This window comes from Phyllostomus discolor, chromosome 8 (genome assembly GCF_004126475.2).
Source record: "Phyllostomus discolor isolate MPI-MPIP mPhyDis1 chromosome 8, mPhyDis1.pri.v3, whole genome shotgun sequence".
Lineage (NCBI taxonomy): Eukaryota > Metazoa > Chordata > Mammalia > Chiroptera > Phyllostomidae > Phyllostomus > Phyllostomus discolor.
In genome coordinates this window covers 33,505,133-33,576,392 of record NC_040910.2, presented here as the reverse complement: position 1 = coordinate 33,576,392, position 71,260 = coordinate 33,505,133, and the positions used below count along the sequence as shown (strand labels likewise).

At 47.4% G+C, this 71,260-nt stretch overlaps 1 protein-coding gene across 2 annotated transcripts; it reads left to right on the top strand.

The window, feature by feature from the left end:
* The first annotated feature begins 23,425 nt into the window (after positions 1-23,425).
* Positions 23,426-70,947, top strand: GATA4 (GATA binding protein 4). Of its 2 annotated transcripts, none has more exons than XM_028520978.2 (6): positions 23,426-24,451; positions 60,469-60,635; positions 62,141-62,266; positions 66,376-66,463; positions 67,911-68,059; positions 69,101-70,947. In XM_028520978.2, the coding sequence occupies exons 1-6, from the start codon at positions 23,845-23,847 to the stop codon at positions 69,281-69,283; spliced, it is 1,320 nt and encodes a 439-aa protein (XP_028376779.1). In that variant the 5' UTR covers positions 23,426-23,844; the 3' UTR covers positions 69,284-70,947. The 2 variants fall into 2 exon arrangements, with proteins under 2 accessions (XP_028376779.1, XP_028376778.1); XM_028520977.2 differs by having other exon boundaries at positions 60,466-60,635.
* Positions 70,948-71,260: the final 313 nt, after the last annotated feature.

Genomic DNA, 71,260 nt, shown 5'->3' with positions numbered 1-71,260 from the left:
GGACAGCCTTAGAAAGCTCTCAGCGTGGTGGCCGTTCGGGTTTGCTCCAGCCGCGATAACGGAGGGGCTCGCTATCTAATCTGGACAGCAGCATGAACAATCCATTAGACCTCGGTATTTGCCCGGGGAGAGGGAGGAGGGAGGGACGGGGGCTGGCGCGCCCCACCCGGCCCTGGGTGGTGTAGATCTGCCCCTTTGCGGGACGGCGAGTACTGAAACAGTTTCATGGACTCAAAACTCACTACCAGGTAGAATGCTTACCGATGCTGGTAAATTATAATTCTACCCATTGTCAGTGTAAGGGTGAATTAGAATCTCTTTGGGTTTGGGGGACATCACATTCTCTTTTACATTCAGTATACTTTATATCGTCCCATTCAAACTCCACAACTAACCAAAAGGCTCTGTTAGATCCCAATTTTGGCCAGTATTCCTGGGGACAAGGCAGCCTTGAATCCACCCACCCATTCATTCATTCATTCAGCAAACATTTACCAAGCTTTACTCTGCGCCAGGCATTGTGCCTTGTACTGACAGGTTAAATTATTTGCCCAAGATGAGAACTAGGCTGGCGACTGGGGTGGGACCCTAAATCAACTACTCTGGTCCCATGACTGCACACGTCTTTCTCGAAAGACATACAAATCAGAGCCGTTGAGAGTTGGAAGGGCCGCAGAGGTTATCTGGTCCAGCCTTCCATTCTTTGCAGGAATCCCCTCCCAGCAGGCCAGCAATGAGAGGCCCAAGCTTCTACCCTCTCTATTCGCCCATGGGCTTCCCAATTGAAACCGGCTGGCTAAATGGAAGGGCTTTCATTCCCCCTGCCCATGCCTAAACTTAGGAGACTACCTTCCCATGTTTGCAATCACCCCCAGGTGCTGCACTAACCTGTCCCTGGCACCACTCATTCAGATCTCCATCCCCAGGTGCCGGACACTAACCCCCATGAAATGTTAAGGTGCTACAGGCCTTAATCAGGCTAACCTTTTCCCCCTGCCCATAGGGGATATTCGCTGCCAGGTAGAGACAACACGATAGGCAGTGGCCAGAATCCAAAACGGCCTGAGCCTGGAATCTGGTCCCACCTATAAGTTGGGTGACCTCCAGCGGTTATTTTACTTCTACTTCTGGCATGTTCTACATATAAGATGTATGAATGTGCTTCTCAGTGGCTGAGGATGCCACTTTTTCAAAGATAAAATTTCCCCTCCAAAGTAATCTGAGATTATTCTCATTTGCTAGTTTAAAAAAAAAAAAAAGCCAACTTCTGGACAATAAACTCATCACAAAGAACACTCTGGAAACTTCAGAATTGATGAGATACTTAGTGCACATTGTCCCTGGGTCAGTGCAAAACTTTAGATTCTAATGTTCCAATGACCCCTATGACCCTGGCAAATTATTTAACGTTTCCATGCTTCAGTTTCGCATATCTTGGAATTCTCACAAACCTAGAGGACAGAGTCTTCTGAAACAATCTCCACCATGTAATTCCTTCAGCTCGGCATTAATGTGCTTCTTTTTATCTGGCTTTGTTTGTTTTGTTTCTTAACATGTGGCTTCAAAATGACTTAGAAATTAGATTTGTCTAATAAGAGATGGAAATCTACCCGACAAATTTATAAATATATTTTTTAATTGCCTTACCCAAAATTGAGTGTTGGTGGTAGTGGAAAATTTGGATGCAACCTTTCTGGACAGTGGTTTGGCAGTATGTACCCCAAACCCCCCACAAGTTTTCATAGTTTTTGACCCACTTTTTCCTGTAATAGACACTCACCTCAAGGAAACAATCAGAGGTTTACACGATGCTATACTAGCCAAAATTGATGTGAATTTGTCCATATCACACATTAAAGGACACATCAAACATTTATTTATTGTAGTGAGAAAGGAAAATAACATATGCTGAACAATAAGAGCTTACATAAACCAGGCAAAATCCATAATGTAGCCATTGAACTGTTTCCTTAAAATATTTAATAAGCTAGAAATGTCTGATACTTTTTAAAATTAAAAGTAGATTGCAAAAACACTCTATATATGACATGAGACTTGTGAGAGGGAGAGAGAGCTGGGGGACATTAGTGTTTTCCATGTTTAAGGATAGATTTTTTTTTTAATATACTGTCCCGTGTTTTCCAAATGAACTACAATGAGTTCTTGTTCATTTAGAAATTGAAAAAAAATACTTTGTAGGGGTGAAGGGGAATGATTAGATTCAAGACATGTCTAGTTTCCTAAGATTTCATGGCTGTTGTGCTTGACAAACACATCCATTTTAGAGGATGCAGCTTCAGAATTCCCAAAACTCAATGGACTCAAATCCAAGAATAGTTCTGGACTGTTGATTCTCAGCTAGAGACACGGGTAAGTGGTGGGAGTGATTTTTCTACCGAGGTTCTCCCTCCCCCTGTAGAAAATGTTTTCACAACCATCCAGATTGTCTCAGAATTTCACTCGCAACCTTGAGTGTTTCTGAAATTGAAAACAATGGTCTAAGTTGTTGTAACTTTTTCCTCTTCTCAAAACTCCCTTTTCTGGCAGAAGGATGTGGTGGAATGTAAGTCCAGGTGCTGGTCCAGCTGCAACTCAAAGCTGATTATTGAGACCCAGAAGAGGAGTGAACTTGGGCAGGGGAGGGAAGACGGACCTTTAGGGGTGGCCAGAATGCTGGAGAGGGTGTTCAGAAGGGAAGACCTTGGTGAAAGCAGGAAAGTTAACTACTAAAAACTCAACTGAAGACCAGATGAATTACAAATATTAATAAATGTCAGGTGCCATTTTTGAAACGGAAGTAGTTTTAATTTATTGAGAAATAAGTAGCAGTTATAAAGATGAAGAAAGCCTTCCTCCCACTTTATAAGCAGAGTGTGTGATGAGGTTGGGGAGAATGGTAACAAAAAGAAATGGAAATAAAACCCCACCATAAATGTAGGGCAACTTCAAAAGATCTTGCACTGAGGGTTATTTTTTTTTTTTAAGATTTTATTTATTTAGTTTCAGAGTGAGGGTGGGGGAGAGAAATATCCATGAGAGAGAAACATCAAAGAAACATCAATCGATTGCCTTTCCTGTGAGCCCCGACCAGGGACCAAACCCACAACCCAGGCATGTGCCCTGACCAGGAATCCAACCTGCGACCTTTTGCTTTTCTGGATAACACCCAATCAACTGAGCCATGCTGGTCAGGGCAAGATTTTTAATTTAACGTCAGCTATTAAAATGGCCAAAAGAAGATAAAAGTAACATCGAGGTCAGTTCATTGTTGTTAATGAACAAATAAATATTTAGCAAATAAAAACGTATAGTCTGAGTACAGCAAGAGATATGGACTTAAAATACGATTCTTATCTTCTTCCTCTAAGCTCTATACTTTAAGGCCAAGGTCAACCTTTGTTTGGTTGGTTGGTTGCTTGGTTGGTCAGTTGGTGGTAAAGGAATATGAATAGAATTTAGGTAGACCTGAAAATTTTTAGTTTTCTGTAGAAGTCAGTCAGTTCATCTCTGCAAACGGGGCTCTGTCAGGCATCATATTGGGCTTCAAGCCACAGCTGCCAGCCCCTGCACTGTGAGGCACGGGGTGAGTGCTGTCCTGAAGAATGCTTCTCAGAGGAGCACATTCCAGGCACTTTTGCTGGCTGGATTCTCTACAACGAAAATCCTCAGCTACAACTGTTTACCGTTTATTATAAACCGTGCAGACCATAAGTACCCTTGACATGGCCAAGAGGCATCCCAACACAAGGACTATGAGAAGTGAGGAGAATTGGAACTGGGAACGGTGCATATTTACAAAGTCTTTGAAAGTGCTTTGTTTTCTATCAGCTAGAAGTTCCTAAGTGTATGGGCCAGTAAGATATTGACTAATTTTCTCTTTTTTAATTTTGATTGTATGTTTTCCATTATCATTTAGTCCCCTTATACCCCCTCACCTGCAACCACCACTCTGTTGTCCACATCCACGAGTCCTTTCTCAAATAATTTTCTTATCACTGTTCTGGCAGACATGCCAGAAATGTCTCACCAGGCATAGCTTTTTCTTGAACACCCGTAGACCTGAAAGAATCTTAAGTGCTTGATCTTTCCATAGTTTTCAAATAATTTCCAATGTAATCAAGATAGAATGAGAGAAGTCGAACAAGTTTAGCCTTGGCCCTGCTGCAGGGTGGTTAACCAAAGACTGCCTCCATCAGTGTCCTCACCTATAAACTGGGGACAATGAAGAGCATTTCTCAAAGTGTTTTTCCATATATGTCAGTATTGATCTTCACATCTGATTGCTCTCTAGGGTAATCAGTGTGAGTATTATTAGAGTATTGTGTCCGTTTTACAGATGATGAAACAGAGACTCAGAGATGTATTGCCAAAAATTCACTCCACTAGTAACAGAAGAAAATTCAGAGCTCTGTTCTGACTGCCATGTGTCACCTCCCCCAGGGACACTTGAGCTCATCCACACCAACTGACTTGTCATTGCTGTATTAGGTATTGTCAGGAACCTGATTTAATTAAGGGATCGCAGAGCTGCAACCTCTTAAAGCTGATCTAGCCCCTCCCCCTTTATTTTGCAGGCAAGACTCCGGGAGGTTAAGTGATTTGCCAAAGGTCACACCATGAGTTAGTGAAAATGACCAGTGTCATTTTTAAAAATTAGTTAAAACAACTGCCTACCAAGCCCATTTTTATGGCTTATTTTAAGCAGGTTAATAAGTATACCAGACACAGCTTTAACCCCAACTGAGTAAATGCTGACACTAGTTTATAGATTCAGCAGATAAGTAGCAATAAGGAATTATTCATCTCTCATTTATCATCCAGCCTCTCCAAGGTGCAAGTTATAAAGTGAAGCAAATAGCAGTTTAAGAGCCCCACACATGTGAGATCAAAACAGTGAAAATAAAGTGGTTTACAAAGTTATATGTTCAGAATGTGGCTGTGTCTAAGATGTGAAAATTTAAAAAAAAGGAAAGAAACTCAGGACAACTATTTGCATTTCACAAACAGGCACATTTCTTATACAGAATTCCATATGTGGCCTCTGGATTTAATCATTAATTCATTCTTTTGAGTATGTATTGAGCACCTACTGTGTACAAGGTACTGGGGGGAATATGGAGAATTATTAAATACCATTCTAGCTATTAAGAAATTTTTAAGCTTAACGAAGTGCTGGAACCGGCAGAATCAGCGGGGTAAAGGGGAGGCGCGCTTGGGAGGAGGGGGAGGGGAGGCTGCTGACGCCGCGGTAGCCACAACAAGGAGCACACTGAGGAGGTGGCCTCGCCACAGCCTTGTCTCCAACAGCATTTCTTTATCATGAGAATGGGGCTGGGAAACGTCACAGGCAAGGGGAGAAAACTAGACCGTGAATTGATGGCCCCAATTAAGAACTGAATCCAAAAATCTTGTTCCCTCCATTAGACGTTAAACACAAACGGGAGGGGAGATGGAACGGGGACTGTTAGGGTGCCAGTAGCGGTTATAATATTTGCACATGTGCCAAAAATCAATAAAATTAATAGATGATTTGCTTGTCTGGGAGGTGAGCTCTAATGAATTCTTATGTGCTATTCAGAAAAGATGGTTTATTTTATTATCATTATTATTATTATTTTTTTAATCAATCCCAGTTTGCCAAAGGTGAACCTGAGGCCCAAAGTTCAATGTCAATAACAGAACAGTAACAAATCCATAAATGACTTCGCTCTCGGCTGCCGGGACAGAAAAAGTTCCTCCTGCAGCCCCACATTCATAAAAATGAAGCAATTTCCAGTGAAAAGACAACTTGAAAGACATTTACTCAAAACCCTTTAGTTTGTAGATGAGGAAACCAAGGCTCAGAGAGTGCAAGTGGCAACAAATGAATGTTTAATTTATGTGAAACTATGGCTGAAGGTGTGTACTAATAATCGCACAGGACACAGGACAGCAGGCACAGAGTGAGACATAGGGTCACCCTATGAAACAATGAGTCAGAACGAGGACCAAGTTCAGAACCCTGCCCATTATGCACCCCCCCACACACACACTTTGCTGCTGTAACTTCTTTATTTTGAAGGCTGAAATATTTGTGAGTCCACAGAATAGTTGGAAGGAAGATAGTCTAGAAATGTAGTATCTACTGAGTACCCCTTTTGGATGGTCTAAGAGGAGCATGGAATGACTGTAGTTTTGAATGTCTGTGACTCTTTGAAACCCCTTTACTGCATCCTCATGCCTCCACCCACTCCCACTCCAGGCCCAACCAGGGTCATTCCCACCTTCCTACCCTGCCCAGTGTCGGGGAGGCGGGGGCAACAGTCACCAGGTTCCCAGACTACCCCAGACCTCAGTGCTGCCTTATCACTAATCCTCTGCCCCTGGAGATTGCATCAGGGTGAGGGAAGCTTGGCCTTGGGATGCAGATTTATAGACAGGAGATATCAGCTTCTACAGCAGCATGTTGACGCAGAAAAGCAGGGTACAGCCAGGGTCCCAGGGCACCTACTCCTAGCCCTGCTGTTAAACAGCTGTGTGACTCTGGATAAGTCTGTAGCCTTTTCTGGGTCATCATCTATTAAATGAGTGGATGGAACTAGGCTCCCTGAAGTCCCTTGCAACTGCAGGGCTCCACACCAGCATCCGTGTCAGAGAGAGGTTGTCCTGTGTTTGCTAACAGGGCCGGAGGTGCCTGGGGTCATAGTCACCCCACCAGAAAGGGCACACAGGCTAAGGCGCTGGTGAGGCAACACGTGGCGTCTTCCCCACGTGAGCTCCTGTTTGCACACAGCGCAGTTCCACGTGTTCCAGCCACGTCCCTGATACCACATCCCAGTCATAAGGGACAGACTTACACCCTGTAAGGGCAAGTTAGGAACTCCAATTTTCTGAATTCAACAAACTTTTAAAAACATCTATTACATGTTAGAAAATATGGAAAATACAAAAATATCAAACATAGGATTTGTTCCCTTAAGAGGATTGAAATTTGGGGGAGAGGGGTATGTAGACAGGCAGACATGTAGATAACACACAGAAATACAACATGTTAAAGGCTGTGGAACCACAGTAGTGAAAGAGATTGATCCTGGGAATGGAAGTTTCAAAAATAAAAATAATTTTTTTAAAAAGGAAGATATGTAAAAAGAAAGTCCTTGTTTTCCCCCTGTATAATCCTCACAACGCCCACGCCTTGCTCATAGTGGCAGCATTTGGGTTCTGGAATCAAACTATCTGTAAATCTTGGCTCCGCCACCTATTAAGCTGGGCAAGTTACTTAATAGCTTTGTGCCTCAGTTTCTTCATCTGTAAAATGGAGGAACATAGAATAATTGTGTAGATAAATGAGAGAATCCATCCATGCAACACAGGTCTCAACATTCATGGCAAATCATAAGTGCCCAGGGTTAGCTGTTAATAATAAACGTTTGCCTAGGAAATGGGTTGACATTTTTATCTGCAGCTCAAGCTTTCACCAGACACATTTAGGCGGGTCTTAGCGTTTTGGGTCCCTCATTGAGTCTCTGGCTGGGCTCACATTGAGGCCTGGCACTCCTTAGCTTCCACGGTGTGGGACCAGGAACGAGCTCCTTGGTGTAGAACCGTCTGACTTTTGGTTATATCCATGTGGGGAGCTTTAAAGTCACAAAATGTTGATGTAGGGAGGGGTCCAGTCTCTTTACCTTACAGACAGGAACTAAAGCTTAAGGAGTTATGGGATTTGTCTGTGTCCGCAGTGGCAGCATTAGAATCCAGCCTCCTAAGCTTCCACCAGCGTCACCTGTTGCCTAGACCGTGGCTCTCCCGTGCAGTGAGTGTCTCAGACCCGCCAACCTGGGATCCCTCCCTTCGCCCTCTCCGCTGTGCCCCAGAGAAAGGACGGCCTGTATTTCCGTTCCTGGGTCATAGCTAACGGAGAATTAGGGCCCTCTGCCTGTCAGGAATAGCCCTCGACTCAAAGTGTGGAGGGGGAGGGCACAAAACTTGAGCCCCTTAAAAGAGTGAACTAAGTTGTCACCGTGCTGACTTGCACCTAAATTCTCCTGAGCCGAGAGCGCTCTGCGGGTACTAGGGTCCCGGTGGCGGCGTCGGCGTCACTAACAGAGAAGACGGCCATGGGGGATTTCACTAGGAAGGCCGAAGGGCCAAAGCCACCCGCCCTCGTTCCGTCCAGGCGCTGAGATCCCAGCGGCGGCCTTCCTCCTCCTCCTCCTCCTCCTCCTCCTCCTAAAGGGCGCCGGGCGCACGCACCAGGCGAGAGCAAGATGGGGGAAGGCGGGCCTGGAGCAGGCGGCGGACGGGTTGAGAGTGAACCACGCGGGCTCTCTCTTTTCCAGCCGAGCGAGCGTCTCCGCTCCTCGAGGAGAATACCTGCTCAATTATAAAACTAGATGCGCGCGGAACGACGAGGGGGTGCCACCCGGAGCCTTGCCGCCGCCACGAGTGGGCAGATTTACTCAGCCCCCTGGCTCCTCGGCCGCCATACGCGAACGCCGAGGAACCCCAGCCCGGCCTTCGCGGCGTCCCGTTTCCTCCGCCCCGGAGAGCGGGAGGGACTCCGGTGCCACAAACGTCCCGCGTCCGGACTGTGCTGCCTCTGCTGGCCCAGGGGCCGCGAGGTCCCGCCTCAAGGGCGCGGCCGTCCTCGCCCGGGGGGGCGCCCGCTCGGCCCCGGGCCGCCGGGTAAGAGAGGCGGGGACCCGGCAGGGAAGGCGCCGGCGCCGCGAGGAGGCTGCGGCCGCGGCCCCGGCCCGGGCGGGGGTGGGGGCTGGGCCGCGGGAGAGCGGGCGGGGGCGGGGGGGAAGCGAGGCGGCCGCGGGAGGAAGCGGGGCCCGCGCGCGGGCGCCAGGCCCCCGACGCGCTTCCGCGCCCCCGCGGCGGAGCCCGGCCGGGGCGCGCACGGGGGAGGCGGGGGCGGCGGGCCGGCCGGGGGCTGACCCCGAGCGCCGCCGAGTCTGCGCCCGCCGGCCTCCCCGCGCTCGCCTTCTGCCGCCTCGGGTTAGGCGGCGGCCGTCAGCGCGCACCTCATCAATAAGGCCTGACAGGCTGCCGGCTCCGCGGCCATTCATCACACCCGCGGGCGCGGGCGGCGGCGCTGGGCACGGCGCGGGGGGCGGGCGCGCGGGGAGACGCCCGAGTACACCGGGGAGCCGGGCCGACCCTAGGAGAGCCCGAGGCAGACCCGTGTGGCTCGGAAGCCGCGTTTTTCCATCAATCGACAAATATTGGACTTTATTCCACCTCTAAACCCTGGTCTTTTAAGGACGTGTTCATTTGTAAGGGAGCTTAGAACTGATCTAGCACCTCCCGAATGTTTCGCAGACGAGGAGACCGAGGGACGGAGTGGGAGGCTGGGCATGCCTGAGTTCACACCGCCAGGAAGGTGGTGGTGGAAACGAGCCCGCCTCGGACTCCCAGCCCCCGCGCGCCCGGGCCGGGCCCCGTGCAGGCCACACTGGCGTTCTGCGGGACCTATGCCTGATATGCACGTTTGGCATCAAATGTGTGAAATGGGCCAAGCCTTGCACGTTGCAGGTTCCAGGTGTGTCCGTCAGTGCACGAACTGTGCAGGGTCCGTACAGTTCCTGGCCCAAGTCTGGGCACCGCGTGTGTGCACGGGGACTGGGGTCCGAAAAAACAATGGTAAATGGGGCAAAAGTGAGTGGGGGGTTGGACACTTACATATAAAAATAATACGGTTCCTGGGATTCTTTTACTTACCCTTCCCACCTACCGCTTTCCCCCAAGGAGTTAACATGGTTTCTCTTCCTGCACTGAGTCTGCTCCAGCATTTTCTCCTGGTGCTTGTTTTCAGGACTCTTCCTCACTGGTCTGAACAGTTTAATGGTATTAACCTGTGTCCATCCTTATATCTCCGGAGTTTTCATGGTGCCTAGCACGTAGCAGGCATTCAGTAAATGTTTGCTGTATGAATTGCAACCCTTGTAAGGGAATTCAAATAATTCAGATTCAGAGGACACTGAGGCTGAAGAACTCTCAGATCAGAGTATCCGATTTCATTTCATGCTAGGGAGACCGGCGCACAGCGCCGCCTTTGATTTACTCAAAGCCACCCAGGGGGTGAGGTCAGCTCTATAGTGGCCCCCAGGATTCTCCACCCACCCACCCCCGCACAGCGTTTCTGGGCCACCACTTTCTCCCTGCTGTGGATTCCTGCATCTTTTTCACTTCTTTCCTCCCCTTCCCACCTTTTGGTTCTTCCACTGCTTAATTAGCAAGCTCTCTCCAACGATGAGAGTAATAGGGAAACTGACAAAATCAAACTGTTTGCTGTGTTTCTCACAGGAAACCCCATATTTTGTGGGATTTTGTCCCTTTTTGTTGCTGATGATGGTGGTGTTTTATTAGTGTTCATATTGTTGGGTTTTTAATTCAAGATGAGGTGAAGCCAGTGACTGATGGGTTTCTATTAAGATTTATTTTTCCTCTATTACCACAAAGGTTTGACTGGAGTTAGAAACAATGATATTATCAACAACTCTGGGAAGGAGTAGAAAAGATCACACACACGTGCACACACACATACGTGTGCACTCACCATTTTTATTGGGCAGAAAAGGAAGGCAGCAAAGCCATCCTGTGATGCAAATAGTCAGTGGCTTTTGGTTCCAAGTGATGTCTACTGGACTATGGCCTCTGTAGAAGCAGGTACAAAGTATGGTGGCTTATCTGGCACAGGGCACACTTTATTCCGTTCACCATGTGCCTATGTGGTCGCCATGTGTGCATCACAATCTGCCGCTGGGTGTGATGAAAAGAATCAGAGTTAAAACAACTTCTGCAAAAGTTGAGAGGATTTAGTAAGATCGTGTACAGGAGAGGCCATATTTCACCAAATGCTCTTCTGTTAGTCCATTCGGAAACACAGCCTACTCTCAGGAGCAAACTCATTCTTTCAAGGTCAGCCCTTGGCTTACTCTTGCCTCATGGGACCAGCTGGCGAAAACCCAGCCTTCCCCGACTGACTGGGTCCTGGCCAGCCAGGTCTCCTGCCGTCCATTCTCCTGTAACAGGGTGCTTGGGGAGTGGCAGTGTAGTTTAAAGTAATTTAGCAACCCTGAGATTCTGCTGCCTGGCTCCACGGCTCTCAGGAGGAGAGAACGGAAAAATCCTCCCCTGAATGTCACCCTTCCTGTAGCCCACTGTGAAATATGAAGGCCCATGTGTCAAATGTGTGTGAATAGCCACTGGAGCTGTGCCCAGGGTAGTCTGCTGTGGCCATGCCTGCAGACCACGCAGAAGACCAGCCTTGGAAACTGGATCCTTTAAAAAGTGATGCAGGGGTTTCTTTTGTATATAAATCATTTTTCTGAAGTGTTTTAGGTGGGAGTCCAACATGTACCAGGGATGTGGAGTCTCCCTAAAGACGGGATGGTCGGGTGTGTGTTCACGTGTAGAGAGAGAGAAGGGGGGCCGGAGACTCTTATCTTTCCCTAGCCATACTCTTTCCCCCTGCTTTTTAACAAGTCTGATTTATTGAGGTGAAATTTACATATAGTAACCTCATCCTTTTTAGTGAATAGTTCTGTGAGGTTTTTTTGACAAACACACAAATGGTGTAATCACTATCACAATCAAGATATAGAAGAGTTGCAACACTTTACAAAATTTCCTGCCCCTCTTTCGCAGTCGCCTCTTCCCCAACCCCTTGCACCAGCGACCTCCGATCTGCTTTCTGTCCCTACCTGAGAATGTCATGTACACAAGTTCATTTAGAACTGGAGTCTGTCCTCTTTCGCACAGTCCTGGCGCATTTGACATTCATTCATGTTGTTGAATTTATGTGTAGTTCTTTCTGTTTTGTTCCTGAGTCATGTTTTGCTGTATGGATGTGCCTCGTTTGTTTTTCCATTCCCCAGTCGAGGATCACTGGTGTGGTTCACAGTGTGGGGCCGTTATGAGTAAAACTGAAGGGTTCGAAAGCACCAGCAATCCTCCTTTATAGATTAAAGCACAACTTGCATTTAGCTTTTCCCCTCCGGAGGCTAAGCGTAAATAAATCTGCTAAGCAGCTATGTTCGTAGAGTTTGGGGTGAGATGTCACAGTCATCGACAAAAATGGTATGTGGAGAAGAGAGAGTGTATTTAGAAAGGAGGGTAGAGAGGGAACGAGAATGAGAATTCAGGGCTTTTGAAGTGGAGTGGACAACTTTCTCACCCAGTGACCGAAAAAGTGATCACTCTTCACTGATAAGGGTTTGTCTTATACGCTCTGCTCTGAGCTCTCCGCCTCATCCCCAGCCCACCCTCGAACCCAGCGTGGGCTACTGGGACTGGGCATCTCCAGAGACTTCATGGGGAGGGGAGATTCTTCCTCTGTGATGAGGTGGTGTGAGTTGGGGGTGGAAGGACAGGATAGGGTTAGCAGTCTAGACTCCTCAGGTTAGCTCTGCACCTCCATAAGTGAAAGCCTGCCGGCTCCCCTTTATCTAGGTGCTACTTATTCCATCTCGTTCAGACCCTTTGCTTCTTGGTCATTCGCCCTGTGGTTCCTTGCGCTTCATCAGTTTGCTGTTCTTTAGCACCTCGGCTGAGGAGGGGCTGCGGAAGAAAGCAAACTTTAAAGGTAGTGCATCCTTGTATCTCAACCAAACACATACAGTGCATGTGGAGAAAAGTTGAAGAACCAAAAATAAATGTATCGCCAGGCATCTTCCAGTCTTTTTATTCACTCAGGTCTGAATACAGTACATACCCATTTGACAGAAATAGGTAGGTCTAGTTATCTGAAGCTCCGTGTCTCCCTTCTCTTCTGCTGTTGCAAGAAACCAATTATTTCCAAACAATTAATAAATATCTTCAAGGACCCACGGGTGTTAGGGGAAAAGCAACCCACTCTCTAGGGCACCTGGGCAACAGTGCTGCAACTGTGGGGTGGTGGCGTGGGAGGCACGTTACTGTCCATTGCAGGGAAGCCCAGGCCTGGCTGGAGTGGGCACTCACCAGCGGACCACAATGCCTCCAGCCTCCGGCCTCCTGCTCCTCCCTCGCACCTCTAACCCTGCCTTTCCGCGGTCCCCCAGAGACGCTGTTTTCGCACTTGGGCTTCGAGCTTCCTTGACACTTTCCTGTCTCTCTCAGCCGCGCCAAGCCTCGGCGCCTGCCTGGGCGTCTTCTCTAGCTCCGGGTCACCTCGGCTCCGTGGCCAAGGGAAGGGTGCCGGGACGGCGGGGAGCTGGCGGCTTGTGCGGAAATGGCGTTGGGAACACCACGTCTCTGGTGGCCCCCAAAGTCCCCCAGATGCACGTTGGGTCTAGCGTTTAGTCTGGCGACTGGCAGCGCTCCAGCCGCGTGTCTCCATCGCCGTCGCTGCCCTCCCGGAAGCTGGGTGGTGCGGGGAGGGAGCCCTCAACTCCGGAATGACCTCGTCCTTGTCTGGTGCCCTCTATTCCAATCTGGCCCTGGTCGTTTACTTCCCATTTCTCTTGCTTTCTCCTCTCTCTAAGGGTCCAGGTTCTCTGTTTCTGTCTCCAGGTCTCTTGAATCCTATTTCGCCTTCTTTCTCTGGGTCTGAGATCCCTGTCTCTATCCCTCTCCACTCTCTGCCTGTCCATTCCTGATCTGCCCCACCCCATAACACTCCACCATGTAACACTATACATGTGACTTATTTATTGTTCATCTTCCTCTTACAGAACATAAGCTCCCCTGGGAAGACTTTTTCCTCTATTTTCCTCCATGTCGAATCCCAGGGCCTTGAAAGTTTCTGACACAGAGCAGGTGTTCAATAAATACAGAATGATTGACGAACCAGTGAGTCCCGTCCCTCTCCGGCTTCCCCAGGCCCATCTCACTCTCCGTTGTTCCCAAGTCTTTCCTCTGCCTCCTCTCTGCCTGTCTTCCCCTGTCCCCACGTTTCTCTCCTTTCTGTTCTGTCTCTCTCCATTGGCATCGTTCGCCCTGGTGTGTCCTAGGAGACCGTGCACCTGGCAACATTCCTTGATCTTTGAGGGGGAGCTCCGCAGCCTCCGTGGAGTGCCCAACCAGGCTCACTAGCTGAGCATGACTTCCAAAATTCTGCACACTGGGAAATCCCTTCTTGCCAACCCCAAAGCCCAGGGCTCTGGGGCTCCCTTAGGGGCAGCTCAAATCTAGGCAGGAGGTTTGAAGGCTGACCAGGTGACCAAGCCGAGTGATAAATGATCCCTAGAGACCCAGATGAGGACACTTTCTCCATGTCAAGCCTGGACCTCAGTGTCCTACTTTGAGAAGTGGTGGCCACTCTGGGAACCTACTGTATGCCAGGGAATACATTTCCTTCTGAGGGGAGCAGTCCATTCTCCAACTTCCACCAACCCTGAGAGATGCTATTAGAAATACCTTTTGTAGTTTTAATCACTCTGCCTGCATTCCTTGAGCATCTACTATGTGCCAACCATAGCCTCTGACATCATAAAACTTACCTTCTGGGATGTGTAAGGGAAGAGAGCGTGTATGACCAAGCACAGGTAAACATGTATAACCAACTAGGAACATAAGGCCTATGAATAAAGCAAATTAATATTTTATACATTCCAAGAACATTTGTCAGTCTTATTTCTCTGGAATTGGCACCTTTAGCACTGCAACTTTAAACATCCTTACAGGGGAGGAAGGAAGGAGGACCCACAAGTGAAATAATTGGGGCCCATGTCACCAAGAGAAATCCCAGAGAGGCAGCTTCAGTCCCCAAAGTGTAGGTTCCCCATGGCCAGCGATCGGCCAGTGGGTGCTGGAAGCTCCCGCTTGCTGCAGTTCGTTCCAGGACCTTGGATGAGGAGGGGGAGAGGGAGCCAGGCTGGGAGGAGTTAGAGAGTCCTGCTGCGGGACTCAAGAAGCTCTTAACTCACTCACCCGCCGGCCACAGAGTCCCCACACACGCTCGGATGCCAGACTCAGTCTCAGTTCTGGCGCCAGAACCTGAGGAGTGCACCCCTTCCATTCAAAAGCCTCTGTCATCCTTCCCGAACATAATGAAAATGTGGAGACTCCTTTTCCATTTTCTTTCCCTTCCTACAAGCCCACAGATTATGAGAAATGAACTGTTTTATTTTAAGTCGATTTTAATGTTTAAATGTCAGATGTACTCAGTAAAGAAAATTTAGAAATATTTGAAGGACAAAATGAATGTTAAAAAGTGTTTTATTATAGAAACTTGATATTTAGTAAAATGGGAAAAAGAAGACTCAGGAACCTAGGTCTGAGACCTGTTGTGAAGCACACCAGCATTGCCACCTGGGACAAATGTCTTAACCTTTCTGGGTCTCTGAGTTGCCATTTGTATGAGGTCACACCTCCACTCCCTTCCTCTAGTGTAGGGATGTTGTTTCCGCAAGAAAACAGAATCTGAGACTGTTCTGTAGTCTAAAATGACTATGAAGTATGAGAAGTTGTGCCAAAAACTCTAGTCCTCAGGGTCGGGAGCACCCGGAAGCGTTTGCGGAGGTCTGTGAGAGCATGGCTTCACTTTGTAACACCAATTTGTGTTTTTAAAAGCAAAACAAATAAAAGTGTTGCTGCCTTCGCTCTTTGAGACTGCAGGCAGAGGGCTCACGGTAGCTTCCAGGGATGCAGAGCTCAGCTCCAGGTGTGAAGAATGAGAGTCTCTCTGTCCCTCCTGCCCCCACAGAGAATTCTGGTTGAGCAAGGCTTGCAGCTCAAGGAGGGAAAGGTCTATAGTAACCTTGCAGCTTAATTCACTCTCCATTTATCCACCCGCTCCGCACTTTGGCTCTTGGTGCTCCGCCTGCGCCTGCGAGGAATCGAGCAGAGGGCAGGGCAGGCCAGCGAGTGAGCACCAAGGGTCGCAGAGGGAGGAAGACTCCAGCCTGTGGCTCCCGGCCAAGGCGCGGGCATTGCAAGTCAGTGGGGACCGGGTCAGGAGCCCACATACGTTCAGTGCGGGTCACTTTGCGTGTCTGTCCTTGAGTCCAAGCTCACAAGTCTGCAGAGACGCATCTATGTCTCCAAAGAAATTCATTACACGGGACGGGGGTTGGGGGGCGGTGACTTCCGTAGTCCCCCCTGTGGCGCTCTCAGGAGGCTCACTGTTGCCAATTGTAAGACTTTTGGGGCCCCGTGTTTTTAAGGTTTCATTGGTTGTTGGGTAAAGCAGGAGCTGAGACTGGTTTTCGCAGGGTGCCCAATGACCTCACCAGCCGGAACTGAGATCGTGGTACCCCACATGGCACTTAAAGAAGCAGCTGGGGTCTGCCCAGGAAATCCAGGGAACACAGCGTGGGAGATCCTCTCTGGTGTCACTGTAAGTTCCGTCGTCCACTGTTTATTACCACCCCCCCACACACCCCAGGCAACTAGAGTTCAGATTCCTCTGTTCGTCTCATCCAGCCCACAACTGCGCCTCTGTTGGGCTATGACCTACTCCAGCCCCAGGAGCTTTAATGGAGTAAGGAAATGCAACTTTTCTTGTGTCCTGGAGAGAATGCTTTTAAGCATACCATACATGTAAGGGATTCTTATTTGTTAAAATCTCACAACTTGACTGTTCGCTAGACCCAGGCCCTTAGTGAAAAGAGATCGAAGACTTGCACAGTATTCACATTTCCCGGTGGAATATGGAAAAGAAAAGTAGAAAGCAAACGTGAGTGGGGTTGGGCCACATCCCAGACCAGAAGCCTAAGAACATCTCCTTAAAAATAGCCTCTTAAGATTTTGAAACTTAGAGCACCCCTCCCCCTCCAACCGCCTCCTGAACAGGGAGAAGCCTGGGAACCTGCCGATAAACCTCCTCCAGGCCGACGGGCCAGGGAGGCCTTGAAATGCTCCCCGCTCCTGGCAACCCTCTCGGGGAGGCTGCTCCCGCCTCCCCAAGGGAGGGAGGAGGCCAAGGAAGAAAAGAGGGAGGGAGTGAGGGAAAACGAAACACCCCAAAAGAGCAGGCTGCACGCCAAACACCCTCTTGAATGTCCTTGAGCTAAGCCCTTTGGGGAGAAAATCGGGGTGGTGGAAACAGAGAAAAAATCTACAGGAAACAGACACACATTTCTCTGTCCCAGGGCGCTTCCTAGAACCAACGAATCTTTTCATGCTCCCAGACTTCAGCCCACGAGGAGAGAGCCAGCGGGAGGTGTGGGTAAGGCTCTGTCAAGGGCCTGGCCGGGAGCAGGACTGCAGGGGTGGGGGGCCTGTGAATCAGGGCTTCCTCAGGAGCAACAGTTTAGAAAAAGCGGGCTCCTTCATCAGGGGTCTCATAACTAGGCCACACATAGAAGGGCCTGGTATTGTCCCATCACTGTGAAGAGGAGACTGAAATTCCGAGAGGCTGAGGGGTGGGAGAAGAGCCGCGGGAGGCTCGCCGCAGGTCGTCCAACTGACGCGAATCTCAGCACCCGGGCTCTTGCGCCTTGGTCCACCCGCATTCCTAGAAATAGATCCCGTGGGAGCGGCCTTTGTCCTGGGCTTGGGTGAGGAAGCTCAGAGGGCTGTTCCGCCAGATGCCCAGCCCGAAGCACCTGGCTTATTGTTTAAAAGAAAAAAAACTCACTGCCTTTTCCCTAGTGTCAGCCCCTTTCGCCCTCTTGAGGGTCGTGCGCAGGAGGCAGCTCCGAGACCTTGAGCATCACTGGAGCCACAAATCCCCACGGAGAAGTGAGTGAAGCCGGGGCAGCTACCCGCCTGTCCAAGCCCAGATTTTCAACGCTCCAGAAAGTCCTCATAGGCCCCAAATGCAGGCCTTTGGCTTCAAGGGGCTCTCGCTCACCCAACGGGGATGAGGGACCTTTTCAAACAACGCAGGGGGTGCGTACCCTTCTAGAAGGCCCGCTGCGTCTGAAAGGGCGCAGGTTGAAGTGTCCTCCAGAAACCGCCTTTCCTCAGGTCCGGCCTCAGGGATCCCCAGGATCTCCACTCTCTTGAGTCCTCGGGCCTGGGATCTGCAGTGCCAAATTTCGCAGGGGCGCTGGCAAGGAGTTGGGGGAGCTGGAAAAGGGAAACTCAGCTTCCGGGGCGCGATGGTGCCCAGACTGACAGTTGCCTGAGGTGCGTCTGCGCGAAGACCTTCCGCAGCTCTGTCTGGAGCCCCAGTTTTCTCTCCTGCTCTGGGGCGCCTCAGGACCTCCGCAGCTTTTAGCTCAGGGAAGAGAAATCCCTGCGCAGCCGCGCTCAGTCCTTCCTCTGGGATTTTCCTAAGAATCCCCACGAGTTGGCTACAATGCCTTTGGGGGTTTCCTTTCAATCAGGCCTAGCGTCCTACCTTCGTCCTCTGCGCCCCGCCCCGGTTACCCTCACACAGGCCAAGATTCCACGACCGATCACCAACTGCGGAATTCGTGTCACTGCTACCTTTCCTTCGGAGACACACAGGTTTCACGCAGGGTGGTATCCCGGCCCCCCTTCCAGATCCCTCTAATCTGGTATGAGAAAACTGTGATAGAGAGAAGAGCGCGGCTTTGTGTGTGTGTGTCGGGGGAGGTTAACAGAAAGCGTGAGAGCCACCGGCCGGCTGTTATCTGGGGCTGAAGGCTGCGGTAATCGATGGGTTATTTTTACGCAGTAATAGGGCCCTGTGATTGCTCTATTAACCTTTAGACCTGTCTGAGGGACTCTCCGGCTCACAGCCCCGCCGCGCTGGGGCCCTTAGGCACTGACGCCGACTCCAAACCCTCGCCCTCCACCTTCCCTGCCCCCGCTAGAGGGAGGAGGCTGAGGCTGCAGGCGGAGAAGTTCCGCTGGATTGCGGAGCTCCCCAAGGCCCCGCCTAGTCACTGGGATTAGTGCCGCTGCCCGCAGGCTACACTGAAAACAGAAAGATCTGAAAGGAGAGGCCGCCTGGGTAGGAAGCGTCGCCAGGCGGGGGTGCACATTTTGCATAAATATATAAAATTGAGGGCGGGAGCCAGCGCTGAAAACCTGGGAAACGTCTGGGAAAGCGAAAAGAGGGCTTACGTCTCCGAGCTCTGATTTGAGGGGCCAGTCCCAGGTTTACTGTTTCTTACACATAACTAGGAGTCCCCAGCCAGGAGGATCTCCACTACCCACTATCCTCCTGGAGATCTTTGGCAGACCAGGCACTCCTGTGTGACCCAGTCCCCTACATCCGATCTGGGGTCACCTTCCCCTCTATCAGTCCCACCCCTTGCCCACTGTTTTCAGGGCCACAGAAGGCTCAAGACAGCTAAGAAGCGGGAGAAGGGGTAAGGCTGGGAGGTGGCTGGAGAGAGGGCTCATTAATAAAACTGACCCTGGGCAAAACTGCAAACCAGATCAACCTCCGCAGGGCAGTGAGTGAAGCCCCGCAACCTGGAGGCAGCACTTTGGCGTTTTCCTAGGAGATCTCTGCGCCTGGACTTTGCCTACTAGGGGAGTTTTTTTTTTAACAGCTCGGCAGCGGGACGCCCAGCGGATTTGCAGCAGCCTGGCCGCACCCCCGCCCCCCGCTTTTACACGTGACTTCGATAGGCCAGTCAGCGGCTAGAGGGAGCGTTGGGGCGAGAGGACCCGGGAGGCGAGCTCGGGGACTTGGAGGCGGCTGCGGGAGGCTCTGCCGCTGCTGAAACTCCTGGGCCCAGGAGATCGCACGCCGGCCCTCCTGGGAGGTCCAGACTCCGCAGGTACAGCTTTTTTTCTTCCCTATCCTTGCCCTTTCCCATCAACCGCTGCACTCCCAGCTTCTCCGCGCTGGTTTGCCTGGGAATGGAGAGGTAACTAATAGGTGAAAGGAGACATTGGTCACTCCTCTTTTCCCACACTAGCCGAAGCCTGCCCTGCCTCTGGCTTAGCAGCTTCTTTAAAACACAGTAAGATTTGGGGGGCGGGGTGGGGAGTGGAGAGGAAGCAGACAAGGATCTTCGAAGTTCCTTTTGGATTCTTTTGGTGCGAACTTGAACTTTTAAAATCACGCCCCGTGTGCAGATTCTCCAGCCCTTGTTTGCGCCTCGCAGGCCAGTGCCTAGGTAATGATGGCCAGGCGAAATCACCCTGACCAATTCATCCGGGACAGGCCACTGGCAGCTCGAACACAGAGGGGCAAAGACGGAGGAGTGTCGCCCATCGGCGACTCCGGGAACGCTGAGTGGCTGTGGGAGACAGAGGCCCCGGGGAGGCGCTCTGAAGTCGAACACAGCTGCAGAGCGCCCGGCCTCCTCGCCTTTCTGACGGGGGTGCCGCGAACTAAACGCCCCCCACGGAGCAACCCTACCCACGCACAGCGCTTCTGGGTGACACTAGTTGAGGGCCGGAACCGGGCGGAAAACAGCGACCTCCCTCTGCTGGCCACGGTCTGCTGCCCGGACCCCACGATATGTCGTTGGCTTTGGGTCACCCAGGGGAGAGGAGGATGCCCGAGGCATGAACTGCCACCACCCTGATGGAATGAGGGGACTTTCGTTTGGGCGAAGAGGGTGGGGAGGGACCCTAGGCCTGGGGGGAATCGGGGCGGCAGGCCAGCAGCGCTGGGAAGGTTGGGGAAGCGCATCACGGAAGTCTTTCCTGTGTTCCTCAGTAGAGGAACGGACAGCCGGGAGCAGGTTTCAGGCTGTTAAACACAGAATGGTTTCAATGTGGGTGGCGGAGTAATGGTCCCCACACTTCTGAGCGCGCTGACGTGTGACAGGGTTCTGCGCAGCAGGCCCGAGCGAAGGCGCGACCGGAGCCGAAAGAGCAGGAGTGACCTGTAAATGGACGCGAACCCTTTGGCGTCCTGGGTTCTCCAGCTCTCAGAAGTAGACCGGAGAAAGGCTGTGGGCTAAATCACGGAGATAGAAAGCATTTCGCGTCTGGCCTGTGAATTTGGGGTGAACTGGGATGAGTGATCAGGAGTAAAGGGAAAACTGGGGCGGAGGCCTGGGCCCCCATGGCGAGGCCAGACTCTGCCACTCTCAGGGGCTCGCTGCGTTCCCTCTCCCAGCGCCTGGCCCGGGCTCAATTACAAGAACAAGCGAGAGTTGTTTTAAGAAAATAGTTAATTTCTGGTTTTGTTTTTTTCCCCCAGAAAGCTATTGAAGGGTATTTTCTCCACCTCCTGTTGTCTGGTAATCCAACTCTGAGATAATGTACCAGTCTTCAAAAAGGCAGAGAATGTCAAATGTTAGATTTATGGCATTTTTAGCGCTTACATTTTAAAGCTTGTAAGTTAGTATTTGTATGCATATTGGAAGTTGGATTACAAAATTATAAATCTTCCTTTTCTGAAGTTATGTGAGGAAAAACTCACATTATGTTTTAGAACTGCACAAGTTGAGTATTAGAGAAAATATAATTAAATAGGTCAAGTACTTGATTTTAAAATTAAATAGTGAATATTTCACTAAGGTGAACCTATGTATTTACTTACTGAAACCCAGAAATTCCTATAAGGTATTAGTATTTTGCCTTCATTTTCAAAGGAGGAAAGTTGATGATCCCTGGTCAAAGTTTTTGTATCCACCCTCTAACCAAACTTGTTACTGAAAGTAAATTTCCCCCAAATCAATAATTTATTGTATAGTTTAGAAAGCAAACAATTAACATTTAGGAGTCAGAATGTGACTATAAAACATAGTGCTATTTCAATATTATTATTATTTTAGCAATGTTGCAAAAACGGTTAAAAGTATTTAAAAGATTCTATTTCCAGAATTGTTTTACAATAACAAAGATTACCATTTATTATAGTACATATTACAGATGAGGCACTTTCTTACGGTACATTAGAAATCTGTAAATACTAGCCAACAATTATGTAGAACTCCCTTCTGCCTGTTATAGCAGTTTTACATAAACTTTGTTATAAGTGGCTTTACATATATTGATTATATGTAAATTCTTAATTATATATAATTAAGAATTATAATTCTTACCATGACTCCGTGAGATAGATACCTTGTTTTTTAAAAGATTTTATTTATTTAATTTTAGAGAGGGGAAGGGAGGGAGAAAAGGGAGAAAAACATCAATGTGTGGTTGCCTCTCATGTGACCCCCACTGAGGACCTGGCCCACAACCCAGGCATGTGCCCTGACTGGGAATCAAACTGGCAACACTTTGGTTTGCAGCCTGTGCTCAATCTGATGAGCTGTGCCAGCCAGGGCAGATCTTTACCATTTACAAAAATCTTCAATATTTGCATGTTTGCAAATGAAGCAATGGAGACACACAGAGGTTAAGCAACATGTTTAGTCATTCATTCAGTAAATGGCAGAACCTGGATTTAACTGATAGTTCAGCTGACATCTTTGTAAGTCTGCTATTGCAATGAAAGAGAAACCACTGTTAGAAGTAGCTGCCTCTTCTTGAGGAGAAAAGTGGGAGTGTAGTGGACAGCCTCAACCCCCTCAGGCCCTATGGATTCCATTCCTCCACCCCCTTTAATTGTACTTTGATCTTCCACAAGTTTCAAAACTTTCCAATGCTTCAGTTCCCTCTTTTGTAAAATGAGGAGACACTTTCACTTAGTGGAGCTGTGGAGAGAAGGGCCTAGAACAGAGCAGGTGCTCCAAAATATAGAGGGCTTATTTTGTCAGAAAAGAAGTGGCTGGTAAACACAAAACACAGCATATGAAAATATAATAAAATCCTACAGACTGTTCTTTGCTGGTCTCATTGGTTTGATTCCAGGCCTGGGTGGACCAATGGGTCTATGTGAAACCCCCACTCAATGAATTGGAATGGTCCTGGGAGTAGTTCTGAAAAGTGCCCTTGTACTTTCCTCTCACCTTCCTGGTCTTAACAACCACTCTCTAAAATCTCTAAAAATAACTACTTGCAAGAAACACGTATCTTGTCTGATCTGATATAGTGTCAAATTTGATTTGCCTGACTTGATTTGATATAACACTTGGTGTAGTGTGTGGATAAGGGATTTCACAATCCTTTTCACTGAGATAGAGCAGACCTTCTAGTTTATGTTTATAGAATTTTAGATTCTACCTCTAGTTTAAAAAGAAAGGACTGCAAACAAAAATTTATTAGGTTGCCAGTTTTTATAAAGTTTGTCATTGTTTTCCACGGGCAGTGTAAAGTTCTTTCATGGCCAGGTGCACTTAGGAATGAGTAGGGGACAGAGAAGGTAAGTGAGATTTCTTGGGTCCCGGGTACTCCACGGGAACCCAAACTCTTGGACGTATAAAATACTGGCACAATAATACGTTTTTTAAAAGTAGTATACGATAAAAGTCTTTCCTGGCGAGCAACACAAAAAAGTCGGCCCAGATCACAACCAGTAATTCCATATTCAATCAATAATCGGGAAGCCCCCGCACATCCGAGAGAATGCTCCCCCAGGGGTGAGCCAGACCCCACGGCCTCCGGAAAAACAGAGACCGCGGCTTCCCTCAGAACCGCGTGGCTTCTAAAGCTGGGCCCGAAAGTGGCGACTGCGTTTGCAGTGCGGGCGAAGCAACCAAGCATAGGGGAAGTGGGCTTTGACAGCTCAGAATGAACTTACCTCCCTTTTGTCGTTCTTCAGGACTCAGCTGCAGCGAGCAGGCCCTGAGGCTTTGGGGCCAGCCTACCGCGCCCGGCGCCCGAGGCCCCGGTGCCTTGAAGACTACGCAGTGACGGCTCCTGGCGTGACCCGAAGGTCCGGTTCCCGCACCTGCGCCCATGCTCCACCCCACATCTTCAGTCACCCCTAGGCGCTCGGGAACTCCAGGCCTTGGATTGGATCCGCCTCTCCACCATTTCCAGGAACAACCAAAAATTTAATTTGGGATTTCCCCCGAGTAAAACAAGTGTTTTGCTCAATGACGGATTGAATGCGTATATATCTTTGAAGAATTTTTAAAAAACATTTGATTTTTGATCTTCATTTTTGTGACAGTCCCTCGCCTGAACATTATTGTTTGTTTTTGTGATAATTTTTCGCTCCGTGCATTGCTCCTTGACCCGCAAGGGAGAGGACTCAGAGGCTGAGAACTCGCAGGGGCAATGTACCAGAGCCTGGCCATGGCCGCCAACCACGGCCCCCCTCCGGGGGCCTACGAGACCGGCGGCCCGGGCGCCTTCATGCACAGCGCGGGCGCTGCATCCTCGCCCGTCTACGTGCCCACGCCGCGGGTGCCTTCCTCCGTGCTGGGCCTGTCTTACCTCCAAGGCGGGGGCGGAGGCGCTGCCTCTGGGGCCACCTCAGGCAGTAGCTCCGGTGCGGCGCCGTCCAGTGCTGGGCCTGGGACCCAGCAGAGTAGCCCGGGATGGAGCCAGGAAGCAGCTGCCTACACCCCGCCGCCCGTGTCGCCGCGCTTCTCCTTCCCGGGCACCACCGGGTCCCTGGCAGCTGCTGCCGCTGCCGCTGCGGCCCGGGAAGCCGCGGCCTACAGCAGCGGCGGCGGGGCGGCGGGCGCCGGCCTGACCAGCCGCGAGCAGTACGGGCGTGCCGGCTTCGCCAGCTCCTACACCAGCCCGTACCCAGCCTACATGGCCGACGTGGGTGCGTCCTGGGCCGCGGCCGCTGCAGCCTCTGCCGGGCCCTTCGACAGTCCGGTCCTGCACAGCCTGCCTGGCCGCGCCAACCCCACCGCGCGACACCCCAATCTCGGTGAGTATTGAGCGCGAGTACCGGGGCCAGATGAGGACCGGGACAGAGGCTGTCCAGAGCTCTGTCGGGGCATTTAATTCTCACGAGGTGTGGGGACGTGGGGTAGGAGGGGCGCGGGTCGGTATGCGTGAGTTTCCAAGGAAAGCAAACTGGAAGGCAGAAGCTGGCGGCGCGGGGAGATGATGGCGGTGAAGGTCACAGCCCCGGAGAGCCCAGACGCCGTTAACCGAGGGCGGGCCTGCCTTCTAGATCCTTTTCTGAAAGAGAGAAGACTGAGGTGGCAAGTCTGAACGCGTCCTCGGAGCCCAGACGTGGGGTCTTGCTGGCCCTGCCGTGCGCCCGGGCAGCGCCCTTCCCCGGGTGCCAGTGGGAGGCCGACCGCGCGGGAGCCCTCGGTGGAGGCGTTGGCCATCGCTGGCTTTCTGTCCTCCTTTCCTCCCGGCCCTCCCTCAGAACCTTCCTCGGGGAACCGATTACGTTGGCTTGGCAACCAAGATCTTTAGGGCCATTTGGCAGCCCAGTTGGAGGATCCTTCGGGGTGGCAGATGATTTTCCTGTCGGGGATTTCACACCGGGAACAAAGGAGAGACGAGTGGTGCAGATGGGTTGAACCGGGGCCGGCACCACGCGGGTGCCTTGGGGCCAGAACCCGCCGTCGCGTCGTGCTGGTCTGCAGGGGCAGATGCGCCCAGGGGTGCATTTAACGCCACCAGCTCAGTGTCCTGGAGCTTGGTGAGCTCACAGGGGCTTCTTTATGATGCCCTCTTTATAATGCCCGACTTAACGGAGACTTGGCCGCCTCATCCAAGTGCTGAGCCTCCTCTTGTACCAAGGACTGAGGTTAGAAATAATAATGGACACCATTTAATATTTCACTTGAATGTCACACCTGGGAAAGATGCCAGGCGCGGGCCCCCTGCCCTGATGTGCAGATGAACAAAATGAGGTCTGAAAGAGAGCCTCGGCGCTTTGGGCTGGCAGGGTAAGGAAACTCGCGACCTCCAGTTAAAAATGCAAACGACCTCTGGTCCCGTAGAATTTCAGAAAGGACTGGATCGGGTGTGGACGGCGATGGCTTTTGTGGGGGAGGGGAAGCCTAGATTGGAGAAACAAAGTTAACATTTATTGACTACCTACTAAGTGCTAAATCCTTTCACATTTGTTCTCACTTTGAAGAGTAAAGCCTGTCCCTCCCAGGTTTGCAGTCTTGGGCTGGCTCAGAGACCCGTCCAGACTTTGAAGAGCTTTTAAATTATTTTCTGACCCTGGGTGGCCAGGGAAGGTCCCTAGGCGGGTTCAGCCAAATACACATCCCAGGTAAACTGATTAACCGTGGAAGTGGCGCCGGGTCTGAGCCTGTGCCTCCTAGTGTCCCCCTTCCCCTCGCGGGGGAGCCAGACAGCCACCCCAGGGGAGGAGGGGAACCTCCGGAGCCTTTGGGGAGGACCTGGGAGAGATAGCGTGTTAGACATTTCCATACAATGGCAGCTCCGAGCGCGTGTTTGGGTGGGGTGGGGCGCTTTGGGCTTGCATTCTTAGAATTCACCCGTTCTCTCTAGAACTTCTGTTTTAAAAATCCCCATAGTCCCACTTCTTTTAAATTGGAACTGGGTGTGTGGGGGCGGGGCGGGGGTGGGGTTTGCTTTCTAATCCCTATAACCCTGGGGCGAGAATTTGGTGATTGGTTAGAGGAAAGAAAGGGAAGGTCAAAAGCCAAAGATGGAGGATACTTCCTGGTCATCAGAGCTAAAACCACAACCATGTTTAAAAAAAAAAAAAAAAAGATACTGTGTGAATCTTTAAATTCTGAAATGTAGCCCATACCATGCAGGAGGGCATTGAATAAGTAATATTCCCAAATTCCAGGGTCAGCAGATGGCACTGGGCCCTCCAAGGAGCACTTGCTAGCCAAGAGCTGTGGCCTGCCCTCCCAGCACTGGGCAATGTCCCACCAGCTCAGGACGTCCCACCTGAGCACAGCCCTTAGGTCTGGCCTAACAGCTGGAGTTCCTCTTCTGCACATAGCCCAGTGTTTTACGCGGGCCAGTCTTGAAAGGTTCCATGTTATCTTTGTGAGGTTGAATTTGTTGGCATTCACATCTTCAGGTGGCGCATAAAAGCAAATTACATTAAAAACAGTGCATGTGAATGGGTTTTTATACATTCATCCTCTCACGTGGACCCTCCTGAAAATGCCTGTTGGCTTTCTCAAGGAGCAGCCTTGGCATATTAGTTGACAGTTTGTGATAGAAGGATGATGACCAAGAATTACTGATTTCATGATGTTTATTGAGAGCTTGCTGTGTAGAGTTGCGCCAGGCCCTAAAATGGGAATTTGGTGCGGGGGTATACGCAGGCAAACCTAGATTCAATTTACGTGCCCCCATGTCCTTGGTTGGGCAAGTTATTTACCTCTCTCTGTCTCTTCTCTTTTTCTTTAGAAAAGGATAGTGATTACTACTTTTTGTGTTGTCTTAAACTAGAACTTAAAATAAGGTGATGAAGTATTTGGCTTTGCCCCCTCATAAATGATGGCTATTTTATTAAACAGTCACATACTATCATGTGGAGTGACCAATTTTTCTGATTTGCTCAGGACTGATGAGGTTTTCCAGGACTTGGGAATTTTAGCGCTAAACCTAGGACAGTCCCTAATAAGGGGGATGGTTGACCACCCTACACAGATATGAATATGGGTACATGACCCAGCAGTGAGCTACAGTGACTTCAGAGCACAGTGGAGAAGACAGGTTGTTTTTCCCTTCATTTAGGAATCTGGAAGTCTTCACCTAAGTGGTGCCATCTGCATTTGGCCTTGAAGGATGAGTAGGAGTTTGCCAGGAAAAGCACATGCAATTTAAAAAGAAAAAGACCAGTTATTCCCTTGTTTACCACCACACTGGGTAGTACCATGAAATGATACAACACCACTTGACTTTTGAGTAAATAATATATTTATCACCATAGGTAAAACCACGCAGACTAGCTCAGCCTCCACTCAAAAAGGGTTTGGAATTTCAATGAGAAGAAATAAAAGAACACCATTTTTCTATGAAGTATTAATCACCTTAGTATTCACAATAGTTAATATCTTGCCAGAGTTCTTATGTTGTTGTTTTTTTTAAAGATTTTATTTATTTATTTTTAGAGAGGGGGAAGGGAAGGAGAAACAGAGGGAGAGAAACATCAATGTGTGGTTGCCTCTTGTGTGCCCACAAGTGGGGACCTGGCCCGCAACCCAGGCATCAAACAAGCAGCCCTTTGGTGTGCAGGCTGGCACTCAATCCACTGGGCCACACCAGCCAGCACTATGCTGGTTCTTTTGAATAAGGCAAAAATCAAGGTAATAAAAGCTAACAGGGACCTCTGTAAAGCCCTGCACTGAGGTTGGAAGGAATTATTCTACCTTGGCTGCAGCGTATATGAACTTTTAATTCATTCCAAGTTCAGCATGCGCCCTGACCCTAAAACAACAGTTGAAATCATTAATTGGGCTGCATTAATGGAATTATGTGACCTTACTGAGGGCAGGTACAGAGTCTTACTCATATTTATGTACCTGGCACATGTTGGGCACTTGGCAAATATTTGAGTAGAGATCCAGGAGGCAATTGCCTCAGTGCTCTGCCCAGGTCAAACCGCACACAATGGCTGCTTAGAAGGCCCACTGGAGAGTCACAGGGAAGAGAGGTCAGGGTGGGAGAGGGCTCTGGAAACTTGGGGAAACTACTGGAACTGTTTAGATTGGAGAAGTCATGAGGTGGATAAGAGAGGGTGAGAGTGTACAGGTATCTAAAAGGCAGAAGTCTATGGCCTTCTAACTTTGTGTTGCTCCAGGTGAGCAGGTGTTAGGTTTGAGAAGAACACTTTCTCACACTTGATTGTAGTTGTTGAAATGGAATATGGAACATGGCTTGTCCAGATAATAAACCCCTGTAAGGAGAGACTGTGTTGCCATCTGCCAGTGGAGCTGTGCAAAGAATTCTTACCTTTCAAGGGTTCAGGTCTGTGTTTGTGTCCATGTGAAATAGATGCAGTGGGATGATGTATCTGTCTCTTTTTCAAGAATCCAATCGCAGTGGTTATGCAGGCAGAGCAATTTGTCGAAACTGATAGAAATGTACTGTCAAAGCAGGAGTGTTTTACTGTGTGTACATTACACCACAATAAAGTTAATTTTTGTAGCAATTAATGCTTGTAAATACTTAAGACTGAAAAGGAGACAATGGAAATTATATGTATGGGAAGAGGGGGGTCTGAGGAGAGTAACAGGTAATGTGAAAATATGATAAAGATTAAATTAAATTAAAAAATTATATGTAAATATTCCTTAAACGAAATGGCATTGTGGTAGATGTTACTGGAGAAACTATGAAAACATGTTCTATTATAAAATAACAGCCCTTTTGTGTAATAAAGAAATAAGCATTATATTATTTACAAAGGATCTGAAAATATTGAGTCATTTTAAGGATTGGTTAAAATGCATGTGTATCACTCGGTATTTTGCAGATGGTTTCTTTAAAAGCTTTGCCTCTTTTGAGGTATTCTAAGTTTGTTTATGGTGTAGGTTGGAGGAAAATTCTGAAGTATTTTCTGGATCTTTTGGGGGCCGCTGATCACTGAGGCCATTTGGTTTCAGAGCTGGTTCATTTATAAAGGGAACTTTGTGGGATCAACTTTTTTTTTTTTTTTTTTTAGATCAAGTCTTAAGTAGCATGTTTGGCTAGAGAATGATTTGTCAGTCTTTGAGAAAACCAAAGTTGTTTAACTTTCCGGTTACCACCCTGAGCAGGTCAGCCAGAGAGTTGGGCAGGTCTGTGGTACTCAGCTGAGAACCGATTACATGGAAAAGGTGTGTGGGGGTGGCCAGGGGTGTGTCGCTGCTTCTAGTGAGACTTGTCACCTGCCCAATTGTGTCCCATCAAAAGGTCAGGCCACATTTGCTAGTCACTTTCTAAGCACTCAGGTGGAATGATGCATGCACAGGAGACAGTTTTAGATAACACTTTCTTCTGAATTCCTCCCCATTTTTTTTTAAAGAACTTAAGTTAGCTAAGAAAACAAACATACTCTGAGGGGTGGGGAAACAGGAACTCAATACCTGTGCGTGGGGTGTAAATCAGTACAACCTTTACGAAGAGCCCTTGGTGAAAGCAACAAATTACAAAGTAGATAACATTGATCCAGAAATTCAACTTCTAGGAATTTATTCTATAAATAAACTGGTACATATTAGTGGCAGTACTCTTTGTATGAGGGAAATTGGAAATAACCTAAATGTGCATTATTAGGAGCTATTTGTATACATATGGAACATGCAAACAATGGCATATAAAAGCATTAAAAAATTAGAAGTTTATTATGCAATGGCTTGGAGTCCTCTTCAAGACATTTTAAGTGCAGGGTGTACGTGTGGCATGATATTGGTGTAAAAAATAAAAGAAGAAGGAAAAAAAGATTATATGCCTTTGAAAATACTTAATTTATCTCTGGAGACAGTATTCGCAGGGAGTTTGTAACCTGGTAAACACAGTCAGTGAGGGGTAAAGGTGGAAGTGGATTTTCACCATCTATGCCTTTTGAAAATTTCAAACATCTTAACCATTTTGATTTTTGTGCTTCTTTATTAATTCCTTAAATAACGCGAAAATACATTTAAAATATAGGGAGATTAAAGTTAAGCTTTATTTTTTTTTACCCCATAAGCATTTTAAAATGTATAGTTCAGTAGTGTTAAGTATATTCACATTGTTGTGAAATAGATTTTCAGAATGTTTCCTCTTGCAAAACTGAACCTCTGCGCCCATTACCCCTCTCCCCACTCCTCCCTCTCCCTGCGCCCCGGCAACCACACCCTACTTTCTGTCTCTATGAGTCTGATGACTCTAGGAACTTCATAAAACTGAAATCACGTAGTATTTGCCTTTTTGTGACTAGCTGATTTCACTGAGCATAATATCCTCAGGTTCAAGTATGTTGTAGCATGTGTGAGAACTTCCTCTTTAATGCTGAGTAATAGTTCATTGTATGTATATATCACATTTTGTATATCCATTCATCTGTCCTGGACATTTGAATTGTTTCCACCTCTTGTGAATAATGCTTCCGTGAACAACCTTTTGAATTTTGAAACATGTGACTATATTACCAATTAAAAAATTAAACCAATTCAGTTTTTCAGTTTCATACAGTGTTCATGATTAACTTCCTGAAACTCTCCCTCTTTTTTTTAAAAAAACAGGGTTCTATATTTAGTTTATGGATGCATGGCAAAAATACTTTAAAACAAATGTTTATTGAATTTGGCTTTTGATTTTTGCTTACACAACAGATTGCTTTACTGAGGAGACAAAACCCTTATCCTACGCTCAATAATGTCTTTGGGTAGCAGGTCTCAGTCAGCAGCTGTCAGGTCACCCCCACACTGACATGGCTCCCTCATGGGCACCTTCCCAGGCATGAGCAGTTCTCTCTTGGATTACATTGGAGCTACATCCTGAAAACCACTAATGTAGGGCAGTGATGGGACTGTGTTAGAAAACAAATTACCTTCTCTCCAGGGCAAGATAAGTGTATTAGCCAGTTCTTTTCAGCCTGTTCTTTTAAGAGACTGAGTTGTATGCAGTTTAGAGCTGAAGCCAGTTGCAAAGGTTGCTGTTTCTGTCTGCAGAGGAAAGAGGCAAGATCACTGGGTTTATCCTTGCCTTGCTCTAGAAGAGGGCAATTCTTGCAGACCCAGGGAAAGCTGTTGCTGCTGCTGCTGCTGCTGCCGCCGCTGCTGTAAGAACTTGAAGGGGCCTTTTTGACATCTAAAAGTATTTGTCTGCTGGTGCCCAGCCTGCACATTTTGAACAAGGTGCAGGGGACAAAGCTCTCTCTTATGGTTTGCATGGGTGTCTGTTATAGTGACCTTGGCCTCATGTTACACAGTCCATGAAAAATTATTTAAACATTTTATTGGCTATCTATAGAGCTCCTTCTTTGTCTCCTTCTAAAAAAGGTTGGAAAGATACTATGGGTGGGGTTATATTAGGAATAGCCTCTATCTGTTTTAAGTTATACAAAATAAATGTACAAGTTTGGGTACATTAAGGTTTGGAAACTAGCTAACAACTTTTTAGAGATAGTAGCCTATATCCTGTACTACATATATGCTTGTATCTTACATTATGTATGTGCAATTTATATGTAGGAGGTTGGATCCTTTATTAAGGATCAATGAGGAAGCTGTCAGGGACTTTTAAGTCCTTTTTGAGAGATATTATTCTTGATTTTGCAGGAGAGGGAAGTGAGGCTCAGATGAAGTGCTCTGGCTAGGTAGCTCAGTTGGTCAGAGCATCGTTGCAATAAGCCAAGGTTGCAGTCCCATCCCCAGTCTGGGCACATACAAGAATCAAGCAGCAAATGTACAGATATATGGGCCAATGAATCAGTGTTTCTCTCTAGAAAGAAAAGAAGGAAGGAAAGAAAGAAGGAAAGATTGGTTAAGTAATTTGCCCCAGTTCTTACCAGTAGGACACAGCAGCTCTGGCTTAGAACCAGGTTAAGTCCGACTTCCAGGACCATGGTTCCCCCACTTACCACACTTTCCATTTACATTTATCCCTGTAGAAACAGAAGGTGCTTAGTGATGGAAGGACTCGATTAAACTTTAGGGGTTTCTGTTACTTGGCTCTCCACCTGTTCCCTTCCCCAGTCTAGTTTCTCTTCTGTGTTTTCCTTCCTTCCCCCCAAAGTGTCTGCAGGTGCAGTGTCTTCCATCTCACTTTGACACTGCAGAATTCGCAATGTCAGGAATCCCCGTTTTGCACAAGCTTCCTTTTCGGCTTCCTGATCCTGGTGTGCAGAGAATGAAAGAGAGATTTCCCAGAATTCAGACCCCCCACGCTAGAGGATTCTCACTGGGGAGCGGCGTGGTGGGTACATTTGGCTGTGTAAGAGAAATACCATATGGTTATCTCTTAAACCCCTTTCCTAAAAGACAATGAAAATCATCTCTGTATTCTCCTTTCTCTGAGGATTCAAATGTATTTGTGGGAGCAGCAGAGAAAGGAGAGGAGAAAAGCCCAGTAATTATGTTTTTTTAAAAATATTTCTTATTGATTTTTAAACAGAGAGGAAAGGAGAGATAGAGAGAGAGAGAGAGAGACAGAGAGAGAGAGAGAGAGAGAGAGAGACAGAGGTAAACATAGATTTGTTTATGCATTCATTGGTTGATTCTTATATGTACCCTGACTGGGGATTGAACCCACAACCTTAGAGTACTGGGATGATGCTCTAACCATCTGAGCTACCCAGCCATGGCCCAGTAATTATGTTTCTAATGAAGATGAGAGTAGGGACATGGATCACAAAACTGAATAAAACCTCAAGCCAGAAGAGCCCCCATAGCATTGGCCAGAGCTGAACACAGAAGGCATCAGTGGAAACTTTCTCGTTTCTGGCAGGGGGCCTGTGGTTTTATCTATTACCACTCTGTAATCAGAATTGAACCAGGATAGTCAAGCGTCTTATCTGAATGAAGGGAATTTGTTTTTCTGGCCTTCAGTGTTTTGCAGAATCCCCAAAATTGACTTCATGTCTTTAAATATCTTCTTTTTCCTCAAAGGAAGAATATAATCCAGGCAGGTAAGAGCCATTCCATGCGTTTAAAGTCACCGAGAAGCCTCTGCGAGGGTGGAATATGAGTCTGTCTGTCACTCTGTGTTGAATAATCACAGATAGCCTTCATTTTGGAGGATGAGAAGCCACGGAGTCACTACCAGAATTTGGTGGGAAGTTTCTGAGGCTTATCAAACCAATCACAGATCCAACTTTGCTTTTTAAAATTGAATTCAGTCCTTAAATGATTTTTTAAAAAGTCCTTTTCCTTCCCAGTTTAAATCTTCATTTTTACTTCTAGCAATCCAGTCAAACTTTATCACCTCAATTCAGAATTGATCGATAGCAGCTGGTGAGCAGGTTAATTATAATCGCAGAATAAACGCTGAAGTCTCAAAGTTCACCACTTTTGTGATGTTTCCAAACCCCTCGGCGACCATGCCAAGAGACTCTCATTGACCCATTCAAGCAGGTGTGGGAGTTTGAACCAGGGGCAGACAATCGGATCTGATTCAAGACAACTCAATCTGGTTTCTTATCTACAGTTTTTCCTATCTTATGGTGTCTGTCATTTCAGATTAAAAAGCTCAGACAATCGAGCTGGGAAATGGCAAGTTACATTTTCTTCTGATAAAAGTTTTCTAGTTGTTGTTTTATCAGATTGTGTTGAAATTGTATGTGCTTCTGTCAAGGTCTGCAGTGACCTTTTCAGATATTTTATCAGCTATTAGGTGGGGAAACCATTTTTATTTTCTTTTCTCTTTTTTTCTTCGACTTAGCAAAGAATGACCTGACTTCCAAGACCATAAATCAAACCATGTAAAGAGAGGCAATAATACAGGTTACCCCTCAAAATTGGGTAGGCGGGGAAAACAAACAACAAATAAAACCTTTCCCTAGCGTATAGAGAGAACTTAACTTGACCCTAAAGAAAGAATGTGGTTCTCATGGAGCGCACACTTAATAGGAAAATACCGCTTATGTGAAAAAAAGAAAATGTTTTCCAGGTCAAAGAAAACATTTGGCTTTAGAAAAACATTTTCCCCCCAATGGTATCAGAAAAACTTAATTCTTCTTTTATTAAACTTGATGTATGTTCCCTATGGGAAAATGAAAACCTCATATAAACCAATGCACAAATATTTGGTAATCTTACCATCCAAAGATAACCACTGTTAGGTATCGATCTTTGACTTTTTAGTTACCATTCATATACAGGCATGTGTGTATCTGTATATTTAAGCAACCATAAAAGTTACTGTTTAGTTGTTTTATCATTGAAGAAAGTTTTAGTAAGACTAGTGACTAAGTCTGTCCTGAAGATGATCCCTTAAATAGAGCAAAATTGAATGAAAGAACTGTCAATAATAAAGAGCCGATCAAACAAAAAAGTTGTGTATAATAATGTTTGGTTTTCAATCTTACAGTATCTTATGTAGAGCCAGTTTAAAGCTTGAGCCTATTTATAAGTTCTCAGTGGTTGCCTTCTGAAGTGAGGTGAGCGGCCCGCTGCAAGGTGTATTGACTTGTGAAGCTCTGATTTGCTGGGAAACATGAGCAGCATCTTCCAACTCACGTTTTAGGGGAGATAACTGAGGTGAAACCGCATCAGTCTGACACCAAGGGCCCCGGGAACCATGTCCTGTGCTCTCATTTTTCATGCTGGGTGACTTTGGACTACTTACTAAGTCTCTCTTAGCTTGAGTACCTGCATTTATGAGGTTAAGAAATCAGGCCAGAAGCAGACATGCTAAAAATCCAGGGTCTTATTGCATCCCCCATGATAACAGTTGATGCTGGCTGTCCTTCCTCATACCAAAGCTACCATAGTAACACAACCTTCATGAGCTTGCATCAAACTCACATTCATGTACTCTGTGTAAAGTCTGTTTCCAAGGCAACCTGCTTCATTTTAAACAACAGTATCTGTGAAATTTTGGGTTTGATGGCCCTGTTTTATTTTTTTCTTATACATAATAAAATGATTGGCTACCCAAATGTAAACATAACTTTGGGAAACCATGGGTTAAGTGGCCTCAGAGTAGGTCTCAGTTTATTGTTCCTTTGCTTTTCTGTTACTAAACCCGCTCAGTGTCTGCGCTCATGGGAGGCAGCATGAGGTTCGTAGAAGGCAGAGCTGTTACACACACTAGTCTCAGACACACTGGCTTCGTCAGTCAAGCAGCCAACAGATACTTCTGCCTTCTTCCTGGGAGCAGGGCACTTGTTAGGCTCTGGAGATGAAAAATGAACAGGATGGTGTCTGCGTGCTGGCAGCTTACGGTCTGGTAGGGAGATAAAAAGTGAACATGCAGGCTTGGACGGTGTACGGAGAGCTATAGTGGGCTCAATCTGGGTTCCTCTGGAGCCCGAGGATTCTTAAGCTGGCCTTGTAGCCAGAAGTTCAGACCAGGCATCCTGCATGAGGGGACTCCTGTGTGGACTCCTAAGAGATGATTAGAAGTTTACTGCGTGGAGGGAAGGACATTCCAAGGTGAGGATGTCTCTTTAGTCTAGTTAGTCCACAGTATAGGTTGATAGGACATCAGGCTGGAAACCGAGCAGAGGTATCTGAAGACTTCGGATTTGGCCTCCGTGAGAGAAGACTTGAAAGGGGAGCAGTGGCGCAGCAGGACGAGCATTTGGGATGTAACTTTGATTACAGTGTAGACAAGCTACACACAGTGGCTCCCAGTTTTATTTTGTTTGTTCGCCTCACTCTTGCAAGGCGATGACTGCCTTCCCTCTTCATTTCTGCACCCAACGCCAGTTAGAGAAAGAACTCTGGTGGAAAGACAGTGGCATGCTACGAGGGTGCTTTGGAGTTCATGTGTATGTGCTGTAGCAGTAGGACCCAGCGCGGTGGTGTGGTTCGTGTCTGCACTGAGATGGAAAGAAGGGGCAAAAATCTAGGCCTGTTGTAGTTCCCAAGCCAGATCCCACCTTCCCTGCCCTGGGAAAGAAGAGGGGTGAGGCTGTGATCTCGGAGAGGGGGTCCCGCACTCTTGTAATCCCACCTTCTTTTGCACAGTTTGTAAAGTAAGATAAGGGGTGGGGGTGGCCTTGAATGGGAACATAGATAATTACAGAGAAAAGCCCTGTTTATGTAGGTGAGCATCACCAGACTCTGTGGGATGGACCAGAGCATCAGGAGGTTCGGAGGTGACGATGAAGGTTTTAAGTTCAATTCTTGCCTTTAAAAAACATTTTTAAATATGTTAAATTTCAAACATAAGCAGAAGTAGAGAGTGACTATTTATCCTCCAGCTTTGACAAATATCAGCTCATTATCAGCTGTGTTTCATCTACATCCTCCCTTCCCCCCATGCTGTGTTATTTTGAAGGACATTCCAGACAACTTACCGTTTTATCTATAAATACTTATGTAAGTATCTCTAAAAGATATAAGGGCACTTTTTAGAAATATAGCCCCAGTGCAAAGTATCACTCTGATATAAATCACTCCTTAAGATTATTAAATATATAATCAGCATTCAAATTTTCTGTTTATCTAGCTTTCTTTGTTTGTTCAAATCAGAATCTAAATAAGGTCCATATGTGGCCTTATAAGTTTCTTTTAGTCTATAGGTTCCCCTTTCCCCCTTGCTTCTTTTTCTTTCCCCACATTTGCTGAAGATAGCAGGCTTTTCCCGTAGAGTTCCCTACAGCCTGGCTTTGGTTGCTTGTGTTCCCTTCAGGACATTGAATACGTTCTTCTGCCCCCTAATTTCATGTAAGGCTGTGACTGAAAAAGTAGGCTTGGTCACGTTAAGCAGTCTTCGATGGTCCCTGCCTAGATCCATCATTTCATCAGAGCTTGCAAATGGTAGAATGCTCTCCGTCTTGCAAACGAAGGAATGCTCCCATTCCTTCTTCATTTGTTAGCTGGAACACAGCTATAACAATTAAAACATTACTTTATCAAATATTTGGTGATTCTGGGACACAGCTTATATATGAAAAACAGGAAAAATGCTTTCTTATTTTGCTTCATTTTTCAGTGTTCAAAATAATGAATTAGTTCCCTTAGTATCCTTCAGAAATTACCAATGAAGTGATTTTTTGGTATCATTAGAAATTCATGGGTTTAAACATATATGATGTGCTTTGATCTGTGTAGTTATCCTAATGGATGCTCAAATTGTTCCATCTTTGACAGTGGGAACTTGTTCAAATTGGCTAAAAAAAAATATTTTTGACAAAATCTTAGTTTGGGCTTTTCCTGCTTTCTATACTACGAAATGTTCCAGGCTCTTCTTATGCATTTTCTTCTCCTAGACCTGGAGTAGGCCATTTCTTCAATGAACCCTGCCTCCTTGTAGTGAGGAATAGTGTCGGGACACCACTCTTGCTATTGGTTTAATCATTCAGTACGGGAAGTTAGGAAATACTTTCCCCACCCTACCCAAAGATAAGATAAACTATATCTTGTGTCGATACCATACCTTCAATTCAAATTTAGGTTCAAAAGCCTTTTGCTTTCCACTATTCACCTTTTATAAAAAACTGGTAAAATATACATGACATAAAATTGACCATTTTAGCCATTTTTAAGTACACATTTCAGTGATGGTAAGTGCATCCATGTTGTCGTATAGCCATCTCCCCTGCCCACCTCGAGAACTTTTTCACCTTCCAAAGTAAACCTGTCTATCTCCCTCTGCCTCGCCCCTGAAGAACACTGTTCTCCTTTTTGCCTCTGTGAATGTGACTGCTCTAAATTCTCCATGTAAGTGGAATCATACGGGATTTGTCCTTTTGTGTCTGGATTATTTCACCTAGCATAACACCTTCAATTTTCATGCATGTTGTAGCAGGTGTCAGAATCGTCTTCCGTTCAGAGGCTGAGGAACATTTCACTGTACGTCTCTGCCACATTTTGTCCATTCATCTGGGTTACTTCTGCTTTCTGGCTGTTGTGAGTCAAATAGAGACTATGCCTGGAAGTAAGATGACGACCATCTGAGAAAAATGCTTCCCAAAGTGACAGTTTACAGCTTCTTTTATGCATTTGGAATTAGGGAAGGAACGGAAGGAAGATTACCTGAAGGTGAGAGATAGCTAGGCCAGAATGGAATTTCAGGATAGTTAAAGAGATATTGCTTGTTCTCTTGAGGTGTTTTCCCTTTTAGGGGTCCAAAAAGAGGCATTTCTAAAGTGTGTTACCCTAGGGGCACAGAGGGAATGGACAGGGCTTGCTTCAGGCAAAGATGAACCTTTTACTTAAGAAGTTACGTGCCTGGAGCGTCACCACCTGCCATGAACTGCCCAGTGAGGAATTTATGGTCAGATCACCCTGTGAGGTTACTTTCTGTAGAATCCCTTTTTCTGTCCACACATTGTTATTTGACATGGGTGTACAAATATCTGTTTGAGTGTCTGCTTTCAGTTCTTAAAAAAATATATATATGTACATATATACACATATGTACATTTATTGATTTTAGAGAAACAGAGAAAGAGAAAGAAAAATATCATTGTTGTTCCACCCATTTGCACCTTCATTGATTTATTTCTTGTATGTGCCCTGACCAGGGATTGAACCTACAACCTCAGCACATTGGATGATACTCTAACCAACTGAGCTCCCTGCCCAGGCTGTTGCTTTCCATTCTTTTAGATATTTACCCAGAGTGGAATCACCGGATTGTTTGGTAAATCTGTGTCGTTTCGAGGAACCACCATACTGTTTCCCTGGCAGCTTCACACATTTTACATCTTTCATGCTTCTTTACATCTATAAATCTTGTCATCCACACCCAGACTGCCATTCTCATAGCATCAAACCTCATTCCTCATTTCTTTATGCCATAGCATCCATAGAGTCTCATAAAAAATAGTATCAGCGCTTTTACCAGCAGTAGATTATTGGACCCAATTTTGTCAGTTTCAGTCATCCCTTGCCTTTCGCTTTGGGTCTCCCTCCAGTGTTTCTGGCTTTGCACTCCTCTTCAGCTACATGCACTGGGTTGCTCGCAATGGACCCCCTCTGCTTCCAACCCCTCCATGCACAGCCCCGCCCCAGATGGCCACTGTGTCATGGACCTTTTCCCAGCACTCCAGCAGCTTGGCTGCCCTCACGGGCTGGCAAGGTTGACACGGTTGGGACCAGATATGGAGGGCTCTGAAAATCAGGCAGAGGAGTTTGGAGCCTTATGCCTAGAAGGCAAGTGTGATCGAATCAGTAGATTGGGAATACAGGCACACAGGGCATGAGGGGTGGGAATGGCTGGCATGGAGACAAAAGGCAGGTGGTGCAACGAGAGGCTGTCAGCAGCATTCTTTAGCCTAGATAATGAGTGAGTAATGACAGAGGACTGGGAGAGAAGTCAAGAGGAAATCACCGGGCGAAACTGGCTAAGGAAGGGCAGGGGTGAAGACAGTGGTCGTTATCTTTCTCGTGAGCCCCTTAGCCAGAGTTTGAGGAGAAAGAGCGGTTGGCTGTATGCGTAAGACAACTTCCGTGCCACCTCTCACCACTCCACCCACCCCCAGTTTAGGTGGCCTGGGGAGCGTGGGCCATCCTGAAGTTGCCCACCCAGAGATGACATTTGAGTTTGCTTCATTTCTTTTGGATTCTAAGTTCTTCCATGTTGTTGTGGAGAACCCTTAGACTATGTGGCCCTCCTGCTTAGCTGATGATCTCCTTGTGGGAGTGGGGGTAAGGAAGAGTGGATATCGGGTAGCAAATGGGACACTGGATCAAGGCAGGAAATCCTGGGTTTGGAGGCCTCACACCACTGACCAGTCATGGGGACTGGGCCAGTGTCATTTCTTTACTTCTCTGGGATTCCACTTCCCCATCAGGAACTCATCCCCTTTCCCCGCCCTCAGTACCTTAATTTGCTGGATTGAAAAAGTCTGGAGAACTTTGGAATAGAGAGTTGAGAGTGGATTGTTGAGTAGAATTTCTCACCACATTTCCTTTTAAGCCTCCTTCATTGCCCGAGGGCTGGGGAGTCTGATTAATCACTTCCCCTTCTGCCTGGCAGCCACTGATCCCTGGGACAGCCGTGGGAAATAAGGGCACTTTCTCAGGAGGGACCGTGCGGGAACTGGGAGGCTCTTATTTGACTTCTTTCCTACGGAGAGAAGAACACATTCTACTGTATTTTGGGGTAGTCCCTTATGTTTTAACCAACGTAGGCTCAGTGAGTCTTGGTCTTTGATGGGAAGACCAAGGTAGCCCTGAGCATCTAGGTCTAGTTGTTGACTAGAGAGGGAGACTTGCCGTTGGCCATGATCGTGGTGTTGAACAGCACGGACACCGGAGCCCTGGCACACAGGAAGTGCCGCACGACTTGACCATCACGACTCAGAAAACCTTGGCAGTCCATCTGCTATGTGATGGTCTTGATTTTTCTTCCTACCCTGAGTACTTCCATAATGTTTATATACAGACAACTTTTGCCTCTTGTTTCACTCATCTGACTTTGGAAGAACTAGGCTCAAACAAGGAAGAATCAAAGAAAGTAGATTCACACTGCCTCTTGGTAGCAGAGAGGGGGCAGAGTTGGAATCTTGTCATGAATTACATGAAAGCTGGGCTGGAAATCTCCCTGCAGACACCTGGCTGCCTCTGACAAGGCTCCAGGCAGAATTTCTGAGATTCCCACGTGGCCAGTCTTCTCATTGCACCTTATGCTCTTCTCCTTGTTTGCATTATACTTCCACTAGACTGGAAGTGTTTCCAGGGCAAGAATGATACCTCATTTATCCTGGGGTCTGTGATATATTTTCACAGTAAATGCACAACAAATGTTTATTTCCTAAAAACATAAATTCTGGAACTCGTCATTAAGTACGCAACCCCTGTGGCTCCATATTCACACTGCATTCTGGCCCCACTGAGACAGTGACCAGCAATGGGAATGTCCCCATCCATGGTCAGTTTTACAGGGAGAGGGATCCTGTAGGCTCTAGTGCAGAGGTGGCTGGAATCGTGCAAAGGCTGCCAAAACCTGGAAGATAGAGGGAAAGCATAGAAAACTCTAATGGAATGAGGGGAAGCCCCCCAAAACTAGAATTTATTATTAAAAATTGTGTGTTTATTCTGTGTTTTTCATGTTTAAACTTCAGTCACCTTCAAAATATTCTCCATTTGATGCAATACACCTATTGAGATTTTTCTTTCCACTGCTTAAAACAGTTTTTGAACTTGTTGATTTTGATGCCTTTTAGTGCTTCTGATGTTTTTTGTTTTACCTCTTCCACACTGGCAAAACAATTCCTTTGACTGCTTTTTTCATCTAAAGAAACAAAAAATGTCACTTGGGGAGAGATCAGGTGAATAGGGAGGGTGGGTCACAGGGGTCATGCCGTTTTTGGTCAAAAAGTGCTGAACACTCAGCTCAATGTGAACAGACACACTCATGAATCACCCATCTTGAAATGGGTAAATGTATTGAAAGAGTCTTAAAAAATTATCTGAAGCTGAATGCAGCCTCTCACAACAATGCCAGCTGGTACACTGATACAGATGGGTTTCCAGAACTCCTGTAGTGGGGAGAAGCCTGTACTATGAGGAACCTGCCCTCCAGAAGATAATTCTGGCTTTTGGGAGGGTCCCTTCTCATATTCTCAAAGGTAACAACAAGGAAACAGGACACACAGGGGTGGGACCAACATTTTGGATATGGTGAGTCCTAGGCATGGGGAAGGGACATTCAGGTGTCTGATGTCCAGGAGGCTTACCACTCTGTTTGAAGCCATCACTTGAAAACAGGAGAGAGATCCCCAGTGTAGAGACTGACAGGGGCGGAGGAGCCCTGCAAAGCAGGGCAGGGTAACGGAGATGCTGAGCAGGAAGAGCCCGGCAAGGAAGCTGAGAAAACTGATCATTGGGTGCCCTCATGTTTCACCTTGTAAAAGCCACCTGGGCTTATTCCAGGATGTTGCGCTGTTCTGCCAGGCCCTGAAGGTGCATGCCCCTTGGGCTTCCTAAGGCCCCCCAGGGTCTTTACATTCCATCGGTATTCCGAACGCGGAGCCAGATTCATTGCGATCTTTCTCTGCTGGTTTATAGAGACTTGCAGAGTTTCACTCATCGTTTATCCTTTCCCATCCGTTGAGTGCCTAAATCCACTGGTTTCCCTCCTCTCTACTATGCAGGGGTTCCCTGAGATCCTTCTTAGAGAGCCTCTTGAGGCACCCGAGGGAGTTTTGGGCCTGCCCAACAGCCTCTCAACTCATCATAACAAACGGGCTTAGGAACTCAAAGATTCTCTGTAGAAACAAACTCTCCCATCAGACTCTGTTTAAAGGTCGCAAGTGCCTGTTGATTCGGGAGGCTGGTTGCGCTGGCCTGAAGTGCTTCACAGAAGTGACAGGACACTCTCCTGCGGGGAATGTTGATATTAAGTTTCCTGCCCTGTGTAAACACATCTCCAGGAATGGCATTAATAAAGGGGACCCTTCTCCCAGGACAAAGCAGCAGGGGCAGTGGCGGAGGCAGGGGGCGGGGAGAAGGACCAAGAGGACGGACGCTGGGGAGGGGAAAGCTGGCCAAATGGACCATCTGACCAGTTGACATGGTGAAGGCAGAGCCCATTAGCCAGACCTTTTTCCTTCCTTTTCAGAACTTTTGCTTATATTCCTTGTTGGGACCTCCAACTTTTCACTGTTTATCAGCTGATAAAAGAGAAAGCGGAAGAGTCTTGTAATTAAGGGAGCGGTCTGAAGTCAGACACCTGATTTTAAATTCCCACTCTTCCCCTTTCAATGTTTCCCAGTTTTCACCCTCATAAAATGAAATAGCAGCTACTTCCTAGGCTATTCTGAGTGGTAGAAAATGATGTTCATAAAGTGTAGTTCTTGACACGCAGTAAATACTGTTAAATGTTAGCCATAAAACACCCATTAATAAATGTTCACCTTTGCTATTATCATGAAAGAAGATATTATTTCAAATAGAATCTTTTTGGTTCCACTAGGAAAGGGTTAGGTTGCACAAGAGGCAGCCAGGTTGAGTTAAAGGAGAGTTTTGTATTAGAATTCACCTTCTTTCTCAGAATTAACTTACATTTAGAGACAGACCTCGTATCCAGCCGAGTGTTCATCCTTTCACATGGGCACATCTGCACGAGCAGGGTCTTATTGGGACTGTAGATGCCTGAGGAGTGACATTTGCCATAGCTTTATAATATTTGAAAATCCTTCTAATGGAACCAGTTGTCTGTCTCCGGTGAGATCTGGACAAAAGGGAAAAAAATTAAGAAGCCACCTGGGTTGCATTGAGAAAGGAAGGATGGTGTCAGGCAGTTGTGGAGGAAGCCCTGGCGGGGTCTGTCTCTGGGACTCAGAATAAGTGAGACCACCCTCCCACCCTTTCCCCTTGAATTGCTTCAGCAGAATCAAGACTTTCATGAGTTTGAATCACACATCACTGTGGTTAGCATTATCATGGTTTTATGCTGGGTTTGCTGGAAAGCAAGGAACAAATCAGCTGCCTTGTGGACTTCAGCCAGGAAATGCATCTAACCCATGGTAGCTGCTGGGTTCTCAGTGTATCTGGGGAAGGATATGAAGAAAAGGAAGAGTTGTTCATTAGTCAGCTTTTTTAAAACATAAAGCCAATATACGCACCTTCCTGGGCATCCCTATCTCTGACCGGTTTTATGGGATGTAATCCGGATCCAGGTTTCCTTGTGCCTCTGTCTTTGCTGCAGGAATGATGTGGACTAGGTATCCATCTGAGAGGAAGTGATTGGGCTGTCTTTGGAGGAGTACTGATGGAGACTGCATGGTCCACGTGGGCTTTCCCAGCCTTCTGATTCCTTTTGAAAACGAATGAATTGGTACCAGATACCTATAGTATCTAGGGGCCCTTCCAGCTTTGACCACCTGAAAAAATAGGAACAAGTGAAGGAGAAGTATTTTTTGCTGTTACCATCAAGAGCAGGTGCCTTTGTCAGGCCCTTTCACTAGGTTCTAAGGACAGCAACTGGGCAGAGGTATAGGCAGCAAAGAGGATGAAGCTTGGGTCCCCATCCCCAGCCACATCCAGCCTGCCCAACTGATGACCAGTTTGGAGGAAAGTTGCGACACTTGGTGGTGGCACCACCTTTGAGAGCTGACAGTGTTCTCTGCACTCTTCTGACATTGTTTTATTTATTCCCAACAACACTCCTGTGGCCAGGAGTTGCAATATCTGCTGGAAGATGAAGTAACTGAGGTTACAGGGTGCTCAAGGCCACATGGGGCTGGGGCTGATGCTGGCGGAGCTCAGGCCAGCCTAACTTCCTGGGCGCGCGCCCTACCCGTTCCCCAACGTCAGCTGCACTGATGGTGCTCACCCTTCCATTTCAGGCAACTGTGCCACCACGCATGCGCCTACACAGTTCTGTCGGAGCTGGGCTACTGGGGCTTCTTCCTTCCCTCAGAATCTTGCTGTCGCGAGATTTCCCTTTTGTCCTGGCTTTTCCCTACCTCTGAGCTTCTTTCTGGAAGACCAAGTGTAATGAAGACGCTGCTACATGCCGTCCCCCTAGCTGGATCAGCAAATGGGGGCCATAGTGATCAAAGTCTGATTGATTTTTTTTCTGTTCAGTGAACAGCCCTACATTTATTCCTGATTTCCTGTTTTGTTTTGTTTTTTTTGTAAAGATGAATACATTATTGATTAAACAGAGAACACTGCAAATAGCCAAAAGGCTTTTGTGTTAGAATTTCCTTTCTTTCTCAGTACTAATTTACACTTAGGGACATAGGCCCTTAATGTTTATAATTCCTTCTATATGGGGGGCACATTTACATAAGCAACCCAAGTGTCCATAGACAGAGGAATGGATAAACAGAATGTGGTTTAATATATACAAAGGGCTATTTATTCAGCCTTAAAAAGCAGGGAGATTCTGACACATGTACAACATAGATGAACCCTGAGGACATCATGCTAAGTGAAATAAGCCAGACACCAAAAGACAAAATCTGTAGGATTCCGCTTTTGTGAAGTACCTCGAATAGTCAAATTTACTGATACAGGAAGTAGGATAGTGGTTGCGGGGGGCTGGGGGAGGAGGGAGTTGTTTAATGGGCACAGAGTTTCAGTTTAACAGGATGAAAGGAATTCTCCGGATAGATTGCACAACAGTATGAATATACTTAACACTACTGAATTACACACTTAAAAATGGTTAAATGGTAATTTCATGTTATGTGTATTTTACCACAATTAACAATACAAAAAAATAGGGAAACAGTGCAGATGTTTAGGAAGTGGAGAGTAAACTGCAAAAATCCTCCATCCTGACACCACATTCTATCTTCCCCCGAGAGGTGTGAGCCCTGTCAATGTCAGAGTCGCTGGTGTTGTCCCTCCTGCATTTGTTCTGTCAGATGGCTTTTCTGGGGTACCTTCAAACTTTTTCTAAGACTCAAAAGGACGTATTATATGTAAAAGAATGGATTGAACTATTAGACCTTTGCCATCAGATATGCTTCAGGAGCCCTAGGATTGGGTGGTGGTGCCCTGCATGGGAGGAAGAGAGGCTGAAAGCTGGGCTCTGTGCAGCCCCCACCATCCAGACACTTTATTTCTTTATGTACAGGGCCCAGCACAAATAACACCCCTTTTTATTACAAATCTTTTATTACCAAATCATAAGCATGTAATTCTGTAACATAACAATATCACACTGAAGCACACCATATGACATTTTAGGTGAAATATTCAAATTAAAACTATAAATTATTACATCCATATTACTACCTTACCAGCCACACTCCAGCAGGCGTTACTTCTGCCAGACCCTGTATAAATCATGAATGTCTGTTTGGCTACAGAGTTCTGAGGCTGGAGTGAAAAAGGGGGAAAGAAAATAAAACTAACCCATTAAACAAGGTATAAAATACACCCTGATCTCATATGTGCTTATAATTTGGCTTAGGAACAAAATATAATTTGAAAGAAAAGCATGAAATAACACCCAAAGATCAAAATGAACTTGAAGACAAGGATAAAATAGGTAATTCAAGGTTGATGTGATTAATTGCCAGTAAACCCATGGAAACCTGAGGGTGGTTGGGGCAGGCTAGTGATAGGAGGAGGAAGGTCAGGAGATGGGTTTTGAGACAGATGTATGTGTTGTGAGGAAGGGGTAGAGACATTCTGTGAAAGATAGTAGAGCAGAGGTATGCAGCTCCCCTTCCTCCCTAAACACCAACAAATCAGATGAAAAGAACCCCCCAAAATAAAGTAAAATTTTCATCTCTGGTGAAGCTGGGAAACAACTCATGTCCCCACCTACAGAAGTGCTGTTCAATGTAATGGAGATGCAGGCCACATGGAGGGGAACTGATATATACCTGTCAGATCTCCAGCCAGGTGTAAATTTCCCCGGTAATAAAATAAATGACATTGGAAAGAAAAAAAGGAAGAAGCAATTGCTGTTTCATTATTTACAGATGAAAGAATGGTTAACTGTGGTAAACTAATATGTATGTTCTCTATGGAGGAAGCTATAAAGCTTTAATGAAGAACATAAAAGAAGACATGAATAAATGGGAAAAGATACTGTGTTCTTAGGTTGCAAGACTTAGTGGTATTTTTTCTTTTAAACACCCCCAAACAAATCTATAAATTTAGTGCAGTTCCAGCAAACATGCAACAGAATTTCTTAAATATAGCTTGTCATGCTGATTATAAAATTGATATAGAAGAGTTACTGTACAAGAATAGCCAAGATAATTTTTAGGAAGAAGACTTAAACACTGGCTCCTTTCAAATATCAAAGTGCTGCTAAACAACTGCAGGAATCATGGAATAGAATGTAAATGTTATATGCCTTTACAATGTAGAACTAATAAATTTTCATACGTCTGTGTGGATATTGGAAAATGTCCAAATAAGTGTGCTTCCGTGAAGAAACTAAGCTGTGAAGAGTTTGTATGGTCTGATCTCATTTGTGTTCAGGGCAGATGACAGTGTTCTGCCCAGTTGCCCCTTCCTGGGGGGGGATTATGTTCCCTGCCTGATAACATAGGCTTGCCTGTAAGACTTACTTTGATCAATGACATGTGAGTAGAAGTCACTTGTGCAACTGCCAAGCACAGGCTTCAAGAGCCATTATGTGGTTCTGACATCACTTTTTGCCCTGTGCCACGAGGCTGGTATGACCCAGAGAGATGGAGGGTACACCTTCAGCCTGGATCCCAGAGTGAGGCACCCACATACAACAGAACTTCAACAGACTTGCAACTGACATGAAACTTGAAGAGCAGAATATAGGAGATAAATCTATAAATATAGCAAGGCACTGAGATTGTGGGATTGTTTGTTATAGCATAACCTAGCAAAAAAACTGGTACATTGCTAAATAGCACCAAAACCAAACATATTTGTTTTATTAATATATTTTTAAACATGTCTCTAATGTATGTAATATATATTAGAGAAGCTTTCTCAGGTGTAAAACAGATATGTATAAAGATGTCTGTTGCAGCATTTATTACAGCAAAAGTTAAAAACAACCTCAATATGCAGCAATCAGAAAATGAACAAATCAGATATGTCAATATAATAGAAAACTATAAAGTAATTCAAAGTAGCGCCATGTATATCAACATAATTAAAACAAAAAATAATAGGCAAAAAATAGAACTCAAAGAAATAACACTATTTCTAGGAAGTTGAAAACCTGAAGAAATGTATGTATTGTTTTTGAAAAGTATACACATATATTATACGGGTAAGAAGATTTACATGAATCGAACAATACAGTCAGGATAGAGGTTATGTCCCCTGAGGGAAGGGGAGAGCCGGGTGACAGGGTACACAGGGGAATCAACTGTCTCTGCGGTTTTTCATTTCTTTAGAAATATGTGAAGCAAATATGGTAAATGTTAAGATCTGACAAAACCAGGTGGGGGGTGCAAGAGTGTTTTTATATTCCTTTTTTTTCTCAGTTACTGAACTATTTTATATTTTAGAAGTAAATTTGTGAATGTGTTGTACAATGTGAGGACATTCAAGTAAAATTTAAAATCACATAATCGTACAATGTTCAAAGCTATACAAGGAAAAGTATAAAAATGAATTGGAAAGACATACACGAAATTCAGAATAGTGGTCTCTTACTCAAAAAAGATGGTGACAGATAATAAAAGAGATTATTATATAATGCTTGGTACTTTTTTCCTAACTTCTAAACTTCTAAAAATAAAAATTACAATTAATGAAATAGAAAATCTCTAGAAAAATAGAAAAATGTTTAGTCAGTGTTGCCTCGGGGGCGTGGGGTAGTAAGTAGCAATGGTGGAGACTTTTATCTTTTATCTGACATCCTCCTGTACCATTGGAATATTTATAGCATTATGAATTACGCAATTTAAGCATAAATTAGAGAAAAATTTTAATATGTAAATGAAGTTACAATATAGTACCAAGTTGGATGATTCTAAAATCATCTTTTTCCAATACTTCATTTTCGATTTGTGATCAGAGCAAGAGAGATAAAAGTACTGTTGGCGAACATTTCCGCCTTATTAATTCTGTAATTAGTTCTTCTTACTCTCAGCCTTCAATCTGGTCAATGTAGTTTGCGATACTGAAGCAGTGGATGCCCCATTCTCATCATTGGTAGAGTCCTAAGCAACACTCCTGCAGCTGTGCTTCTGCGCCCTCTAGCGGTTGGAGGACCTTCCTCAAGGCCACCAGTGTGTGGAAGCCCCTATCTCCAGAGGATTTGGGAAGGGTCTGGGTTATCCTTTCACCCAATCAGCTGCACTTCTCTGGTTTTTTTTTTTTATGTTGTTCTTCCTCAAATAAGATTTTCTTCGAAGAAAGGGTCCTGTAGCTTCAAAAACAAACAAACAAACAAACAAACAGAAAAACCACTGGTGCAGAGTAATTTATATGTTTGATCTGATGTCAATCTGGGTCATTTTCAAACTAGGAAGGACTTAGATCATCTAGTCCAACACCTTTATTTTACAAAGAAGATCCTAAACGTGGGCAGGTAAAATGTGCTCTACCCAGGTCAATTGCTAGGAGGGACACAGCCCCCTGGACCTCCTGTGTGTGATCTTCATCTTTATTTTTTGTTTTGTGTTGTGTTAACTGAACTCAGAGCTAAACAGCGCCCTCCCAGCTCTCCTTGGGCTCTGTGTTTCACGCAGAAGGCTTGTAGGGTAACTAGGTGAATTAGCAGCAGAAGATGTAAAGTGCTGGCGATTGAGCTTAACCTTGGTTTGCCTTGGTTTGATTAAGTAATCCCCAAGAAACCCCAGAAGGGAAAACGATCTCCAGCATAGCGCATAGGTTTCTACACCCCTGCTCCCCTCCCCTCCTAAAAGGCGTAAATCTCCCCTGAAATGCCTCCTTAGCATTCAGGGCAATAAAGAGGTCACATTATATCTCCATAAATCTCCCCTGCTGGCTGGCTGGCTGCTGCCATTCCAGGAGGTGAAAGGGAAGTTGTTTCCTCTTGACGGCTGCTGGACTGGAAGGAAAGGCCTTTTCCCTCCAGACCCATTGTCTTGGTCCCTGAGGGAGCCGGTCTGGCAATTTGTTCAGTATTTCCTTTCCATCCTGCCAGCTTGTAACAAGCTGGGGGGTAGGGGGTGGGGATGCAGAGTCGAAGGGACCCAGACTGGCCTGGTTTGTCTCCTCAACTGGCGCTGATAGAGAGCCTCCCTAAAGCTCCCTCTCAGACTTCCTAATTAATAAAAGGAACAAGGTCTAAATGGGCAGTGTGTGCCTGTGTATAACGGAGCGTTAGAAGTCAAGCCAGATGCACTGGGGGCTGAGCCTCCACGTGGAGGCTGGGCTGGGGGCCCCTGAGGACAGGATAGGAACCAGGGCGCTATGAGAGATAACATGGGTGGCTGAGGCTGAGAACCTGCTCAGAAAATGTAGGGTAATAAGATGCTGTTATGGGAAATCAGAAAATAGAGCCTGTCTTAAATGGAGCCTGCTATAAATTAAAAAGAATACTGTGTGAAACAGTGGTGATGATAGTCGGTACACATTTATTTCCTTTATTTAACCTGTAAAAGATTATTTCTAGAAAACAGGCAATAAATGACCATAGCTGAGTATTCTAAAGGGTCACAAGACCTTACAATGAAAAGCATCCCTGAGCTACCAGGGTGTCTCCCTGGAAGCAACTAATATTATCAGTGTCTTGTCTATGCTCCCAGAGACATTTATCACGTATACAAACAAATCTGTGTATAGACTCTTCTTCCCTTCTTTTCATCAGAGAGTATCAGATATACTGTTCTATACCTTGCTCTTAATATTTCACAGCATATTTTGGAAAGAGTTTCATACCAGCATAGAGGAGACCTTCATTCTTTGTGGCTATGTAGTGTTCTCTAATTGAGTTAACCAGTTCCATATTGATAAGCATGTAAGTTGTTTTCCAGTCCCCTGCTATTGAAAAAACAAAAAAGCCACAATGAATCTCCTTGTATGTGAACCAGTCATTTTATACAAGCGCCAGTGCATTGTAGGAGAAATTCCTAAAAATGGAACTTGAATTTCTAGATCAAAGGGCACATGCATTGATACTTTTGCTAAGATATTGCCACATTGCCCTCTAAACTGTACCATGCCACACTCTCCATTACTGCCCAGAACACGTGTTTCTCTACCCCCCCCCCCCCCCGCCCCGGCACATGTAGATGACTGAGGCAGGCTGCCTGGAGAAGGATGTGGACTCACCCCAGTGGTTTGGAGGAGCCAGGACCAGCACTGGACTTTGTGATTCACAGGCAGCTTTTGATTGGCTCATCATGTACATCTAGATTGGTTGGTCCTACACCGTGGAGAGGGCCTTCCCCTTTTTTCCATAGTATGGGAAGAAGAGTTAGTGCCATTGAGGATAGTTGAACCCAGAGAGGGCTTACCTTTGTGGGAGGGGAGGCACCTGGGCCCAAGTTGGAAAGGGCACTTTCTTTGTTTTGGAATGAGGATTCCAGGAAGTTGAAGAAATAAAGTAGATATCTCCAGTCCTCCATCTCCTAGAGAGAGACGCTTTTTTAAAATTTAATGTTTTGTTGTTTTGAAACAGCATCATTAATATGTAATTTGTGGTCCATAAAGTTCACTCATTTAAAGTGTACAATAAGTGAATTTTAGTATATTCAGAATTGTGCATCCAACTCACAATTTTAGCACAATTTTACCACTTCAAAAAGAACTTCATACCCATTTACAGTCACTCCTATTCCCTGCCCCCCCCCCCCCACCGCCCCAGCCCCTGGCAACCACAAATTAACTTGCTATCTGTGTGGATTTGCCCATTCTGGACAAAAGATGCCCACTGATCTTTTGTGACTGGCTTCTTTCATGTTGTATGATGTTATTCTTAACTGTTACATTCTCCAAAGCTCAGGGCCTTTGCAATGCTGTTCTCTTTGCCGCCAGTGCTCCTCCCTAGGTATAAAAATGCTTGCTTAATTAACTGCTTATTTATGAATTTAAACCATGTTACAGGGAGAGAAAAATCTTACCCTAATCCATATAGTTGTCTTTTAAAACATCAACTCAAATTTTCTTTATTTTTTCTTTACTGCAACTTAGTTTTCTTACTCATTCCCTATCAGTGGATGGTTGGGCTGTTTCCAGTATTTTACCATGAGTATCTTAAAAATAAACATTTTTATCTATCTCCTTTTTGATGGTGTCCTTTTGATGTATTCCCCTGAATAATTAGGGCAGTTTTATCGCTAGCAAGAGTGGGCTGGTTTTTAGTGCACCGTGGAGTTCCTTTCTATATCCACCCACCCATCTGTTATATAGAATCATATATACACATACATTATGTGTGCACGAAAACTGCTGGGCCCGCACAGATAATTCCCTCAGGAGAATTATTATGTGTGTCCAGGAACGTGGCACGTCAGTGGCCAGGCAGTCAAGGGGACCAGGAGCAGAGCCCTCAGATCCATCACTCTACTGGCATGACTGATGCTTCGCTGGATGCTTCGGGGCTCTGGATTTTGTTGAAATCTGATTGGCAGTGTGCAAGGGTTTCTGTTGTGTGCCAGGGGCTGTAGATGGAGTGATCCTGAGAGCAGTGTGGTGCTGGGGAAGGTAAGGATCAGGTTATGGAATGTTCTAGAACAGAGATTTTTCAACCGGTGTGCTGCAAGAATTTTCAAAATACATATTGCCTGGCTATTTAGTCAGTGCCATTGACCTCTTTCCCCTTAGATTGCCAAATTTAAAAAAACAACAGTGTACACAACAATCGCCATTGGTGTGAATGACTCAAAATTATACCTATTTATTTTGTCAGGTCGGCAAAAAATATATTTTTGGTGTGCCACTGAATTTCAGTAGTCAGTTTATTGTGTGCCATGAGATGAAAAAGGTTGAAAAATTGCTGTTCTAGAAGTTTAGATGAGTCGTTGACCTTCCCTGGACCTTGGTCCCTGCCCCTGAATGTTCATGGAGTCGCCCAAACATAACTTCCAGTTTCTACGACTGTGTGCCTCCTGCCCTTCAGGAGTGTTAGAGCCTTCGTGGAGACAAACCAGCACAGGGGAGCAGTGACTAGGGGACACCTGATGGTCATAGTCCCTGAGCAAGGCAGGGTCCAGTGAAGGGAGGGCACAGTCTGGGCTCCGTACCTAGAGTCCATCCAGAGAGTGGCAAACATTCTCAATTGCTGATGCCCAGTCGGGGCTCCCCTGGCTGTAGCAGAGGCTCAGGCTGATCCCAGCCTGAGCCAGGGGGGCTGTGAGACATCTATGGCCACCGAGAAACCAGCATTTAGAGTCATCTTCTGCACTTCTCTCCTTGCATTCTGCATGCACCTTTTCTGGGAGGTAGTGGGTGAGTCAGCCCACTTCTAAGTCAGGTGGTGACGCTGGGGAGAAAACAGCGTGTAGGGAATGCGGAGTGAGTAAGCATGCCCGAGATGTAGGCCTTGCACCTGGAGTTCTGCTTAGAGTGGCTGATCTTGTCCTGATTTTAAGCATGTTGTCCCGGAACAATTAGTAAGAAACCTCTTTTCCTCAGAAGTGTCTCATTCTGGAGGATGAGTTATGTAGCATCATACTCAGCATCAAGGGTAGCAGCACAGAGGAGAGCTAGTGGGCTGGGTTTGGGATGGGGGCTGAGGACAGTGTCTTCTCGACTGGGTGGCCTGTGGACCTCTTCCTGGGGCCTTCAGAGAAGGCTCTAGACAGCCCCCTCACTGAATGGAGGAGGGTGGGAAGTGGGGGAGGAAGCCTGGAGGGACAAGGAGACAACTGGGCAAAACTGTGTTTGTCCAAACATTGAGAGAGACAAAATATTGATGTAAAGGAAAGTGTTAATTCTTGAGTAGCCCCTTCTTTCCTTTCTTCATTTGCCTACTTTAAAGATAGTGTCCAAGCCTGTGGACCACAGGTGAGAAGGGGTCATGGTGACCCTCTCCCGGGAGGCTGTGTGTGTTTAATTTCTAGATCTCACAAACAAAGTTGTATTCTCAGTACCTAACACCACAGAATGTTCAATAGCAATGCAGTGGTCTGTATTGTTGATGGACTTAACTTTGCACAATCTAGAAGGCCCAAGACATATCCATCACTGAGGATCAACTTTAAATTGTAAAGCACCAAGAAATTTCTCCCGCAGCTAGTAAGTGACCCTACATTTTCATGGGGAAATCTTTATGCTGTAATTTTATCCCAGCATATGGGTATTTCTGAAGGTCTCGAAATCTGGTTTGCACAAAGAAGAAGCCTGGGAAGCATTTCCTAAACTGGTGTGTGGAAGTGCATGGAGACAGACATGCCTTGAGGCCCTTCTGTGATCAGACGAGCTGGGAAAAAGCATCCCAAGTCCTGGACTTCTCACAGCCCTTGCTGCTCACATGTTGTATCGTGACCCTGTGCTATCTTTTATGTGCTGATTTTGGAACTGATCATGTTGGCACTGTCTGCTGCTAGGGAAAGGACTGGGTTCCCCACAGAATGGTCCAGTCATCTATTTTCAGGCAGGAGCAGGTGAGACTCTGGGCCCAGATCAGTCTGGGTTCAAATCCCAGCTCTGCTGTTTACTGAGCAAGACTTAACTTTTCTGAGCCATGTTAACACTCCTCTGTTGCCCCTCCCCCCGGACTAACCTCTCACTCTGCCCCTGCTCTGAATAGGAATCAGGTAGGAATGGAGGTAGGTGCTGTCTGGGAGCTTGTTGATGGCTAAGGGAGGAGCGGTTGGTCCACAGAAAAGGAAGATAGAAGCTTGGCTCTTCCCGCAGCTCTTTCCCCGACAGGGCCCTGGTGGCCCAGTGGAGTCTTCAGTCTCACCTGGCTCTTCATGATTTCTCGTGGCGTATTAGTGTTTTTAACTCTTGGCTACATGCTCTAAATATTTTTCTCCACTCTCTCATTCCACAACCTCCTCTGTCTGTCTGTCTGTCTGTCTCTCTCTCTCCACCACCACCCCCTTCTCTCCTCCTTTCTTGCAGTGGGTTTTGTGTATGTGTATGCATATTTTTTTCCTTTCTTTCAGAATGTGCTCTCTTCTTGTAATTTTCTTTAAACCTGAGTCACGTTCTTTAATTCTTACCGCAAGCCTGAAGCCAGGCTCCTAGACAACACCAGTGAGGGGTGTATGTGTGTGTGTGTGTGTGTGAGAGAGAGAGAGAGAGAGAGGGAATAAGAGAGAGATGAAAATTTATTTGCAGTGCAATTACAACATTCACCTAGAGAAAAGTTTGAGGTCTGTCCTATTATTCAGTGGCTATTACGAAGTACAGTGTGCTAAATATTTCATATAGGCTATGCTCAGTGTCCTTGTTTATAAAATCCTTAGCATGCTCCATGTCTCATGAAATCACAGTCAGAATTGCACTGGATAATTTATGTGAACCACCAGCAGTTTGCTCTTTAGCACTTAGAAGCAGAGGCCCCAAACTCCTCAGGGCAACTCTGGCCCAGCCGGGCCAGAACCACTTGTGTTGAGCGGCTGCAGGAGCTTCCAAAATAGGCGCTCTAATCCCCGCCAGCCTGGACGCCGCTCGAGCTGTGTCTGCCCTCCCCTTGGCAGCCTCCTGTCACAGGCCAAGCCTGACGAAGCCCAGAAGACCAAAGGCTCGGGAGCTGCCAGAAAAACCTCAGGATTTGTTTGCTCCTCGTGCCCCAGACCCAGGCGCCAGCCCCGGGGACAGATCTGGGCCTGTCAGGAAATCCATGCACAATCTCTGGTGAACTTTGGATGGGACTCGGGGCTGGAGTTCAGCAAGGGACATGCGGGTGGGGCTAGAGACTTTGTTCCTGAAGCCCCTTTGGCTCCTGGGGAGGTCTCTGGGCAGGTCCCTCCCCTCCCGTTGCCCAGGCCTTGGATCCCCTGTGGCCTCTGCTTTGTGGCACTGAATGGTGGCCCTGGGCATGGGTAGTTTCCGTCGTGTTTGTGCCTGGCCTCCCCAAGCGGATTGCACAGTGACCTGGGACAGCTGAAGATGTGCCAGTGGGGTAGGGGCCAGCGATCCAGCCCAGGCCCACTGCAGTTTGTCACATCGAATGTAATTATTTGTTTTGAGTTGTGGATTCCCAGTTAGACCAAAACAACTCTGGGTGGGAGTTTTGCCCCAGTTTTGTCTAATGTGCATCACGTTCAGCACCTTCACAGCACCAAGTAGAGCAGACGCACAGCCAGTGTTTGGGCTCCTGTGCCCACCCCCAAACAGTAGATGGCCAAGAACCGGACACCCTCAGCATCTGAGCGTGAAGGAGAGGAGGGTCTCTCTACCACCAGGACCCAGCTTTTCCCAGCAAGACGCCTCTTACAAGAGGGAAGGGCTGAGGGCACCTCTGCTGCAGAGCAGACCCAGGCTCTGTGGCACTGACCCAGGGTCCTCAGCCCGAGCTTTCTCTCCAGCAGTCAGGAGACAAACGCAGCCTCTGGGCAGTGCCCAGCGGGTGTTGCCAGCCATGACCCTGGCCTCCCATTTCTCTCCCTTCTTCCTCCCGCTCCCCCCCTCTTCCTCTTTGCCCTTCTCCCAGCCCTGACTGGCTCACCCCTGCCTGTGGGTGGTTCCCCAAGATGGATGGAGCAGGTCAGGGGAGAGGTCGGAGTCCTTGCCTTTGATTGCGTCAGTTCTCCGTGGGGAAGTCAGGGTGGGACCCTTCCACCTCCAAGCCCCCATTTTTCTTTCCGGCACTTGGGCGGGAGCAGTCTGCCTTGGTTCCTAGGAAGACCCACTCTCAATTCGGATGTCTAAGAAATCGGGCTGAGTTTGTTTCCCTCTTTGAAATAAAAATTATTTTTAGTGGGGCACGGATGGAAGTGAGGAGTTAGATTCCCATTCTTGGGGTTAGGGCTCAATTCATCTTGGGCTTTCGGGTTGCTAAAATGATCATTAATTACTGTTTCCCTGGGAGCAGCCGCTCTGAGACCTCATCAGTGTGTCCTGCCAAGCTTCCTGCCAGTTCCCTCCCGCCTGCAGTCGCGCACTGGGCCCAGTCCGAGTGGGGCAGGCATTCCCAGTTCTGAGCTGGCCCTAGCCACGTGAGGAAAGGTCAGGTCCCCAAAGCCCCCAGCTCTTTCATCCATCCCCCCCTCCCCCGCCAACTGGCACACCGAAGTTTGTGTCTGGTCTTCCCCACGCCCTCCCCACCCCTCCAACCCCAACAATAATCCATCATTGTTATCTGGTTTGGTGTTTGCGAAGCACTTTACAGCCATTGTTGTGAGTTTTTCCTCTTATTTGCCAAGTACTTCACAACTATTATTACAAGTCTTTCCTTTGGATGTGGGGTACTGCTGACCCACTTCCTAGAGCTGGATTCCCACTGACTTCTACGTGGTTGGGCCAATTCCCCTGGTGCCCAGCACTGGGCGGGTGGGGCTTTCATAAGTCCAGGCCTCAGCTGTACCCTTCAGTGTTAGAAATCAGGGTTAGAAATTGGCTTCAGACTGCTGCCTACTGCCCTCAGGAAATTCCACCCTGTGCACTTCTAATGAAGGAATAAGAGGTAATTGTTACCAAGGTGCACACCTCCAGATATTAGTGCTGGTTTGGGACTCACAGCCTGTCACCTCCCATTTTTCCCAGAGTGAGGGCTAAGCAGCAGAGTTTGAATTTTTTTCTCCCCTTTCCTCAGTCTGGAGTGGGGGTAGGGGGTGAATACGTTTCAAATGTAAGAGAGTAAAATAATTCCTTCCTCCATAGCGGACTAGGAGTTTCTTGAAGTGAACAAAAATTTGTTTCATATTTATTTTTTTAATCAGGTTTTTAAAATAGGCCATGATGACGTTACAGAATGGTGTTTTGTTTTTTGTTTCATGTTCGCAAAGAAAAGTCCATATAATCGACCTAGCCTAATAAAAATTCCTTATGTGACATTTCGTGTGCTGTAGCTTTAATTGAACATGTTGGGTAAGCATTTTCCTCTGTTGTTACATTGTCTTCAGAATAATCATTTCAAATTCTGTAGCAGTTCATTGAGCAGGTAGGAGGGCAATTTGCTGTAGGGTAGAAACATAGGGTAGAAACTATGGAGACTTGTGCCGTTTGAAGATGTAGGGGGTTGTGGGAAGCCACGGTGTATCTGACGGGGCACTTGTAGAAAGCGTGGCCTTGACCCTCCGGTCGTTTCTTCTCTTCGGCGGCTGTGTAACACCTGACCTTTCCATCTGGGTTGGACTTCTGCACTTTCTACCCTAGCCAAGAAGTGTCTGCCACTCAAATCCCCAACTTGGTTAAGGTGTGTTCTGAAAAGGAATGAGTAACGCTGTTACTCATTATCGATATTCTGGCTCCATTTGCCCAAGTAGGTCATTAGCATTTTGAGAGTAATACTGTCTCCTGGTTCCTGTGACATCTGTCTGAGTGCTTAAGTCTCAGATGCTCAGTAAATGTCAGTGACAAACAGGGATTTGCCGACCTCCAGTGCTTTTCCCTGGCCACTAAGAAGTGGCTTGACTGTGTCGCCCATTCTGTGAGGCAAGCGAGAAGGCGTTTCTAGGGCAAACCTTTGTGTTCCCTTCTCAAAGCAGCACAAGGCCAGTAACCGCAGGGAGGCCTGGGATTGCCAGGGCAGCTTCTGCAGTGAGACTCGTCCCCACAGACAAAACAATCAGTGTGAAGAGAAAAAAGGAGGAATGGATTATAAGGTTTTTGTTTCTGGAACCTTCTTTAGATAAACTGGAACTCCGGAAAGAAGCCAGATTGCTTATCTTTAAAGGGAGAAGATAACCTTCACCTGTGAGGACTGCTTACTGAAATATTCGTGAATGAAGTGGTAGAATGTGAGGGGAGGGAAGAGTGGGTGGAGGAATAGATCCGGGCACAAATTGTTGGAAAGTTGAATGACGATTAAATAAGAGTTTATTTTTATATTCTGGCCACTTTTGAATATGTTTGAATTTTTGCATAATAAAAAAACAAAAAGCTGAATAAGAGGGTTGCCCTAGGTCGGAACTAAAAAAGTTCTCCATTCCCAGCCCTGGTTTTCTACCAGGCTCACAGGGTCTTCGTTCAATGTTGAGGCTGCAGTGCCATCTAGCGTTTATTGCAAACACTCAACAAAATAATGACCTTGGCAAAGGCACCTCCTGAGGCTAAGGTCCTTCTGTGAACTCTCCCGGCCTGTTCAGTTCCTGCCGTGAAGGCCTGGGCTGAGAGAGCGGGCCTAACCAGCCCCGGCAGGGCAGTCCAGCTGGCCTGGAAGCAAAGGTGAGGGTTGTCACGTTGGCCTTGAGTGTGGGGGCCAATTGTTGCTCAGTCCATGCCCCCCACACCAGGCTTGGGGAAGCAAGCTGTGCACAGGAGTCACCTCTTCCCAGGCCACTGTGCAGGCAGGTGACCTTGCTGGAGGGTTCTCAGTGTGACCCAGGTGCAAAAATAGCCTCCCTGTGACCAGTGTGTGCTCAGCTCCCTGGCCTGAGCAAACAGCCCCTCACACCTGCACATTGTTGACTTGGAGTAGACACACAGCTACTTGTTTGCAGGTGCAAATGACTGTTTGTGTACCCAGAGTTGAGGGGAGGGCCTCCCACCACCCTCTGCTTCAGCCCACTGTATCCTTAGAGCAGGTATCTGGGTCACAGAAATAGCAGAATGTGCAACCTTAAACCCCAGGGCTGGGCCCTGGTGGAGGGAGAGCTCTTGAAAACCTTCCCCTCCAAACATCTCCCCTCTTTACCAGAGAAGAACCCACTCTGGCTTCTGGCAGTAGGGCAGGAGCGATCGGAACACCAGGGTAGCTATATTTAGGGTCAGAAAATTTGGAAAAGATATAAACATTTTTGAAAACAAGAAGCAGTATACATGGAGTCAGAGAGACTTCTGGAAGTTCTGAACCAGGCTTTTTGTAGATGGTAGGGGAGAACAGAAGTGGCCCAGCCGATTTCACCCGGGCAACTACAATGGGCAGGAGTGGAATTTATCAACTGTAAGATTCTACAGACATGGGAGGTAGAGGTAATGCGGGGGGGGGGGGGGGGGGAGGGCAGTGAGTGAGTGAGTGACAAATGATGGCGACTTGCCCTGGAAGTGTGTTCGAGTGTGTACAACTCTGCGCTGAAATAGTATCTTTATTTTATGTACCAGTAAGCAAGAACATATGTCAAACTGTCATACAGACTATCATATGAGTATACTGAGATGAGAAAAATGAAATACAGCCTTTTTTGGCAGGGCAGTTTGAAAATTTCCAGAACTTTAAAAAACACGTAGTCCCTTTTGGTTCATTAATTCTACATCTAGGGGAGTATCCTAATAACCAGAGATGCTAAGATTTGTGTACAAAATGAGCACTGTTTCCAAAGCAGAAATCAGAAACTGGGTAACAATTAAATGAAAGGTCAATGACAACAGTTAAAGGTGGTAATTTATGGGATGGGACACTACACTGCATTTAAAATGAGCTTATGTGGAATTTCTAGTGTGGAGAAGGGCTTTGGTATTAAGTGAGCAGACAGGCTCAAAATGACAGCCTGACCTCAACCAGCCAAAAAAATATACGTCAATATATATAAAGTATTGCAAAGATATAATAGACCAAAATGCTAATATCAGTGCTGATCTTCAAGTGACAGGATTACATATGGCTTATATGGTTTTTTTTTTACACATTCTAGTGTTTTCCAATTTTCCTGAAGTAAATACTTGTTATTTTTATTCAGAGACAAAAGGGAATCTTAATTTTGAAAGGGAAAAAGAGAGTGGAGCTCAGTGTCAGGCGAGAACCTCGGGGTGAAAGGACCCGAAGGAGAGTCGAGGGTCTGAACTCAGGCCGCGACGGCTGCCGCAGGCTCCCTCCCCCTCTCCCGACCCCGGGGAGCCCTGCCTGCGGGGGCCGGGCTGTCCGAGAGTGGAACGCCCACTTCCCATGCAGTGAGGCCCCCAGGTGACCCATCCTTCACTGCTCGCAAGGAAAGGGTCTTGTTTCTCTGGTCTCTGGGTCTTTCTGACGTAAGGTTAATGGGAACAAAGGAAGAGTGAATCCTCTGTATTATTTCCCACCCAGTAGATATGTTCGACGACTTCTCGGAAGGCAGAGAGTGTGTCAACTGTGGGGCCATGTCCACCCCGCTCTGGAGGCGGGACGGGACAGGACACTACCTGTGCAACGCCTGTGGCCTTTACCACAAGATGAACGGCATCAACCGGCCACTCATCAAGCCCCAGCGCCGGCTGGTAAGCAAGCGCCCAGACCACAGAATTGCAGCAGCCTCGGTGGGGGTGGGGCGGGGGGCACGTGTCTCCCCTCTCAGCACTTGGCTTCAACGCTCCTCCTACCTTGGTGGGCAGTGTCCTGGTTTTGAATTTTGGATTTTGAGTCATCTTTAAAAGAAGGTGTGTTTTGAGGGCTGGGTGGGTATAGGCTCCATAGTCATTTCTTACACCTTTAGAGTTAGCTTGAGCTACAAGTTTGTTCCAGACTGTTGACCTTGAACAAACAGCCAGATATTCCTCCAGCAACATGGGTGTATTCTGGAACACACGGATTTGTGACTCAGAACCATGTGGTCCCATGGTGAACCCTGACAAGTCCAGATGACCAAGGAGAGGAGCGTTCTTTCATAGAGGAGAGCGGGCTTTCAGAGGGGCTGTTGTAAAGAGTCCCCTGGGAGTTCACCGTGTTGTGGTTTTTCGTGGGCTGAGCTGACACAGTCTTGCAGGGGGAGGAGAAGACCCTCCTTCCACCTGGGGGAGTGGCAGAGCAGAAACACACCTTCCTGTTGGATGGAGATGGAACAGGAGTCCCTCCTTGTGTGGGGTCATTGATGAGTGGTGCTGCACAAGAGCTCCCCCTACAGGCTTTCCCACTTCATTTTAAACGAGCTTTCTGTTTATTAATCTTCACAAGAACATCTCATTCAAGCCCTTAATTATTCAGAAGTGACAAGTGAGGTTCAGAAAAGCTAGTGGCCTGAGGTGACATGTGAGTGAGTCCAGACTTCCTAGTTTCCAGTCCAGCCTTGTCCTGTACGGGCCCTGGGTTCCCATCCACCCCACGAGGAAGGTCAACTCTCCTTTACATATTGTCACTTACCCTGTTTTCAGTTGACCAGCCCCAAACCCCGGGAGGTTAAACAGGGTGTACTGGGCCCCGTGGCTGAGGAAGCATTTGGAACTGAGTTTTGGAACTTGGTTCTGTGGTCTTTTCTTACTACAAGTTGATTTTTTTACTGCCAATATGACTGGCTTTCGTATGTATTAGGGAGGGAAGAACAGAGGCGATAAATGCTGATGTTTTCCTTTCTTGAGGTCCCACAGTCCACCTTGTCTCTGATGATGCTGGGATGCACCACAACCTCCCCTGCCACCTGTGTCTGGCACCTGGAAACCACATTAATTCTACTCTTGGGAGAAGCTTTTCCGCCTACAGTGCCCAGTGCCCACCGGGGTTTCCATCTGACATGGAATGACTAATAGCCCCACTAAAACCACAGTTAGGGGTCACTCTTCTTCTCCCACAGCAGGTTTCCCGCGCCCTCACCCCACCCCACCCCAGGGCTGGCTCACCTAAAGGGAGGCCCTGGAGCTACCACTGGTCTGAGATGCTCCCACAGGATTCTTATGGCCTGCTCCCAGCACCCTTGCAGGCAGGGCCCAGCCTCGCAGCACTCCCCCTTGAGATAAGAGCAGCAGCACCTGCCTTTGCCTTGGACTTGAAGGGTCTGTCTCCTGTGTTGCAGTCTGCTTCCCGCCGGGTGGGCCTGTCCTGCGCCAACTGCCAGACCACCACCACCACGCTGTGGCGCCGCAACGCGGAGGGTGAGCCTGTGTGCAACGCCTGCGGCTTGTACATGAAGCTCCACGGGGTAAGTAGTCCCTGCCCCGATGCAGGACGGCCACCATGACCAGCTTCCACGGTCTTTCAAAGCTTGTCACTCAGCTCTCACTTGTCTCCCTCCCTGCAGGCCGTGACTTAGTTTTTTTTCCTTCTTAGGAAGGAAAATGATGCTTAGCTGTGGACGGGACCGCCCACATTATTAGTCCATTAGTATTAGTCCATTCAGGCTGCTCAGCAGAAAACCACAGACTGGGTGACTTCTAAAGAGAAAATTACTTCCCACAGTCTGGAGGCTGGAAGTTGGAGGTCGAGGGAGGGTCCCCTTCCAGGTCAAAGACTTTTCCGTGTATGCTCACGTGGTACAGGGATGAGGGGAATCCCTGGAGTCTCTTTCACGTGGGCACTGATCCCATTCCACCCTCATGACCTCGTGACCTCCCCAAGGCCCCACCCCCTAATACCATCCCCGTTCTTGGGGGACAGGTTTCCAACGTGACTGTGTGGGGCAGCGCACAGACTTCCACACCAGAACAGAAACACTGCTGGTCACTTCGTCTTTAACACTGTATAAGTCTAATCCCAGTTTTACAAACTCGGAGACTCAGGAGTAATCGCTTATATGGTCATTTGCATAGGACAAAGGCAACAGTTCAGTGGAGAAAGGACAGCAAAACATCATTGTATTGACCAAATCTAGAAAACAAATGCCAAGCTTGAAGCTTGACCTCCACCTCCTACCAAAAACAAAAACAAACTTGGGTGAATTATAGCTACAATATGTAAAATATCTTTAAATAGAGACAATAAAAGACCAGAAGAAAATATAGGGGATAATGTTTAAATAACCTTGTGGGTGAGAACTCATTAGGCAAGTTTTCAAAACTCTTCAGCTGTAAGATAAGGCCAGGTATATTCCATTGCAGAACATTTCATATTAGTGTGTGCAAAGTGAGAACCGATACACATATCGGAAAAAGGGTTAATATTTCCAGAATACAGGAGCTTCTACAAAGCTCTTTTTGTTCTCATTTGCAACAATCTCCATTATATAGTGCTAAAAAAGTCATATAGAATATTGTACACAATGTAGCACCATTTTTTAAGAAAGAGGAAGAACGTAATTTACATAGAGTTGCTCACATATACATAGAACCCCTTTGGAGCTATATGTGAGAGAAACTGGCAGCATGTAGCATGCGTTGCCTCTAGGAAAGGCAATGGGAGGGCTAGAGGGGCACTTTTTTTTGCTGTGTACCCCCTTGGTTCCTTTTAGATGGTGCATATGCATGTCTTACTTGTTCAAACATAAGTTAAACTAAAACAACACAAGCAAACCAGAATAAAGGAGATCCCACAGGTATAATAAGAAAATGACAATCAATCTTCCATTCCCCAAAATGGGCAAAAGATATAAGCAGACAACTCACAGAAGCAGCTCAGGTAGCCACTGAACATGTGTAGGGAGGCTGGGCCTCACTAAGAATCAGGGAAATATACATTAAAACCACTTTGATATTTCCTGTCTTGCCCATGTGTTTGGCAAAAATTAAAATGTGTGATAAGATGTAGCTGTGGCATGGATTTGGGAAAGCAGATACTTTCGTGCTGTATATTGTTGATTTGTATGTGAATTACTGTAAATATTCTTTCAGGAAATTAGCAGTACTTACTAAGGTAAAAAACACACATACCTTTTGATGTAGCAGCTTTACTTTAGGAAATTAGCCTATAAAACAATAAAAGAACAAGTATATAATTATGTATTGCTGCAGTGTTAATACTGGCAAAAACTAGAAACAATCTTCAAGCCTCGTAAAGGAATGGTTGATACATTACGGCACACCTTATAATGTAGAACGTTGCATAGAAATTAAAAAGGAGTAAGTTTGGGTCATGTATCTTGACCTAGACTAATGACAAACACATTGCAAAGAAATATATATGTAGTATGACCGCATACTGTGGAGGCGAAGGTACATTAAACACATACACAGATACAGATGGAAGGATGGATGGATGGATAAATACATACATGTATAGATATGTACTTGCATACACAAGGTTGCAAATTTTTTTAAATGTAAGGAACATAGGCTATTAGTCCAATTGCCTCATGGGGCCAGGACTGATGGTGGTAAGGTGGGAGGGGTTATTATTAACCTAATCTCATGCACACTTTCATGTTATAATGAGCAAAAGATGGCTAAAACAGAATTAAGAATGTTCATACGAAAACACACTTGTTGGTTCACATTTGTCGAATCACTGTAACAGTGAAAATGGAGAAAGATCCTCCAGGAGGAAAATGGTTAAAGAAACTATTGTCCTTCATTGGGAGAGTGTTTAAAAAAAAAAAAAAACTGAGGGAGGAACATTATGCAGGTATTGAAAAGATTGTGTCCTCAACAAAGTAAAAGTAGAACTGCCATCTGACTCAGCTGTCCCACTTCTGGGCATACAGCCAAGAACTGAAAGTGGGATCTCAAACAGGTATTGTTCACAGTAGCCCAAAGGCAGAAGAAGCTGTATGTCCAGTGATGGGTGGGTGGATAAACACAGTGGATGCACACACAACAGAATGTTGTTCAGCCTTCAAAAGGAAGGAAATTCTGACACCTGCTACAACACGGATGAGCCTCGAAGTCATCGTACCGAGTGCAAGAAGCCAGTCACAAAAGGACCAACACTACATGACTCCCCTTACGTGAGGTACCAAGAGTGGTCCAGTTCAGAGACGCAAAGTAGGATGGTAGTCGCCAGAGGCTGGGGGATGAGGGCACGGGGAGTTGTTTAATAGGTACAGAGTGTCAGTTCTGCAGGATGGAAAGTGCTCTGGAGACGGATGGTGGGGATGGCTGCATGCAGTGTGCCTGCACCTCACACTACTGAACTGTACACTTGAAAATGGGTGAGGTGGTAGATTTGATGATATATATATACTTTACTACAATTTTTTTAAAAAGTACTCAGGTGGGTGGGGACAAAGAAGAGGGCAAGATTCTTCTGATGTCAGGATGGGCTTTGAGAGGGACTCAGTACACTTTCCCCAAAGGTGGGAATGCTGTGTCATCTGACTCTCAGTTGACTAGAAGGCAAGTTCAAGTTCATGCACACTGGTGCACTTCCCTCTTAACCATTCCACGTTGACGTCTCCTTAGTGGTGATTGCTTTTCTTTCAGTATTTATTAGCCCCATATGGGAGACAAGCATAGACCAGGGGCTAAAAGATGTCGCTGGACAGGCCTAAAAGAAACCAGATGTGGGGAAGGCATAATATTTTATAATAATAGAAAGATGTAGGCTTGCTCCCAGACACTTGTTTAGGCCTTTGTGAGTGGCTCAAGGGCAGGATGCCTGGCAGTCACTGCTTGTTTATGAGACATCAGATGAGATAAAAGTATTGTCCACGGACCAGACAGTGTCTCTCAGCCCGGGGCCATAGGTCGTCTCTGCAGCATAATCTCTCGCTGCTGCCATGGAGACACCACTGTTTGCTCCCATCTGATCCGAGGCAGTGAAGAGCTGCTCAAAGGAGAGTGACTGTACATCCTGGTTCGCCGGGACTGTCCCTGTGCATGCCTACTTTCTTGGCATAATTATTAAGACGTGCACCACCCTTTCACTCCACAGTGTCCTGGTGTGGCTGATACATGAAAGGTTTTGGCACACACTGTTCCCGCTGCCTGAAATCCCTGCCGCTGTCTACTCCACGCCCTCCTACAGCTCAGACGGCGCCTCTTCAGCGAAGCCTTCCTCGATGTGCTCATGCGCCCCTCCCCTCCTCCCCACCCCAGAACGCAGTGCTCCCACATCACCTAGGAGTCTGATTAGTTTCTATTTGCTGTCATTCCCACTAAAACGTCAGTCTCTGGACGGGGAGGGATCTTCGTCCTCCGGCCTCTTACTTCAGGGTCTAGTATAACACCCAGCAATGTAATAAAGGTGCTCAATACATTGTAAAAAATAGAATTGATTTCTTTCTCAGGAGGCGGTCCAGGGGCTGATTTGGTCTCAGCCCCAAGGATTGTAGGGGAATTGCGTAGATGTTGCCTTCCCGTACTGTGTGTGTGTGTTTAAATACCACAGCTGATCTTGTTCAGATGGAAAACCCTGACGTGATGATTTGTAATCCCCTAGGTTCCCAGGCCTCTTGCAATGCGGAAAGAGGGGATTCAGACCAGAAAACGGAAGCCCAAGAACCTTAATAAATCTAAGACACCAGCAGGTAAGGAAGAGAGCTGCGTGTAGTTGTACAAATACGGCTGTAGCCCTTGGAGCGTGTGAGAATGTGTTCTTAGGTGAGCAGGCTGCCAAGGTATGATGTTAGTGTTGTCCATCCCACCTTTTCAGGGCAAAGTAAATAACCTAGAATAAAAGTAACATCACTGTGGAACATTTTTGGAGCCTTCCAAGCAGGCTCAAGTCAAGTCGTGGCCTGATCACGGCCAGGTGCAGAGGCTACGGTGGGCCAGCTGGACTGGTCGGGGGCCTGAAAGAAAAAGGAGCGTTACCGCTCCCTCCACCTTTGGGATCTAGGAGGACAGGGTCCCCTTAGTCCTGTTCACTACAGACTGATTGGTAAGCCAGCATATGGTTAACATCATGTAGTACTTTGTGCTTTAGAAGGTTTTTTCACAAATATTCTCTCATTGATCCTTAAAGACCCCCATAAGACCCCATCTATTACCCCCATTCTCCAGATGAGCAAACTGAGGCTCAGAGAGGGCAGGGACTCAATCAGAGTCAGACAGCTGTGGCTGGGTAGGCAGATCAAGAATGGTAACCCACGCTTCCACCCCTCAGGGCCCACATGCTGGGAAGATGCCACCCTGTCCTCTCAGTCTCTAGAGCAAGCCTGGGGTTGGCTTATGTTCTCTCTCAAGAGCACTTCCTCCTCAGTAGTGCTGCCAAATTAAAGGTTTCTCTGTGAGAGGCCATAGTCACGGAAGGAAATAAATCAGCTGATTTATCGTCTAATCCGACACATGACAGAGTCAGATGCGGCCCTTTCCACCGCCGAGAACTCAGCCCAAGTTGTCCTTCCCAGACACGGCAGGGGCTGACCCCTTTGGTGATCATGCCATACTGGACCTTGCCGTGTGTCACACCAGTGGTCCCCTTCCTTCTTCCTGTCTCCGCACTGTTTGTTGTACACCCGCCCCCCCAACCCCACACCTGCCCTGTAACTGCATCTCCTTACACGGCGCCGGCCCAGGTGTGGAAGCCCAATCTGAAATTCAGAGTCCAGGGAGCAACACCTAATCTAGACAGACATGGCTGTGTGTAGTCTGTATTGGCCCCGCCTGTGAATATCCACATTTTGCTGTAGAATTATTGATGTATTTAAATATGGTGTTGTCCCAGACCCACTGGAGGGGTTCTGTGATGTACAATATATGCCCTTCTTAAAATAAAAAAAAAATTTGGAATCCTGAAACACATGTGGCCTCAAGGAAGTTGGGAGAAGGGGTGAAGACCCTGTCATTTCAAAAAAAGTTCCCTTGAAAATCTCATTTTGGGAACCACTGCCCTCCGATGATGAAGGAACCCTGCTTTTGTCCCCATGTAAACGAGCCATTAGCAGAGAGCTGTCCTGGCTGCCTCCAAGGACGGCCACCGGCCATCCATGTGTCCCTGCCCCCGTCTGAGGTCCTGACTCTGCCTCGTTCCAGGTCCCTCCAGCAGCGAGAGCCTCCCTCCCACCAGCAGCGTTTCCAGCAACTCCAGCACCGCGACCACCAGCAGCAGTGAGGAGATGCGCCCCATCAAGACAGAGCCCGGGCTGGCGTCCCACTACGGCCCCAGCAGCTCCATGTCCCAGGTGTGCCCCTGCGCCGGGCAGCAGGCCTGCCCCGGGGAAGTGGGCTCCAGGGTAGCGGGTGGCCAGGCCAGCACTGGCACCTGGAGCACGTGGCTGAGGGGGCTGCTCACTGCCCTGGGGACCCCGCCAGGGGCTGTCTGCCAGAGGATCTATTTTAGCACATCCTGTCCAGCTACAATGATTTGGACACATAACTATGAGACAAATGTTTGGCAGTTCCTCTGTCTCCCAAGTGAGGGGTGGTTTGACCCTGGCCTTGAAGGATGGGTAGATTTTAATAGGAGGAAGGACAGGAGGAGAACCCTCCTGGCATGAGCCAAGGCGTGGAAACGGTAGAGGGCAAGGAGGGTGGGTTGGGGCTGGTGAGGAGGTCGCAGGCAGGGTGTCATTTCAGTGAGGGCCAGCTGCAGGTCCAACTTCCTCGTGTGCCCAGAAGATGGACCGGCAGCCCCCCCAGTCTCTTCTTTCGGATATAGTGGCATCCCCGCTCCTCCACCCCCTTCCCTCTGTGGCTCCCCTCATTGGAGATGTTCCTGGTCACAGTCTCCCATAACTCTGAGCTCTTCCCGGCCCATCCTTGGGGGAGGCTGTGTCCTAATGAGCTCTGTAGTGTCGGGGTGAAGGGCAGCTGGGTCTGCAGAACCAGAAGAGCCGGGAGCTGCTTCTGGCTGGGGAGGACAGCTGCTGCCTGAAAGTGGAGATCTGGTGGTGAGGAGACTGTAGCAAATGTCTCATGTCAGTATCGGAGCCTTCAGAGAAGCCCGAACAGTCACCACCCTACAGGGTCCTGTTGCTCAGAAGCAGCTGAGGACTCTCGCTGGCCCTTTGCCTCCCACAGCACAGGGGCAGAGAAGACAGAGTGGCACTGAGTCCCTCGTCCTGCCCTTCTCCTTTGGCCGGCTCCTCTGATCCCTGCCCTAGGGGTGGGAGACTCCCTGGGGGCATCTGCGTGATGGGGCTCCCCCTCTTCAGCCCAGACCTCCCGTCCTGAGCCCCCAGAAGTGACCCCATTGACCTCATCTTGCACTTTTTTGCTTGCAGACATTCTCAGTCAGCGCGATGTCTGGCCACGGGCCCTCCATCCACCCGGTGCTCTCGGCCCTGAAGCTCTCCCCACAAGGCTACGCGTCTTCTGTCAGCCAGTCACCGCAGGCCAGCTCCAAGCAGGACCCTTGGAACAGCCTGGCCTTGGCTGACAGTCACGGGGACATAATCACTGCATAATGTCGCCTCCCTCCCTCCTCAGATTCCTGCAGACTTGGGACTGGGAGAATGGCAGAGACGGGGCTCTGGGCTCCCAGCGGCCGGCCTGCTCTGCCCGGGAATGACTCCAGAAGAACAACTGGGAAGACACTTGAAGTCGATGATTTGGTTAGGGGAAACGGATGCTGGGTTTTTACCAGATGCCTTTTCAAGACTGGGGGCTGGGAAGGGCCCAGACCCTGGTCTGGACACACCTGCCCTTCATTCGGAGCACACTTCAGTCCCTTCCGTGGAGGCAGAGGTGTCCTCCTCATTTTCTGCCCCACTTCACCTCTGACAAGAGATGAGATGGCCTTCTTTACCCTTCCATCACTGACCGGTGATGGTGGTTGTCCCCTGGTGTCCCAGCACCGGGGATCTGAGGGTGGGCAGAGGGGCAGGGTGCTGGGACCTCTGCTCCAGCCTGGGCCAGGGCGTCTGACGTGCCTTTGGAGGTGACGGGCTCCTCCCGGCAGCTGCTGCCCTTGCCCAACACTCCCCTCCAGACTCAGCACACCCCTGCCTTCCTCAGTACTGAATCTTGACTCCAGAGGCGCCGGGGGCAGCACCCGTGTCGCCGGGTGCTCCACAGGGAGATGGAGGAGAAGCTGCTTCACCCACCACGCAGTACGGCTTCGGCGAAATCGCAACTCGGCAGCTCGGCCTCCCCCACATTTCTTTCCCCGGCTCACGGCCTCATTCCTTCCCTCCTTTTCTTCACCCCAAGGCCCCTGAAAACAAAACTTCCTCCCACTGCTCCAAGTGATTCTTCTCTGCCTTCAACTTGAACATGTTTCTCCCTCAGCAAAGCAAGAGCGTGGCAGTTTAGTCAAACAGCAGCACCCTCTCCCCAGCCTGCCTCCCCCCAAAAAATCCTTCCTCCACCCCTTCACACACAGGGGGTTCTGAGTGAGAACAAAAAAGGTTCTGCTGCTAAAGCAAGTGTGACTAACACGCATCTGAGCCTTGAGATCCTTCTGGAGAGGCGCCTGGTGGACGCTCTCTGGCGGTGGGGGCGGGGTTTCCCATGGGCTCTGACTGGCCTGCATGGAGATCTCGCTGGCGCCCCTTGTGTTCTGGGGAGCTGCAGCTCCGGGCCAGGCAGCAGGCCGAGTCCATGCAAGGGGCTCAGACGCCCGTGTCCTTTCTCCAGCACAAATCCCTTGTCCAGGAGGTGGAAAGCTAGGGATTTTGCAACAAAAACTCAAAGCAAACCCACACAACAAAACTCATGGCAAGAAAGGCTGCGACAGAGAGGAGAAGTCACCGAGGTGGGCCTCGAGGACTCTCCAGCGCTGGCCTGGAATCGGCCTTTCTCTGGTCTCCCCACGTGGCTGTTCCCCCACGTGGTCGGGACACTGGGGCTTGTGGCTCCTCCTCCTGTGTCCCCCTCATCCACAGGGCTGCTGCGACGATGGCCTCGCTACGTCCTGCCCCGAGACGCCCAGCTCCCCACCCAGAAGTCCTACAGGCTGTAGCAGAGAATATCTCTAAACCGAGATTCTGTTTTAATGATCATTTACATGGCTTTCCCTCGTGAAGGCCGCCCTCCTGTACCTTCCCTAACCCACAAACCTGTTAACATTGTCTTAAGGTGAAATGGCTGTAAAATCAGTATTTAACTAATAAATTTATCTGTACTCCTCTCTCCCCTCTCCTCCCGCAAATGTCTTTCCTGGGGGGTCCTCTGCTGCCCGTCGCCAGGCCGTCTGCAGCCACGGAGGCCCCTTCGCGGGTCTGCTCACAGAAAACCGTCTTCTGCATTAGTTGTCAGCGGTGGGCCCGATCTCCCTCTGTCCATGATGATGACGGGTGAGAGCCACACTCCTCCTGGCCCTGCCACTGGGGCCTTGGCTTCCTAAGAGGGTTGCATCACCTGTTAACTAAAGTTCCTGAGGCCATTTCTAGAACCCCCCTTGGGACAGCAGGGTGGGACCCGGGGCGAAGCTTAGGGGCAGC

Bases quoted from the DNA above. Each gene is read 5' to 3' on its own strand.
- GATA4 (XM_028520977.2), top strand. From the start codon at position 23,845: ATGTACCAGAGCCTGGCCATGGCCGCCAACCACGGCCCCCCTCCGGGG. The intron at 66,464-67,910 runs GTAAGGAAGAGA...GCCTCGTTCCAG, and splicing joins TAAATCTAAGACACCAGCAG to GTCCCTCCAGCAGCGAGAGC. The intron at 68,060-69,100 runs GTGTGCCCCTGC...TTTTGCTTGCAG, and splicing joins CCAGCAGCTCCATGTCCCAG to ACATTCTCAGTCAGCGCGAT.